The sequence below is a fragment of the Prunus persica genome, chromosome G1 (assembly GCF_000346465.2).
Source record: "Prunus persica cultivar Lovell chromosome G1, Prunus_persica_NCBIv2, whole genome shotgun sequence".
Taxonomy (NCBI): Eukaryota; Viridiplantae; Streptophyta; class Magnoliopsida; order Rosales; family Rosaceae; genus Prunus; species Prunus persica.
Window position 1 is genome coordinate 45034552 of NC_034009.1, and position 69651 is coordinate 45104202.

General features: G+C 36.2%; 7 protein-coding genes across 15 annotated transcripts; 3 read left to right on the forward strand and 4 right to left on the reverse strand.

The window, feature by feature from the left end:
- LOC18789386 (TMV resistance protein N) lies at positions 206 to 731 on the forward strand. The gene is made up of 2 exons (XM_020558359.1): positions 206 to 471; positions 587 to 731. Exons 1-2 carry the CDS (start codon positions 206 to 208, stop codon positions 729 to 731), a joined length of 411 nt encoding a protein of 136 aa, XP_020413948.1.
- On the forward strand, positions 15726 to 19464 carry LOC18788500 (protein diaphanous homolog 1). Its single transcript, XM_007222856.2, has 4 exons — positions 15726 to 15878; positions 16284 to 16698; positions 17276 to 17554; positions 18094 to 19464. The coding sequence occupies exons 2-4, from the start codon at positions 16393 to 16395 to the stop codon at positions 19177 to 19179; spliced, it is 1671 nt and encodes a 556-aa protein (XP_007222918.1). The 5' UTR covers positions 15726 to 15878; positions 16284 to 16392; the 3' UTR covers positions 19180 to 19464.
- LOC18791826 (pentatricopeptide repeat-containing protein At1g71490) lies at positions 20449 to 24479 on the reverse strand. Its single transcript, XM_020556006.1, has 2 exons — positions 24180 to 24479; positions 20449 to 23614 (listed from the first exon to the last, which is right to left on the reverse strand). The coding sequence occupies exon 2, from the start codon at positions 23237 to 23239 to the stop codon at positions 21059 to 21061; it is 2181 nt and encodes a 726-aa protein (XP_020411595.1). The 5' UTR covers positions 23240 to 23614; positions 24180 to 24479; the 3' UTR covers positions 20449 to 21058.
- Positions 24560 to 37849, forward strand: LOC18792017 (Fanconi anemia group M protein). Of its 3 annotated transcripts, XM_020556003.1 has the most exons (22): positions 24560 to 25108; positions 25718 to 25861; positions 27134 to 27216; positions 27326 to 27440; positions 27933 to 28024; positions 28212 to 28266; positions 28343 to 28464; positions 28570 to 28683; positions 29231 to 29421; positions 30002 to 30132; positions 30389 to 30449; positions 30558 to 30628; positions 31624 to 31673; positions 31738 to 31903; positions 32105 to 32232; positions 32326 to 32658; positions 32741 to 32807; positions 33827 to 34453; positions 34568 to 35050; positions 35347 to 35398; positions 35583 to 35729; positions 36968 to 37849. In XM_020556003.1, exons 1-22 carry the CDS (start codon positions 24724 to 24726, stop codon positions 37524 to 37526), a joined length of 4176 nt encoding a protein of 1391 aa, XP_020411592.1. In that variant the 5' UTR covers positions 24560 to 24723; the 3' UTR covers positions 37527 to 37849. The 3 variants fall into 3 exon arrangements, with proteins under 3 accessions (XP_020411592.1, XP_020411593.1, XP_020411594.1); XM_020556004.1 differs by lacking the exon at positions 24560 to 25108 and having other exon boundaries at positions 25781 to 25861; positions 27139 to 27216; XM_020556005.1 differs by lacking the exons at positions 24560 to 25108; positions 25718 to 25861; positions 27134 to 27216; positions 27326 to 27440 and having other exon boundaries at positions 27949 to 28024; positions 28204 to 28266.
- LOC18793423 lies at positions 40414 to 44255 on the reverse strand. Its single transcript, XM_007225569.2, has 5 exons — positions 43257 to 44255; positions 42451 to 42918; positions 41723 to 42100; positions 41580 to 41647; positions 40414 to 40886 (listed from the first exon to the last, which is right to left on the reverse strand). Exons 1-5 carry the CDS (start codon positions 43878 to 43880, stop codon positions 40676 to 40678), a joined length of 1749 nt encoding a protein of 582 aa, XP_007225631.1. The 5' UTR covers positions 43881 to 44255; the 3' UTR covers positions 40414 to 40675.
- On the reverse strand, positions 57361 to 59344 carry LOC18788956 (transcription repressor MYB6). Its single transcript, XM_007222892.2, has 3 exons — positions 58804 to 59344; positions 58525 to 58654; positions 57361 to 58236 (listed from the first exon to the last, which is right to left on the reverse strand). The coding sequence occupies exons 1-3, from the start codon at positions 58934 to 58936 to the stop codon at positions 57552 to 57554; spliced, it is 948 nt and encodes a 315-aa protein (XP_007222954.1). The 5' UTR covers positions 58937 to 59344; the 3' UTR covers positions 57361 to 57551.
- LOC18790439 (uncharacterized protein At1g04910) lies at positions 61083 to 68435 on the reverse strand. 7 transcript variants are annotated; one of them, XM_020554261.1, is made up of 11 exons: positions 67724 to 68379; positions 67181 to 67253; positions 66457 to 66524; positions 65649 to 65737; positions 64231 to 64311; positions 64001 to 64150; positions 63297 to 63501; positions 63037 to 63204; positions 62396 to 62563; positions 62056 to 62246; positions 61083 to 61527 (listed from the first exon to the last, which is right to left on the reverse strand). In XM_020554261.1, the coding sequence occupies exons 1-11, from the start codon at positions 68090 to 68092 to the stop codon at positions 61347 to 61349; spliced, it is 1743 nt and encodes a 580-aa protein (XP_020409850.1). In that variant the 5' UTR covers positions 68093 to 68379; the 3' UTR covers positions 61083 to 61346. The 7 variants fall into 7 exon arrangements, with proteins under 7 accessions (XP_020409850.1, XP_020409849.1, XP_020409851.1 ...); XM_020554260.1 differs by having other exon boundaries at positions 66457 to 66530; XM_020554262.1 differs by having other exon boundaries at positions 64001 to 64129; positions 66457 to 66539.

Genomic DNA, 69651 nt, shown 5'->3' on the forward strand with positions numbered 1-69651 from the left:
GAGAGAGTCCAAGGCCTAAGGGTCTAGATCCAAGACCAGGATCCCCTTCTAAGGAAAGAGCAGTCTTCTTTTATAAGTGAGGGGGGAGTCTCCATCTCTTGTAGTTTTCCAATGTGGGACTCCTCTTGCTCGGTTAGTCACGGTACAAACATTGGTCATTTCCCATATCATCTGTGCAAAACACAACCTCTGTCAAGAACAATTCATGGATGCCGCCAGTACAGCGCTCGAAGCCTCCTCTTCATCCTCACCATCCAATTCCTCAAAACAGTGGAAATACGACGTGTTCTTGAGCTTTAGAGATGAAGACACAAGCAAGAACTTCACGGACCACCCCTATTGTACATTAATAGACAACAGGGTCAACGCCTATATTGATGAGAAAGAACTACCAAGAGGCGAAAATATATCAGGAGAACTAAAGCAAGCAATCGAACAGTCTAGGATCTCTGTCATCGTCTTCTCAAACAGGTATGCGGATTCCACATGGTGTCTTGAGGAGCTGGAGAAGATCATGGAGTGTAGAAGAAGAAGACTTGGGCAAATGGTTTTGCCAATTTTCTATGATGTTGATCCTACACGTCAGGAACCAAACTGGTAGTTTTGCAGAAGCATTTCAAAGACATGAATCGAACTTCCCTGAAGATAAAGATAAGATAGAGAGGTGGAGATCTGCTTTGTCTGAAGCTGCAAATTTGGCTGGCGGGAACCTTAACAACAATAATGGGTAATTACACAAATATTTCAACGATCTACATTTTTTTTTTAAATTTATTTTTTATTTTATAGAAAGCAGATCTATTTTTTAACTTCCTGCTATTACCCTTTCCTTTTTCCAAAATTTAATTGCCAACATAATGTATGTTGGTTTTTTTTTAACCCTCTATTTACCATATGTCAGTAACTATTCAAGTAGGAAAATGCTAGGTTTACTATATTCCCAAAATTGCTTGATATCATAAAGGAAGTTGAGGTTTCACACCAAAACCAACTAGCAATAGGTGGAGTAGCCCAACTACTTATAAATTCAGACTAGGTCCCTTAAGGGGTCGTTTGTTACACAGGCTTGCCTTGGACTAAATTTAGTACCATGTTTGTTTTATCTAATCCTAGTCTTAGATGAGATTGCTAATACTAGGCCCACCAAAAACACCTCCTTAAGAGGGGACTACTAAGCCCATGTAGAAAGGGAGGATTAACTAGTCTCATGCTCACTAATGTATAAAATGCATATATATAATACTATATTGTAATACTAATAACATATATTATTATTATTATTATTATTATACTTATATACACATATACTATAATGTACATATATACATGTATTATTATTATAATATACCCATATACATATCAATATTATAATAATAGCATACATGCATATATTTAATATATATTATAATATATATATATATATATATGTGTGTATATATATTATACTCATGTATGCATTATAATATATATACACATACATATACACACATATACATTATATATGTATATATATATATTATAATATACATATATACATGTATATTATTATATAACATACCCATGTGTGTATATATATATATATATTATATTATAATATACATATACACCTACATGCACATATATTATATATGTATAATATATGTGTATATATATTATATTATATTATAATATACATATATACATGTATATTATTATATAACATACCCATGTGTGTATATATATATATATAATATTATATTATAATATACATATACACCTACATGCACATATATTATATATGTATAATATATGTGTATATATTATATTATATTATATTATAATATACATATATACACACGTATATATACATATACATTATATATGTATAATATATGTATATATATTATAATATACATATATACATATATATTATATATATTATAAAAAACATATATATACATACATAATATATGTATTTATACATATATACATATAAAGAACATATATATACATACATAATGTATGTATTTATACATATATACATATATATATATATACAGTTTTGAAAAAAAAAGAAAAAAGAATCTAGTCCTAATCCATCTGGTCCAGAAATTACTCAAGTGCGAGTCTAATGCTCTGCCTAATATATTCAAATCTTATTCATTCTCAAAATCTTTAGTCATGGTGAAGGAAAGGTGTAAAATCTTATTCAATCAATTTACTCCTACACTCAATAATAAATCTTGCATTTGTTTAATTTTTACTTTGAACTGCTTGTAACCAAAAAATTTCAACGGCCAGGTATGAAGGAAAATTACCCGTTCCACCCATACCCGAAATGTCAATAATGCGAACATCATCTGATCCTCCAACATGCAAATAATTACTGACTTCTTGCACGCGGGATTTCATTTCAATTTCGTTGGTGGCTATGTGTAAGCATGTGTTATTCAATTTTCTGGTGATCTCGACCAATATTCTTTGTCGTGCAAAACTTTGCGCGACCAATACTTTTTGTCGTGCAAAACTTGCGCGAGCGACCAATATTTTTCGTTGCTCAAGGTAGATTTACGTGACGTTAAGTTTCGTCGCGCAAAGTAGCTCTGCGGGACGAAGTTTATTTTTCGTCGTGCAAACCCTTTCTTCACGAGTTTTGCGCGATGGATCATGCGTTTCGTTGTGCAGGTTTTGCGCGACAAAATTGTACTTTGTGCAACAAACTTATTTTATCGCGCAAAGTATTTTTTTAAGTAGTGTACTTACCTCTATCTTGGCCGGTTTCAAGACATCATAAAGTAGTTGATTTTGCAATTTAACCATATCCCCTTTCCTCACTTCTGAAAGAAAACTCTCACCTTGAAAACTTTGATGAAATTTGTTGAAAATGGCGTTTGCAACTGTCGTCTTACCCATTCCACCCACACCCGAAATGCTAATAATGCGAACATCATCTGATCCTCCAACATGCAAATAAGTACTGACTTCTTGCACGCGGGATTTCATTCCAATTTCGTTGGTGGATATGTGTAAGCATGTATTGTTCAATTTTCTGGTAATCTTGACCAATATTCTTTGTCTCGCAAAACTTTGAGCAATCAATACTTTTCGTCACGCAAAACTTGCTCGAGCGATCAATATTTTTCGTCGCTCAAGGTAGATTTGTGCATCGTTAAGTTTCGTCGTGCAAAGTAGCTCTGCGCGACGAAGTTCAATTTTTGTTGCGCAAACCCTTTCTTCACGGGCTTTGCGCGACGGATCACGCGCGACGAAATTTTCGTCGTGCAGGTTTTGTGCGACGAAATTGTACTTTGCGCAACAAACTTATTTCGTCGCGCAAAGTGTTTTTTTGTAGAAGTGTACTTACCTCTATCTTGGCTGGTTTCAAGACATCACAAAGAAGTTGATTTTGCAATTTAACCATATCCATTTTCCTCACTTTTGAAAAAAAAACTCTCACCTTGAAAACTTTGATGAAATTCGTTGAAAATGGTTTTTGCAACTGTCGTCTTACCCGTTCCACCCATACCCGAAATGCCAATAATGCGAACATCATCTGATCCTCTAACATGCAAATAATTACTAACTTCTTGCACGCGGGATTTCATTCCAATTTCATTAGTGGATATGTGTAAGCATGTGTTGTTCAACTTTCTGGTGATCTCGACCAATATTCTTCGCCGCGCAAAACTTTGCTCGACCTATACTTTTCGTCGTGCAAAACTTGAGCAAGCGACCAATATTTTCCGTCGCTCAAGGTAGATTTATGCGACGTTAAGTTTCGTCGCACAAAGTAGCTCTACGCGATGAAGTTTATTTTTCATCGTGCAAAACCTTTTTTCATGAGTTTTGTGCGATGGATCATTCATTTCGTCGCGCAGGTTTTGCTCGACAAAATTGTACTTTGCGCAACAAACTTATTTCATCGCACAAAGTATTTTTTAAAGTAGTGTACTTACCTCTATCTTGGCCGGTTTCAAAACATCATAAAGAAGTTGATTTTGCAATTTAACCATCCCATTTCCTCATTTCTGAAAGAAAACTCTCACCTTCTTTGACGAAATTCGTTGAAAATGGCTTTTGCAACTGTTGTCTTACCCGTTCCACCCATACCCGAAATGCCAATAATGCGAACATCATCTGATCCTTCAACATGTAAATAATTACTGACTTCTTGCACGCGGGATTTAATTCCAATTTCGTTGGTGGCTATGTTTAAGCATGTGTTGTTCAATTTTCTGGTGATCTCGACTAATATTCTTCGTTGCGCAAAACTTTGCGCGACCAATACTTTTCGTCGTGCAAAACTTGTGCGAGCGACCAATATTTTTCGTCGCTTAAGGTAGATTTGCGCAACGTTAAGTTTCATTGCGCAAAGTAGCTCTGCGCAACGAAGTTTATTTTTCATCACGCAAACCCTTTCTTCACGAGTTTTGCATGACGGATCATGCGGGACCAAATTTTCGTCGCGCAGGTTTTGTGTGACGAAATTGTACTTTGCGCAATAAACTTATTTCGTCGAGCAAAATGTTTTTTTTAGTAGTGAATCTTGAGACTCCACGACTGTAAGAGTTTGTCCAAGATTCACCAATCCATAGTACAACTGAAAAACCTTAAATACTTATACCTTGCGGACTACAAATTAGTTGATAGAGCAATTCCTAAAGATCTTGGGGGTCTATGTTCTTTGAGAGTTTTAGATTTAAGAGGAAATGCTTTTAAGAGGCTGCTAACCCTCAACCACCTTTCCAAGCTTCAAACTTTACAATTGTCTAATTGCACAAAGCTTCTAGCAATCCCGGATTTACCAACTAATTTGGAAATCCTGCAAGCAGATGAGTGCATTGCATTGGAAAAAATGCCAAATTTTTCAAAAATGTTGCGCATGAGAGAATTGCATCTTAATCACACCCCCAAGCTTACTGAGATTATTGGCTTGGAGAAGTCATTAAACTCCTTAACAAGAATTCATATGGAAGGGTGTAGCAATCTCACTCCTGCTTTTAAAGCAATCCTACACAATCTCACTCCTGCTTTTAAAGCAATCATACAGGTTCTCTCTCTCTCTCTCTCTCTCTCTCTCTCTCTCTCTCTCTCTCTCTCTCTCTCTCTCTCTCTCTCTCTCTCTCTCTCATGTTTACATAATACATATCCATGCATGTCAACATGTGTATTAATTACTTGTACAAATCTTGCACCATATGGTATAGGGACGGAGTGCGAATGAAAATGGTGACCTTTTTCGTTCTGGAAATGATTCTCCTTCATGGTTTAGGCGTGTCGACCGTATGGGTGAAATAACTTGATGTCTCTCAAAGTGTGGGTTGTGATTAAAAGTATTGACTGTTTGCATTATTTACTATTGAGGATGACTTCATCTGATGATTGTCTTCGCATTTATTTTGTCAATTGTAAGTTGTAATAATAACCAAAGGAATTTATCATCCGTACATTGAAAATAGGCTTGGCCTTGGATCGGTTTGATTTGAAACACAAGTTCTTTTTTGTTTTTTTATGGACTGATTGGACAAGATTGTCTTTGATTTTAATTATAAAAAAATTGACATTCACAAACATATTATTCAAATATATTATTAAGTAAACTGTGGGTGGTTGCGGTTCGGTAACCGCGAATTTTTGCCCAAATCGCAAACCAACCGACTATATGAGGTAAGGTGATTTTTGAAACCGCATATTGACCGCTTTTTGTGGTTTACCGCATTGCGGTAAAACCACAAGTTTGGTTGGTTACCGTGAATTAACGGTTTAAACCCCAAGTTCTTTTTATGTCATAAAAATCCAATCTTCCACATTTTAGGCCTAGTTTTGATGCTTCTTTTGAAGCCTTTTGAGTTCAAGCATACTTTAACCCAAAAATATAAATTCACAACCTCAACTTCTCAAGTATATATAAATTCACAACCTCAACCTCAATATCTCAAGCATTCACAACCTAAAGAAAAATTGAATTCCAAATCCTTTAAAGTTAGAAACCAAAAGACAAACGCAATGCAAAATGAATTAAAGTTACAACCCAAAGAAAAAATCCAATTCAAAGTTAATTAAAGTTACAAACCAAAAGGAAGATGCAATGCAAAATGAATTTAAGTTACAATCCAAAGGAAAAATCCAATTCAAAGTTAATTGAAGTTACAAATCAAAAGGAGAACTCAAGTGTTGGTGGTGGTGAGTGGATTTGAAGGACCCGGTTGCGTTGTTTGAGCACCAATGTTATCTACAAATAAAACAACATAAGTTTAGTACATTTTATTATAAGAAGAAGTATAAATAACATGAGCATAAATAAACAAATTACTTACAAGTTGTCATATGTTCCATTTCCTTGTAGAATTCAACCTCATCATCCTTGCAATTTTATTATTATTTAAAATATGATTGCGGTTTGCTATAACTGCGAGTTGCCAACTTCATCAACCACAACCGCAATTGTGGTGCGGTTTCTAAAATAGCAATTTTCGGTCGGTTTCCGGGTATTGCGGTTTCAATGCGGTATAATATCGGTTGGTTTTTACGGTTTTTCAGTTTTTCAGTCTAAAAGGCCACCCATAAAGTAACAAATGTTGCTTTGAAAGATCAAATATATACGTGTTCAGCTTTCCAAATTCAAGGATTTTTTCTGTGGTTTCCCAATGGCAAATTCGAGGGACTATTTAGCTTCCTCGATTCGTTTACAATATCTTGAGGGGTAATTCCAATTCAGCAATTTCAAATCTACACCAAATATATTTTCAAAGTCAGTGCTTACGAACTTAACTTTACAAAAAGTAACTATGAACTAAATATTACTTGGAAAGCAAAGCTCAATCCCTTTATACTCCATCCCGATCGTCTTTTCTTCCCCTTTTCACTGACCTCTTCACCTCATGTTTTCCAAGAGCAAACAACAAAGAATATTGCATGTGCTCAAACAATATAGAGCCCCACAGATAATTGTTGAATTCATTCATATTATGTACTAAGTGTAAGTACTCCTCGTTTATCTTAACATTTTGGGCTTTCCCCAATATCACAAACTCGACAAAATAAAGCATTCCCAATTTGAATAAGTCATCGCTTCCTCTTTTGCACGTTAAGAATGCATTTTCTAAGTCCTCACACATAATTTGATTTTTGTTGCTAACTGATTCTAAGCATCATCGGCGGCCGTTATGGGAGGCTTTATTCAATAAATTTTATATCACTGATTAGATAAAAGTATTTTACAGTGAAGTGAGTAACGATAAACTCTATTGCATAACTAAGCCCATGCATGTCCTTCACACCAAGTCTTGCAACACGTCGAAGTGCCAAATCATGCACAATTTGACCACTAAATTGAATTGTATGCAGGTTCATCAGGTGCCCAAAATAGGTCCCTCTAAATCTTGTCATAAGTGAGTCAATGAACTACATGGCAAAATTACACATGACTATACTCGTCACAAAAAAATTATTTATCAGCGCATAATTGAACTTTGACTCTGGAAAACATAGTTCAAACCCAGATTCCATTTTATACCTGCAACATACACCGTTGACATAACATACTCAATTATCTCAATAACAAGTGTTTACCATTCAGAGGTTACCAAAGTTAATATATTACCCCCCATACTATTGATACTATTATGAAAACATGAAGATGCATAAATGATACCCATATCCATACTACTTATACTATTTTCAACACATAAAGATACAGAAATGATACATACTCACACTATTATCAACACATTAAGATACATCAATAATACATCTACTATTCACACTTTTATCAACAAATTAATATACACATAAGACACCTGATATGCACCAAAGTAATATGATTTTTATCCCTAAAATTATATTTGTTTGTGTTTTCGGTTAGTTTATTTTGACTATTTAAGTTGAAGTTTGATATTCTTATGTATTTGTAATAAAAACAATTGAAAACCTAATATCCACTACGTTCAAGGAGATAATTTCAATGTTTTATTGTCAAGTTAAACAATGGATGGTGGCTTGAGTGGATTTGGCATCCCTTGGACTATTAAAACTATGGGATAATTGTTGGTGCAGCAAATGCAATGATGGATAAAACAAGAGGTGCCACACCCATGCTAACAAAAGAAAAGAAAAGAAGAGATATAGTTAATAAAGTAGAGAAGAATGACAATTGGTGGTGCAACAAGATGGAGAAATTGTTAAAACAAAGACAATTGGAAGTGGAAGCCGACAACACTAAAGCAAGGAATATTGTAAATGAATTAATAATGGGCTATCCAACAAGATGGAGAAATTGTTTATTCAAGGCATGTTGCAGTCGGTTGCAACAGTAGTAGCTCCAAACTCCTATAAAAAGAGATGTAACCCTTGTCCAAAAACACACCAAGAGCTCCACACTTCATGAGCTTTCTCTCCTTTCTCCATCTCTATATAGTTTTAATTTCTGTTTTAATTTTCATGGGGAGCTAACTCCCTAGCCTTAGCTAGGGAGAAGCTCTCAATATAAGTGTGTAATTTATTTAATTTGATCCGAATTTAAGTTTAATGTAAATGATTTTTATTATGATTGTTCAAATAAAATTGGTAGTTTTTCTCTTTATTTAATTGGCGTGTGTTTTCAATCTATTCATTGGTTCAGTCAAGCTTTTTCTATAGTTTGGTAAAAACATTCATGCATTTGAGTGAGAAGTGAACTATTAGAATAGAGTAATGCTACACTTACCACATTTTTATCCCACATTTCTATATCATATGATGTGTCATGTCCATATTATATGCCACATTAATTAAATCAATGAAGTGTATTTTAATTAAGACAATTAGAAAAATAAATACTGAAATAAATCATAAAAGAAAAGAAAATATGAAATAATTTTAATTGATGTGGATGTCCACCTTAGCTGCCACATAAGATGATATAAGAATGTGGTATACAAATGTGGTAAGAGTAGCATTATTATTTGTGAGTATAGTTCGTAAGAGCATCCATAATGGGATGATGTATTTTCAGGGGCGTAAAGCCACTTTTACATCCCCTTTACACCTTTGGGGGTTGTAAATGTAATTTTTGCTCCAATAGGGAAGATGTAAATCTAAAGATATATAATTGATTTCATTCACTTTTTTGCTGTATGTCCCACTTTTGTCCATTTTTCTCACATTTTCTCATGTAGGTCCCCACATGCAAGAGATGTAAAAAAAGATGTATATGTGCATCTAAATTTGCATCTCATAGTGGTTATGCAAATTTACACTCGTTTACACATCTCCATTACGGGTGATTCCGATCACAAAGGGTGCATATTTAACATACACCTCATTATACACTCTCCCACTGTGGATGCTCTGGCCCCGTTTGGTTCATGGGAAAGGAGGCTTGAGAATGAGAATTCAATTACTTTCCCATGTTTGGTAAGTCCATGCATGTGAATGGCTGCCTGGCACATAGGAAAGTAGGGGGGAAAGTGAAGCCCTCCTCTTAACTTGGGTTTTGTTTTCCCTCCTCAGGGGAAAGTTTGGGAAAACGAGCCAACATTCAATGCACAATTTTCATGACTATTTTGTCCCTATGAGCAATTTATAATTACAACGTATCATTAAATGCATTTTTTTTTTGATTTAATATGGGTATGATTGGAAAATTATACAAAATTTGTTTTCCATTCCCACTCAAAACAAACATGGGAAATAAAACAAAGTGAAATCTCCCGATTACTTTCCCGACATTACCAAACGTGGGAAATGAATATTTTATTCTCATTCCTTGGAAAATGACATGGGAAATGATTTCCCCTCAAATCCATTCCGTGAACTAAATAAGGCCTAAGTGTGACTTGTCTGGGGTTTGTAGTAGGTGTACCTGTGCGGAGCAAACCGAATTTCTGAGATAAGTAGAGTCAGCTTGTGATGGATGTTTGCAATTGCTTCGCCACCATTTTTCTCAGGCAGCAAAGTCAGACTTGCAAGATGTGGGGCAGATTACAAGGCAAGCTGGTAATTTGCATTGGATTTTGGATATTTTGATTGACAGATAGATTGCTGAGGATTTCTTAAAAACATGGGTATCTCAAATTGAATTATCTGAGGCACATTCCAAAGTGGTTGTAGGTACGAAGTTAGCAAAGTTACTACTCGTCTCTTTGTTGGGCTTGTTGCAGAGAAGGTGTTGTGCACTTGCATACGGAGAGGGGAAGAAGAAGGAAAAGGAAAAAGAAGGAAGAAAGAGAATAGAGAAGAAATCATGATTTTATATTTTCTTTATTTATTTATTTTTTTTGGTATTGTCCTTTTAAAATGACAAACTTACCCATTAACAAAAAATTAGATGGAAGTCTAAAAACTTGACCATTTAAAATAGTCTGAGAGTGCAAAGCACCCACTAGTGTAGTGGTTTGGAGTATTTACTCTCTCAGGCAAGGTCCTGGGTTCGAGTCCTAGCATCCATGTTGTGTGTGTGAGTTTAATATGCTATCGCCCATTTCAATTGGAAAGGTCCTCAAAACAAAAAACAAAAAAGTCTGAGAGCTACATTGGCTGAAAAAATAATTCATGGTGGAGATTTTGACAAACGTGATAGTTTAGGGGGTATTTGACGGTTTACCTTTTTATTTTTGGGGTTTTAACTGTACATGTTCGTGAACTGTACCTTGAGGAATACCAATTGAGTCCTAAATTTTTTTTTTTTTTTTTTGGCAATTACATTGTGAACTCAACAATTAGTTCCAATTGGGTCTTGTCGTGATAGTCCGTCAATTTAACCTTCAAAATGAAGGCTAAAAGTGTCATTTCTAGTTCCTCAACCCTTTCTTCCTCTTCTACCTACTGAACCTTTCACCACCATAGCCTTCACTACCATCACAAGAACTTTTCTCAACCAAAAAACTTCGGCATCCTTGCCGCTCTAGCGGAACAAGAGCCCTTACCTTCCAATCACCAACCCTACTCCCAAGTCTGCAAATGAAGTGATTTTGCTGATGACGCAGGGTGCTTGTGGCAAGTCGCTTCATTCCCTCAAGGTGACAAATCAGTCATTGGATTCATTTATAGAATTATGAGGAACCCAAATTGGCACCTAAATTCTTTAACTTTTGATCTGCCAAATAATGAGAAGAAAAAAAATATATGTTCTTTGTTAACAATTGAAGATGAAACCATGGTCTTCTCTCCCCGGCCAAAAGTCCAATATGCCCCTAACAACAATGTATCTTATGGACACTATTGATAATATGTATCTTAATGTGGTTTTTTTTTAAAAATGATTTATGTATCTTAATGTGTTGATATTATAATATTGTAATTATGTATCATTAATGTATCTTCATGTGCTGATAATAATGTTAGTAGTATAGATATGGGTGTTGTTAGTACCACTTTGCAAAACTCAAGGGGATATGTCGTATAGTAGTGTAGCTCGTAAGTCTGAATGTTGTATCCACATAAAGCGATGTAAAGAAAATAACATAGCTGAAAAAGAACAATTTTAATTGAGAAGTAGATTTAAATAGAATTTGATTTAAAGAAAATTTAATTAATTAAAAAACTAAGGCATTGGGTTCCACTTTCAACATAAGCATGCAATTCATATTAATTTGATCCATAAAAGATGATTCATAAAAGTAATTGTTCAAATATTTAAAACTCTTTTTAAGCTTCCTTGAGAAATATTTTAAGCATAACCTGTACCATTTGGCGACAAACTATCAAAAAATAATCTTTACTTATTCTAAGAGCAAGTCCAACAGCAAGGCTGGACTCGGGCTGGGGGGGGGGGGGGGGGGGGGGGTTTGGGAAAAAAGTGGGTTTGCAGCAGCAGAAAGCAGCCCGGGCAAGAGGTGGGGGCCACGAGACTGGGCTGGCCCGAGGTGGAGTTCAGCCCGAGCAAGCGCCCGAGTGCGGTGACGTCATGGCTGATGCCAGGCTGGCGTCAGCCCTTCAGCGTTAAAAAAAATTTCAAACGACGCGCTACAGTAGCCGCCAACGGCTACCTTCCACATGTCGGCCTATTGGCTCTCCGATTCTATTTTTTCCTTTAATCCAACGGCAGCCAATTTTTCTGCAATAAAAATTGAAAAAAAAATTGAATTTTTTTTTAAAAAAATACACAAAAATTACTGATTTTTATTTTTTTTTGGGTATAAATACCAACCAATACCCTTCACTTTTAACACCAAATCCTCTTACATTTTCTTCTCCTTCTACTATTATTCACTTTCTCCTCAATATTTATTCACTTTCTACTCAATATTTTTTCACTTTCACATTGTATTTTTCTCTATCATATTATGGGTTCTTCTACTGAAAATGGAGGGGCATGGAGCATGATGGAAGATGTTAGCTTGTGTGAGGCTTGGGTCCAAGTTAGTCATTGTCCCGTAACGGGCAATGAGATTAAATTTTATCACATGTGGAAAAAAATTCATCAAGCATTTTGTGAAAGGGCAATTGGTTCTACACGTGCAGAAATGGCATTATCCAGTAGGTGAAAAATTATTAATAAAGAGTTGGCGAAATGGAGAAATGCCTTAACAAAAGCAATGGACAACCATCGAAGCGGAGAAAACCTTAGCAGTGAGGTAAATTATTTGTCATTTTTGTTCTATTAATTTCTATGTCATATTAATTATTATTTAAATGTTTCTTGCAATTTATATATTTTGTTAATATGTCTCTAGTTTTTTTTTTTTTTTTATACATGTTGCATTTTTTTAAAATTTATTGAATTTGCATTAGTTTTTTTTTACATGTTGCATTGCCAATATTTTTTAAAGTTTCTTGCATTTCCATTTTTTTTTTTATAGATTATGCAAGCACAAATGTGGTTGGGTGCTACTAGGTAAGGGAAAAAAAGTTTCAACCATACCCATTGTTGGGAGGTGTGAAGACTTGTAAGAGATTCCAAATTATTCCAACCGGTCTGACGGTAGTCTTGAACGAGACTCCACTTCATGAGACGCCGGCATCGGATTCACCTATGGATTCCTCGATGAGTCAAGACTCACCCATTGAAAAGGAGCCAAGGCCTATTGGGAGGAAGGCGGTGAACGCGAAGAGAGGGAGTAATTCTAGCAAGAATGCATCTAAATTTTTGGAGGAACTTTCAAAGCACCACCAAGCCATGAGAATTGAAATGGACTTGAAACAACAAGAGCACGATATGGCTATTCAACTAGAATATGCAAAAGAAAGGGAGTATGTATGCAAAGAAAGGGAGTATGTACGCGAACAAAACATTGAGAGAAAAGATCGAGAAACCATGGTCATGGATACACGCCATATGTCCCCTGAAACAAAACAATTTTGGAAGCTAGAACGAAGGGATATTATGAGACAAAGACTTTTTCGTGACGATGGACCTAGCAACACGAATTGGTTAAATGATGAAAACTATTAAAATAGTTTGCTTGCCTTTCATGTCTTAGTTTACTTGCCTTTGATTTCATTGTATTTTTTGTTTTGTTTAATTCATGTATTTTATTTTATTAGTTGTATTGCTTTTCTTTTAATGAATAAAGAAAATATTCAACAAAAATCCTTTTTATTCAAAACATTCCATACATAAAAAACAAACCACAACCAAAGCATTAAAAAAAACAAACAAACAAACAAACCACAACCAAAGCATAAAAAATAAACAAACCACAACCAAAGCATAAAAAATAAACAACCCACAACCAAAGCATAAAAAATAAACAACCCACAACTAAAAATAATAAAGCATAAAAAAAAAACAAAGCATAACTAAAAATACAACATAAACATAATAAATTAAAAAAACATCTTCACTTCATTCACCTTCATTGCCTTTCACCGCCCATAAATGCTCCATCAAGTCAACTTGACGGCGTTCATGAATATACAACGATTGCATCTCCGTGTAGCGATCAATCATACGGGGCATGAAACTACCGTCTCTAACCAACGGTTCATGCTGCACTGGTTCTCCATTTGGCCCCAATGGTTTTTCATAAATTCGGGTTAGGGCCGTGTCCATGGGATTTGGTTCATACACTTTATCAGCATCGTAATCATATTCATCTTCCATAATCATGTTATGGAGGATGATACAAGTCATCATTATACTCCTAAGCACCTCCTCGTCAAATAGACGTGATGCGCCCCTGATAATAGCCCACTGGGCTTGAAGGATACCAAAGCACCTCTCAACATCTTTTATGTACCCTTCTTGATAGCGAGCAAAAAAATTTTGCTTATGGGATCGGGGGTGTGGAATTGTTTTCACAAATATTGTCCACCTCGGATAGATGTCATCAGCTAGATAATACCCGTTTTGGTACATGGTACTGTTGATTTCATATGTGATATTTTGGGCTTCACCTCTCAAAACATCATTGAACACCGGGGATTGACCTAGGATATTCAAATCGTTTTGAGATCCGGCAACTCCGAAGAAGGCGTGCCAAACCCATGTATCAAAACCAGCAACTGCTTCCAAGATGATACTTTTCTGCCCTTTTCTATTTCCGTAATCCCCTTGCCAAGCAGTTGGACAATTTTTCCACTGCCAGTGCATACAGTCAATGCTACCAATCATGCCAGGAAATCCTCGAAACTCAGCTTTTTGGAGAAGCTGTTGCAAGTCCCTAGGCGTAGGTCTGCGTAGGTAGTCTCTGGTGTACAGAGTTTCCACTGCATCACAAAATCGCACCAAGCTCTCCAAAACAGTGGACTTCCCCATCCGGACAATCTTATCCACCTGATCAGCAGATGACCCATACGCCAACATTCGTATCATAGCTGTGAACTTTTGCTCTGGAAGAAGTCCCAAATTTCCAGCACAATTTCTCTTTTGAACAAAATATTCATCATAATTGCAAATATCATGCATGACTTTATTGAACAAATGGGGTTGCATTATATATCTCCCTCGAAAATAAACATCAGAGTACAGAGATTGTGGGATAAAATAATCTTTCATAAGATTCTTACCCCGAGAATGTCTATGTCTGTCCACATTTGGGCCACGGCCTTCTTGTGAACCACGGCGACTCTGGTTTTTTTCCTCCAGCAAAGCAACTGCTATGCCAAGTTGTTCATCTAGTTCTCTTTGCGCTTTTTTGCTTGCAGCTCGTCTACGCATTCTTTCTCTAGTTTCTTGCTCTTGCCTCTCCAAAACCTCTTGCATGTCTGCCATTGAGAATGAAGAATGAAATCTAAAATATGAGAAATGGAAATGTAGAGAAGAACTGGTGTGGGAGGTATGAGCTGAACCTCTGGTTTTATAGAAAAATATAGACATATAGATATGACACGCTGCGCAATCTTAGAGGGTGAAAATCTTATCGGAAATTTTAAATTGAAATGAAATTTGAAATTTGAAATTTATCTGAAATTTGAATTTCGAAATGTATCTGAAATTTGACATTTTGAATTTATCTGAAATTTGAATTTTGAAATGTATCTGAAATTTATCTGAAATTTGAAACCGAAAATTTTATCCGATATGAATAGTATTGACACATAGGAACCCAAAAATCTTATCCGAAAATATTATCCAAATTAATTGTTTAAGTAAACAAAGTTGTAAAAAAAACAAAAAAAATAAATAGTATTTGTCATGGCAAGCCTAAACTGCTAGAAACACACTTTGCTGAGGGGGGGATAGGGCAGCTACTATTCACTTGAATAGTAGCTGCCCTAGGGCATGGCAAGGATCTAACTGATGGAAATGCTCTAATGAGTAATGCTACACTTACCACATTTTTCTTTCTTATCAGCTTTTAAATAAACCCCTTCGATCACCTCTTTATTACTATCCTACCCCTTCCCGCTGTAACTATTTTTCCTTCCCGAAATTTCCTTCCGTGCCCTCTGCGCATAGACAACAGGCAGCGGAGCTGAATCAATCTATATGTGCGAAGCTCTAGGACGCAGTGGTTGCTCAATTCATCAAGAACACTGTAAGAATTTTATGTTTAATTCTTTAATTTTATTATTACGTCCTGAACCCTAACTCGCCTATGAAAAATGTTCTAAGCCTAAATTGTTTTCGGCTACTGCAATTCCTAGGGATTGAAAATTCAGAATTTTCATATAGGTCCATAAGGTCAATTCGATTAATTTTGCTTGGCATTTAAGCAAATTCCGTACTTGAATTTGGTAAAAGAATTCAGTGTTTTTTTTTTTTTTTTTTTGTTTGAATCTTATTATCTTCTGCTGAGTTTAATACCTGAATCATGAACTGAAAATGAATAACCTCATGTGTACTGGAAATTCTTTTACTTAGTTTGAGATATTTGATTGTGCTCTGTGTTTTTTTTTTGGTCCTTGATATTGACTACTTTGATTATTCTTTCTCTTTCTAGTTTCCTTCACTGAAATTTTCATAGACAACAAGTGATTTGGTTGCTGCAACTGGGACTTGGGAACTTGTGGTGACCAAGAAAAAAAAACATTCTGTTGATTACAGCACCGATGAATACAACGTCGTTCTTGGACAAGCAGATAATGGATCTCTCGCAAGGATCATCGCAGCAGAATGACTTCATCGGCCTGATGAACCATCCCCAAGAGGTGGAACAGCAGGTGGGCTACGGTAATGGGCTTTCCAAGAACGAAAAGATCTTATCCGACTATTTCCAGTCCATTCGTCCCATCATCGGATCTTCTTTCCAGTCCCCAAATATTGATGCCAAACATAATCTTGGAGGTGGAGGAGAAGGATCCACTAGGGCATGGAACTCCTCCGAGTCAAAGTCCAACACTACGTCTCCTATCAGAGTAATTAACCTGCCTCAGAATCTCACTCTTTATCTTTCTTTGTCCATACAGTTACCGGTTAGTGTTCTAGGGAATTGATAATTGTGTTTATTACCATGGTAGTGAGATTGTCTGATAATGTTTTTTATTAGCATATTGTAAATTTGCATGATATGTTTCAGGCTTCAGCTGGAGTTAAATGTTTTGTAAGTTACTGTACTCGAATTTCCTGAGGGCAGTGCATGAACTAGGCGATAGAGTTTTGAATGATTTTGTTGCCATTTATTAGAGAGAGATTATTTGCAGATGATGCTTTCAAAAGTGTTGATGCCTATCATAATGGGCTTTTTTATCTAAGTCTTGTACAGTTAGAAAAGGGTACAAATCAAATAAAAACTTGGGGGCTTATCGGAATGGTTTTGCCCTCTTTACATTGCTCCCCTTTTTCCAGTATAGTAGCCTTCCCTTGGTTTTCTAAATAGACCTTGCTGCTGTGTAGTAGACTTTAGGTAGTTATTGCTGATTGATAATTGAATGTGAGCTTGGCATTTACTTTATTTACACTGATATGGTGCTACTCTTTCCAATTTTTATACAGAATTATGGTTCTCTGGATTCCATTAAACCGTCAGAGCTTATTTTAGAGAAGGACCAAAATGTTCCTGATGCTACAATTGTGTCAGAGATTGACCGCACCATGAAGAAGCATGTCAATAGTTTACTCCATGTGTTGGAAGGTGTTAGTGAGAAACTAACACAACTAGAGAGCAGAACCTGCCACCTTGAAAATTCTGTAGAGGATTTGAAGATATCTGTGGGAAACAATCATGGGAACACTGATGGAAAGATGAGACAGTTGGAGAATGTTCTTAGAGATGTATGTTGCCTCTTTGCCCTTCTTTTTGGTGTGAGCTTGACATATTGCCTTGCCTTTTGTATTTTAGCAATCAGATGACTTCTGTTCAACTGGAAATCTTATAAACCATTGGCAGCATGAGTGAGATAGATGCAGGAACACCATTAGTTATTTCCTTTTCTCTATTTGTTACGGTATCTCTCCTTGTGATTCCAGAACTATGTAGAGTGTGAAGCAGGGTTACGCATTGCCCATGCTTTCACCAAATCTGAAAAGCTTAAAATCTTCAATCTTGTAGACATTTAAATTGTGTTGGGTGGGGTAGAATTTTACCCCAAAAAGATGACTCCAATAATGAATGTCTTAGAGCAAGGTGTTGTCAATAAGGTCACTTGCCTGTTTGTGAAGGTGCAAAAAAGCACTAAGTTTATTAAGCATGAAAACTGACATTTGTTTATTATCATACTAACATATGTGTTTATGCTACTCTTTTTTTTATTCTGCTAATGTGGTTATTCCTTTTCACTGGTTCATTTGGTTATTGTCAATATCACACACAGGTGCAAACAGGTATTCAGGTATTGAAGGATAAACAAGCAATAGTAGAGACCCAGCTCCAGCTTGGGAAGACGCAAGTATTAAATTCCGAGGTAGACACTCAATCGCAAGTTTCTGGGCAGACAGTAGCTTCTGAATCTACGCAAGCTCACCAACAGCCTCCTCACCCTGTGAATCTTGCATCTTCACTTCCTGCTGTCTCTCCACCAAATGCTCCTCCCCAACCTATGTTCCAAAGTGTACTACCTTTAGTTCCGCCTCCAAATCAGTTTTCTCAGAACCAGATGCCTCCTGTCCCTCAGCGAGACCCTTATTTTCCAGTACCTGGTCAAACTCAAGAAGCCCCAAATCAGCAATACCAGTTACCTCCAAGTCAGCAGTCACTCCCCCCTCCTACAGCAGCACCACATCAACAATTTCAACCTACCACTCAACCACAGCATTCTCAGCCACCACCTCAGCTGCCTCAACAGCACCCTTCACTTGCACCTGTTAATCCCTCTCAACTCCGGCCTACATTAGGCCACCATGCGGAAGAGACACCTTATGTTCCTTCCTTAAGTTACCCACCCAATCTTCCCCAGCCACCTTATCAGACACCCAGTGGGCTCCCTCCCTCCCAACAGTATTATGGTCCAGGTTCCCACGCCTATGAACCACCATCTAGCAAATCCAGTACAGGATTTTCTTCTGGGTATGGTCCTCCGTCTGCGCTAGGTGAGACATATCATTACGGTGGATCACTTCAAGATGACAGTTCCTCAATGAAACCACGAATGCCTTCTTCTGCCACAGCTCACAGTGGAGGAATTGGTTACCCACAGCTTCCAGTTGCTCGAGTATTGCCTCATGCATCGCCGACCTCTTCTAGGGTGGGCGGTTCTTCAGGTTCAGCTGGGACTGGAAACAAGGTTCCCATTGATGATGTGATTGATCATGTGACAACTATGGGTTTTTCAAGAGACCATGTTAGGGCGACGATTCGGAAGCTGACAGACAATGGCCAAGCAGTTGATGTGAATGTGGTGCTAGATAAGCTGATGAATGACGAGGAAGTCCAGCCGCCTAGAGGTTGGTTTGGCCGGTAGTACAGTGTGCTTGGTTCAGATTTCTGTACAGGAAGTATTACTTGTTTCTACATCCTCTTTTCTGTGGACATACATCTCTGTGAATTTAGATGGTAAGCCCCTTCACGTGCTTTGCGCTTTGCTTGCACTGTCTTTCTGAAGGATCTACATTCCCTGCGCTTGTTTTGAACCTGTTTTCTTGCTTGCCCAGCTCCCGTTAGTGATTACGTCTCTTCATCTCACTGTGTATTGACTCGTAATAATCGAAATTTGATCGCTGAGTTGCCCCTTGTGTGTTTTTTTTTTTTTTTTTGGGTACATAATTGTATGATCTCTTTTACTTCAATATCTCTTTTCTTCTTCTTTTTTGTTTGTTTTTATTTTTATAAATGGTCTAAAACTCCAAAAATTAGAATGCCGAATTAGAAACAAAACTGGGAATACTATCTAAACGCCAACGAAAAATTATATTTGTAAAGCAGACAGAGTACTCCTGTTGATGTGGAAAATAAACCACACTAATTTCAACGCCAAAAATTATATTTCTGCAGTTGTTACCAATACAATTATAAGACCCATCACCACCAAGTTACTTGATGAGTCAGATTTGCAATTTTCTTCTTCCTAAAATACCCTTATTTATTATAGCATGATATAGGGGAGGAGGAGACGTTTTTGTTGTTTTTTCAATAATACTACAACACTAACTTGCTTACCAACTTTTTAATACCAACGCACGTGGAACATAATATGACCGTCCATGTTATTAGCCGCATTATCATCTCTCGAAACTTGGAAGGTTCAATTCTTTAAAGGGCAGGGTGCTTGCAAATTATTTTCTTCATCCTGGTAGTTGTTAATTAGCGCTTTGTCATCCCTGCTTCTAATCCATGAGGGCTCTCCAGCAGCGGCATCTCCCTCAACCACTCCCTAGCTAGTGACACGTTAAACTAACTCACGTAAATTTTGAGTTTCATCGCGTCTGCTGTCTGGAGGACGATTACCAAACGCTAATTGGTGTTCACAAACCTTTTTACTGTCTACCAAAACGGTTATTGACATAGATCGTGCTTCCTCGTTGCATTCCAAACTTCTTGATTGGCAGCGATTACACAGGTTTGCTTTCACAATTTTTTTTCACATTATCCATGGGTGGACAACGGTAATTTTTCTTTCACATTTTTTTCATGTGTTATTTTCTATTGGATTTTTTTTTTTTTTTTATTTACGGTTTTGCTCTGTTTTTTAGTTTTCTTTTCTTGATTTCTTTAGTTATTTTTCGGCATTTCTAGAGTTGTTTTATTTTATTTTATTTTTATTTTGTATTTCTTTATGTGCCTAAGGACTCGTTTGTTACGTTGTACTGTACTAACTAATTTATGTCGAATATTATTAATTTATTCTGGAGTGTGCGAACTAATTTAAGGCGGTGGGTACTATTCCAAATAAATAGTTTGATTAAGTTATTCTGTGTTTGGTGCTCCATCAGATAACAATGGATCAAACTTTTTTTAAAAAAAATTTTAATTCTTTGATAATTTAAATGAAAATTGAAATTCAAACGACACCAATTTTTTTTTTGTCAAGATTTATACAGCACGGTTTTTTTTTCTTCTTTTGACAGTAAGAGTCAAGACGAGAATAGAGCTTGTCACCAGGCTGCGCAACCAGTCTCATTGCAATTTCCCTCTAGAACGTTATAATGACACATCTTATAGCAGGTTGGTTGGTGCTTCAATTACTTGAATGCGAGGGGAGATGAGATTTGATAGGGGAAATTTGCAACGCATAGAAACTTTTTGTTTGATGGCCTATATAAAAGAACCAAAATCAATTCAGATGAGATATGTTAGCAATCCTTTTGTTTAGTATAATTAGTTCCCTTTTTCCATACTACTACTCAAACAACATCATAACCTGAACTAAAATCCTCATTGACAACAGGATCAGCATCTTTCATTAGCTCAGTTAATCCATCCAACAGAAGGTAAATGTCATTTCTCAGCTCATTTGTTGTGTTCCCCACCAAAAACAGGGAGAATCCATCGCCCACATCAACCCAAGCACAGCCAGGAGCCTTCCTCACACCCAAGTCCCTCATGAAAGTCCTCACTCTCGCTAGCTTGTTCCAACAACCAGCAGCAGCATACATGTTAGCAATTAACACGTAGTAACCAGAATTTTCAGGTCTCATTTCCAACAGCTTCTCGGCTGCCCATTCCCCTATATCTATATTTCCATGGATCCGACAAGCTCCAAGAAGAGTAGCCCACATTGCAGAAGTTGGGCTGTAAGGCATCCTTGTGATAATCTCCTTTGCTTTGTTTAATAGACCAGCCCTCCCGTAAAGATCAACCATGCAAGCATAGTGCTCCAAACGGGGAGTTATACCATACACACTCATCATCTTTTCAAAAAGCATTTGGCCTTGGATTACAAGACGAGAATGGCTACAAGCTGATAAAATTGAAACCATGGTTACATGATCAGGTTTGATGTGTAACATGTTCATCTCTTCAAATAACTTCAATGCAGCTTTTCCCTCACCCTGGACTCCATATCCTGCAATCATTGAAGTATAAGTTACTTCATCTCGCTTAGACATTGAATCAAATACTCGTTTAGCTTCTAAAATTTTGCCTGATCTGGCATACATGTCCACAAGAGCATTCCACAGAAGTAAATAATCATCAAACACTACACGTTTTGTGATGTAGCAGTGGAACTCCTTCCCATGTTGAAGATTCGCTACCCGAGCACAGAGGGGAAGGATGCTGGCAATTGTAATGTAATTAGGTTCAATTCCAGAACACAACATCTCCCTAAATAAGAATGAAGCTTCCTCAGCTCGGTCCATGCGGGAATAACCAGAAAGCATGGAGTTCCAAGTAATTATACTTCTATCTTCTATCAATTGAAACAAAGCATAGGCTTGCCTAAGGTCTTTGCACCTGGAATACATTGTAATTAATGCATGTTTAACATTATCATAGCCATCCCAACAACTACGAATTGCAGAACCATGAATCTCCTTCCCTAACTTAATGACTCCAATGTGGGAACAAGCACTCAAACCAATAATCAATGCTACCGAGTCCAATAAAATACCACAGATTCTCATTTGAGAAAGCAACTCAAGTGCACCCTTGAAATTGCCTGTCCTCAAGCATCCTCCAGCTATGGTATTCCAAGTTAAGATATCAACTCCAAGACCCTCCATCCGCATGCTTCCAAACAGCTCAAATGCTTCCGTCCACATGCCCTTGGAGGCATAACCAGATATCATTGCATTCCAAGAGATCTCATCCCTTGTGGGCATTTTGTCAAACAAGTGACGAGCAACATCCACAAGCCCAAATCTCCCATACATGGAGACCAATGAATTATGCACAAATAAATTCCAATCCTGACAACTAGCATTGATTGACTTATGCACCTCCCTCCCAAACCCTATATCCAATTTTTCACCACATGCCTTGAGAACAGACGGGTAAGTGAAACTATCTGGTCTAACCCCCTTATTGACCATTTGTTTATACGTAGAGAGAGCCTCATCCAAAAGTTCATTTTTAACATATGAAGAGATGAGCACATTCCAAGGAAGAGGATGCAATATATTTGAATTCTCAATGACAATATGAGCATCAACATGGAGATTAAAGCTTGAGTAAAGAGTAACCAGCTTGGAAACCAAAATGGGGTGTCGCTCAAAACCCAATCTGACAATATGTGCATGAAGCTGTTCACCCTGTGGGAAAGATTTATGGTTGGCGCAAGACAAGAGAAGAGAAGAGATGGGATGCAAGATAAGGTCACAAGAAGTGGCAGAAGAGCCATGGAGCTTGAGAAGAGAGAAAGCTTTGAATGCTTTTGATAAATTACCCTCGCTTGCATAGTTCTTAATGGATATAAGAAGAAAATCTATCATAGAATCATCAACTGCTGAACCTGTTTCGAAAATAGACGGTGCTGATGGTTTCTCAAATTGGGTGGTACCTCGTTTCCAGCTTTTAGGTATGAAGCGTTGGATTTGGGATAGAGAAAGGCCCCTTGGGATGAAACGAGAAAACGACGATGGCATACACTGGAGAAGTATCTGCTGTATGTAATATCATGGTAGGCAAGAACTGATCGAATGCTTTGCCCAAATTTGCAGCATGTTCCTCCGGAATATGGATTAATGCCTCTTCAAATTTCAAAGAGGTTCATTTAGTAATTTGGGGAAAACAAGCGAGTAGTATAGCACAAGCCCAAACTTAAGACAACAGTGTTGGTTTGAACAAAACCTAACCCCGACAGTATAATCAAATCCCACATGATACCCCACAAGTTAAACTGACCCTCTTGTCCCCTTGACCGATGTTTTGGGCTTACATCTATGGTTATCTTTGAAGAAACCGATCCAAGTAACAGCTAAATAAGTTGTATGCAGCTAGAATCCAAAAGCTGCCCCAATCTGCAGCATCAAAATGGAAAATGCAGATACTTTTAGGAATTGAATAACAAAGAATATTTGAAGAAAAAAAGCATACCTATAAGCTGGAAATTATTAAAACTACCATAATAAACAACTATACTTACATCCTCAATCTATACAAACTATATTAAAACTCATTTAGATGACCTATTAGATTCTGACTTGGATTGTGTTTAAATGACTTATTAGCTTCTGTTTAAATGAAGTAAACAGTAGAGAACTGAATTGTGAGTAAGGAGAGAAAATGAAGGAAATAGGGAAAATCAATGGTAGTGGTAACAATCTTGTTTAGCATAAGCCATAGATAAAAACACGATATTATGAAGAAACAAATTGGACCACTAACAGAAGGATTACCAGAAGGAGAAAGAAAAAGTTCATAAAGCAGGAAATTATTTCAGAGGATAAACAAAAGTCTAAACAACGGACACTCCAACATGATAAAACCCAGGAATCAACAACATAGAAAACAAAAGTCACAGAATTATATCATTGAAAGAAAGAAAAAAAAAAATTCATTCGCCAAACAAGAAATAGCATTTACCTATCCCTGCGATGGTCTCGATGGAGGGAATCAGAAAACTTAGAGAATTGGGTCGCGATGCAGCTCTGATTACAGGAGGTTTTGTGCGATTTTGGGCGAAACAGAAGCAGACTGGGCGTTTTGGGTGAAACAGAGACAGGGACGAGGTTGGGTGTTTTGGGAGAAATAGACAGGGGAAGAGGAAGTAGGTCGGCTCAATGATGGGGATTGGCGTCAGTGCTGGTAGGGCACCATGGAGTTCTAACAGAGGAAGAGAACAGACGGGAGTGACAACCCGCCAAAAGAGGGAGAGTCGTATGATTTTCTTTGGGCTTTTGGTCTTGTTGCTATTGGACCAAGTAATAGAAAGGGTCTAGTCCAGGCCCTGGTGTGCTCCCAAGTGTCATGACTCATGGGTCCCATGATACCTTAAATTAAACTCCTAGCCTCTCCCAGGAAAACGAGCCATTCTTCAAGTTTTGCCGCCAAACTGTCTCGTTCTCCAAGGGTTTATTGATTCACATTCTCTCTCCCCAGCCAGCCCATTTCCCTTCATAGCTCTCCAATGACTTCAACCAATCCTCACCATATCATCGACGACGACGACGATGATGATTTTGATTGGGAAGCAGCTGCTAGAGCAATCGACGTTGTTTATCAGACCCAGGCCTCAAAGCCCTCTACTTCACTCCCAGACCAATCTTCCCGTTTTGCCCCTCCTCCCAATAACCCCCCAATACAAAATTCAGTCGCCTCAATCTCTGAGAACATGAAGAAGCCTGGTTCTTCACGGCAGACCACCCTCGACCAGTTTATTGGGAGGGCTTGCCCCAGGCCTCAGCCGGAGAGTCGAGATGTGCAAGAACACAACCGGGATTGTAATGAGGGTGATGGCAGAGTGTCCTCTGTTCAAATTGATACCGAGGCAGCTAAAACTTGGATGTACCCAGGTTAAATTCTCGTTCTCTTTGTAATTTTCTTTTAGGTACTGTGTGAAAGTTAGTATTTTGGGTTTTGAGGAGGTGGGTAAGCTGGTTTTTAATTATTATTATTTTTTATTTGAATAGGTTTTGGAGAATGAAGTTGAAATTTGATTCTTGGTGTAGTGTAGTTGAATGAACCAAATAGCTTATTTCTCCGGATGCTAGATTTTTTATGACATTTCTAGATTTTTTATGACATTTCCTTCAAGTACAAATTTTGTCAAGTGGGTTATGTTATTGAACTAATGTGGGTTCAAATGCATGGGACATTTTAGGGTGAATGTGAGTGTTTGTGCCCAGATTGAGATTTTGATTGTTTCCTCTAGACTTTGGTGGTGTTATCGATGATACAAATTGAAATGTTGCCACCATATTGCTAATTTTAAAAGTTTCATTTTCTCCAAATTAATAGATATCTATTGCTCCTTGAAATTTAAACTTGTAATGGCTCTTTGAGTCTGACTTATGAACTCAACTTTTTTATATTAATGCGTGCGGAGGGTCATATTTTGACTCCTTTTTTCTGTTTGGAGTTTATTGTAGCAAACATTAAACTTATTATTTGTAACAATGCAGTTAATTTTCCTCGGCGTGACTATCAATTTTCTATTACCAAGACGGCACTATTTTCAAATACATTGGTGGTAGTGCCAACTGGACTTGGGAAAACACTTATTGCCGCAGTAGTTATGTATAACTATTTCAGATGGTTCCCTGATGGTAATGTAATTCGTACTTCTTAACTAATGCTTATTTGGTATGCATGCTACATGAGAATCACTATTGCAGAAATCTAATATGTTCGTCATGAGTTATAAAGTGTTTATTGTTTCTAATTGCTTTAAATTGGAGATGTTTGTTAAATATTTCTACTCATTTTAAGAAATAAATTGTATGTTTTTATCAAATCTGATAGTTTTCTTTGTATAGTTTGATGATCAACTTGAGAAATACATGTATATGCGTGAGTTTCAAGCTGAAGTTGATTGATTGATTCTTTTCTGTTTCTTTCTGTGGTTCACTTGAACTGTTATATTATTGTTGTGTTTATCTTGATATACATTGTTGGTCCAGTTTCCTATCAATTTAAGTTTTTGGGATCAATGTGAACTTAACATGGAATCAGAGCTTTAGTTGCCTGTCTGATCCTACCACATAGGACTGAATTTTGTTTTAGCGGCTGTCACATTAGAACTTAGCTACAATGGGATTGATCCCCCATCCAGGTTATTCCATTGTTTACTTGCTCCAATGAAATTAAAGTTGATTTTTCAGGAATGAGATTCTTGATCTTGGGAAGGAAATGAGTCCATCAGGAATTATTTTGTTTCCAACATGTACAATTCCAAAATGACCCTAACTATTTTTTTTCATAACACCAAAAATGGCCATATAATCTTACACTGAAAATACAGAAAAACAACCTAAAATACTCCTCTAGGCCTACAGAAAAGGCCCATTCACCTTTTATCCAACATTTTATGTGTAAAGTAATGTTCAGATAATTTGAACATCGAATCTGTAGTTGTCTTGTCACCCCACCAAAATGTAGATAATTGCAAGAGGAAAAATGAATCACTGAAATAGAGGCATAAGTTTTTTGGTGGGAGGAAGAAGGGTATGGTTCTGCGAAGATGTGCGGTGAAGAGATGCATTATTTGTTGCAAGGGGTTTGCTTTTGGGCATCTCTGTGGGCTTCAATATTTTTCCGAGTTTAGGGATGCTTCTTTCTCTGCAAAACTGGAATGCTGCTATTTATTTGTGTCTTTTGCTTCTTTGTTGGTGTACTACTGTTTTCATTTGGCTTGTTGATGTTATCCTGAGTTCTCTCTCTTGCTCCTGTGGACATCTTGTGCATTGTTTTGTCCCATTCTCTATTCTTAATGAAATTTGTTTCCTATAAAAAAAAATTAGTCCAGTTTCCCGTGTTGTGGGTTTCTCGAGTTTATTTTTGAAAGTTGTGAAACATTGACATTGTTCTTTCCACAACAGGAAAGATAGTCTTTGCTGCTCCTTCTCGACCTCTTGTTGTGCAACAGATACAAGCATGCCATAACATTGTAGGAATATCACAAGTAAGAACCTCTTTTATTTATAAGCAGAGTTTTGTTGAATATTTGGTGTTTACTCGACAACTTTATTTACTTACATATTGTGAGAAGATTATGATCAAACCGATTGCAGGAATGGACAATTGACATGACAGGTCAGATAAGTCCTACAAAAAGAGCATCCTTGTGGAAAACTAAACGAGTTTTCTTTGTTACTCCCCAAGTGCTGGAGAAGGACATTCAGTCTGGTGATTAATTCTTGAACTATACACTAGGATTTTCTCAATGACAAGGGGTGGATTTTGATATATATATATATATATATATATATGTATCTATATTTCATTCATTATATCGTAAACCCTGCATCAGAAGGTGTTTCCTATGTGCAATAAGGCACTAGAGAAGAGGGAATGGCTTTACAAATTTGGTATAAGTTTCAGCATTGTTAAAAGTACCCACTTTTGAAGATGGGTAACTCCTATGTAATGCATAATGTTTTAGCTCAAAGAAGCACTTCACACTCTCTGCATAAACACCTAAAGTTTAATCCACTGTAAGTTTGATAGGTTCTCAATTAAAGAGCTTCCATGCCGAATTAAATAGTAATTGTTTTTATTTAATATTTTCCCATTAGAAAGTAAGTATATTCCACCACCAGTTTTTATGCATGATATATTTTCTTCTTTTTGAGAAAGATACTTTGTCAATGGATTTTTCTCAGAGGTAATTCGTTGCAGGCACATGCTCAATCAAATACTTGGTATGTTTGGTGATTGATGAAGCTCACAGAGCATTGGGAAACTATTCTTACAGTGTTGCAGTTCGTGAGGTCAGTTCTCTTTCTTTCAGTTATATCTAAACTAATATATTTCCCCATTTACCAGTTCAGATGAGTTTTTTTTAATTATCGTTATTATTATTATTCTTGTAGTTCTGCCTTGATAAATGTTGGTTCAGTGTGTTATTTATGGGTAAAGTTGGTCTTTTGAAATACTAATGATAATTTAGTTTTTTAGTTAATGGCTGCACAAGTGCAACTGAGAATTTTAGCTCTGAGTGCAACACCGGGATGTAAGTTACTAATATACTGGGTTTCTACTAATTTTCATTTTAAAAGTTAGATCCTTAGTAACATGCAATCGTACAGCAAAGCAGCAGGCTGTCCAGCAAGTTATTGATAACTTATATATATCAACACTTGAATATCGCAATGAAGATGACGCTGATGTCAAAAAATATGTTCACAACAGGGAGGTAGAGTTGATTCAGGTATGTCTCTTGTTTCCAGAAATAATTTTTTGTACACAGGAAAGAAAACTTTTTTTTTCTTGGTCTGAAAACGGAGGAAAAAAACTTTTGTTGCAATTATTCTAGGTCGCAATGGGTCAAGAAGCTGTTGAGATAGACAATAAGCTCGTGGAAGCAATGCGACCATTTGCAACCAGGCTTTGTGCAATTGGAGTTCTCCCAACTAGAGATGTTCAGACTGTATGGTTTCAGAATAATTTAAATTCTAATTTCCTCTAGGAGAACTGTGCTGGACAAGATTGTTTCTTTGCATTTTTATTCTGTTCTGGCCCCTGCTATAGCAGACATTATAACAATCAGGGTGGCGGTCAGTTTCTCTAGCAATGTCTGGTCTTGTTCCCTTAGTGATGATGAAGTTCGCTAAAATGTATCTTTTCACTGATGATAATGCAAGGCTCTGATACTGCTAGCCTATTATACAGTTTTTCTCTGGTTTCGGTTTGTTATGTAGATAGCTTTGGAAAATATTCACTGGTTTTTAAAGAAGCTGTACCTCAGATATTCCTCTAGTTTAAGGAACAGAAAAGGCTCTCTTTTATTATCATCGTTTTTTTAATTATTAATGGGATTTACTACCTTATCTTTATATATATATATATATATATATATTTGTTCTTTTGTGGTTAATTATTAATGATTCAATCACATTCTTTTTGGGTCTACATAATTTCACTCTTTCTTTCTTTCTTTTTTTCTTTTTTTGTTGGTGGGGGCGGAATTCTTACAGTTGAGCCCATGTTATTTACTTGATTCAAGGGAGAAATTTCGTCAAGCACCTCCAGACCTCCCCCAAATTAAGTCTGGAGACATTGAAGGTTATTTTGGAGCACTCCTTACGCTTTACCACATTCGTAAGCTAATATCAAGCCATGGAATAAGGCCAGCATATGAAATGCTTGAAGAAAAATTAAAACAAGGGTATATTCTTGTCTCCTGACCATCAAGCCCTTCATCTGCTTTCTCCATTTCTTCACTGTCTTGTTTAGCTCCTATCTACATTCTAATAACTATGCCTGTTATTATATTCCGAACCATCATGCTTTTGACTTTTTTCGAGTCAGGGATTTTTCAATCTATTAGGATCCTTCTCATTGAAATGTTACTAATGCAGCTTGAAAATGAAGTGTCACAAGCTATTCGTTAAAATGAGAATCACCTTATGATCTGATTTGGTATCAGACATAAACAAATCCGCCTTGCATAAGTTTGAGACAGATATTTTTATAAGTTCTAAGATACTTTTCAAAAGTTTTAAGATATTTTAGTCTTATGTGAAGGCCACACCCTCCATTGTCCCATCATCGTAATTGGTGTTTGACTTCATAACAAAGAAATTCAGTATTTGAAAATTCAGTTCAATGGAAGAAATTTCTTGTTTAGACGTAACTAGTATCATGATTAATCTATTATATATTAAATGTCGATGACATGGAGTTTAAGCTGTTTAGTTTTTAACAAGCAATTCAAGAATATTAAGTTGTTTAAGGTCATTTTTCAGGTCATTTGCAAGGTATATGTGTAGAAATGAAGATATTTCTAAAGCAAAGCTCATAATGCAGCAAACTTTGTCTCATGGTGCTCCGAGTCCCAAATTGTCCAAAATGTTAGAAGTGCTGCTTGATCATTTCAGTATGTGGGCTGTTATCCAAATTTTATTGTATTTGCCATAACATGCCCTTTTTAATATTTTAAAGTTCTGCTTATCAAATGTTAGAAGCATTGCTTGTCTCATGGTTTCAATATTGTATTCTTCATCAAATGCTGATTTTTGTCACAAATATTTGTCATCAAATGCTGATTTGGACTGCCTATTATTTAAATTTTAGACTTTGTATGATTCAGAGTGTTAGCTCCCAGTTGCTGATAATTACATATCTGACTGCAGAAACAAATGATCCACAGAAATCAAGGGTTATCATTTTCTCAAATTTTAGGGGCAGTGTCAGGTGCCACCTTTTCTCTGTGTTTAATTTGTTGTTATTTTATTGTTTCTGATTGCAATTTATATATAAAATGTGAAAAATATTCCTGGCTATAATTAAGCAAACATACAGGGACATAATGGATGCGTTAGCAAACATCGGCAATTTTGTTAGAGCTACGGAGTTTATTGGTCAAAGTTCAGGTTTGAAGCTCCACTCTTTATTTTGACTTGTCTCCATTAAATATAATTTTTAATGTAATTTAGTTTTTTTGTCTCAATGAAATTTAGAATAAGATGAAATTGTTGTTACTTGGGAAGTGATTGTTAGTGATCTTTTAAGCTACTCATTGAACAGAAAGAAAGTTGTCTGGCATGCGGGCAAAACACATTGAAGTGTTGTTATGGTTATGACATTGACTTGCCTTCTCCTTTGAAGTGTTGTTTATGATTTGGTCTATTATTTGTCAATTATTGTGTGTTCTTTTTCTCTCTTTCTCTCTCCCCCTTTATCTCACTTTCTCTTCCATCTCCCTCTTGCTAGATCCTTGACTCTTTTAATGAATTTATGTTCGAGGAAAAGAGAAGATAATTGTCAAGAGATCTTAGAAGATGTTGATCTCAATACTATCCTAGATCTAAACAATTATGGCATAACCAAGAATATATGTATGTCTTAGTTAACTTTAATGAATTTATGTTCGAGGAAAAGAGAAGATAATTGTCAAGAAATCTTAGAAGATGTTGATCTCAATACTGTCCTAGATCTAAACAATTATGGCATAGCCAAGAATATATGTATGTCTTAGTTAACTTTAGTTCTTTCTTATTATCCATTAGCCTATAGTTATTGTTGAATTGATATAGATAGTTGGCCTATTCTCTAATAGCTCAAGCATTTGAGATCTAGAGGTTGCCTAACATGGTATCAGAGCACTGGTTTTAGAGACTTCTGAGTTCGAAACCTCCAATCCCTCCAACTCACTTATGTAGTGATTTGCAAGGTGCAAGGTAAGGCTGCACCTATATGCTTCTCCCAGACTCTGTTTTCCTGCCTCTCCATGTGCAGGAGATGCAGGTGCAAGTGAGGGAGGGCATTAGCTTCATATACATTGTTTGCTTATTCCATAATAGCTTAAGCTTTTGGGATTTAGTGGTTGTCTTACAATTATATGAGATTGAGTTCTAATTTCTTACAGGGAAAGCATTAAAAGGCCAGTCACAAAAAGTTCAACAAGCTGTTTTGGAGGTAACTATGTTGTTTTTATTTCTTTTCGCAGCACGTTTCATTGGCTTACTTAGATTTCCCACAGAAATTTCGTGCTGGTGGATACAATGTCATTGTTGCCACATCAATTGGTGAAGAGGGCCTGGATATCATGGAAGTTGATCTAGTTATATGCTTTGATGCTAATGTATCACCATTGAGAATGATTCAGCGCATGGGGAGAACTGGAAGGAAGCATGATGGAAGAGTTGATATCCTTTTCTCATATGAGTACTGCATGCTCTGTAGTTGGCTGTTGGTGAGATCAGACTGAACATGCAATGAACTTTTGCTTGTCCCCCACTTTTATCCAAGTTTTTAGTATCAATCCACTTTCCATTTTTTTCATTACACTTTCTTTCAAACACCTTTCATTGCATTTGCAATAAATCTAAATCCTTGACAAGTCGTACTAGTTTTAGCCTGTGAAGGGTCAGAGTTGAAGGGTTACAAGCGTAAGCAAGGAAACAGTAAGAATATGATGAAACACATGCGAAATGGGGGGAGAAATAGCTTCAATTTCCATTCTAGTCCAAGGATGGTGGGATTTTCTAAGAAAGGCTGCATCTTTATGACTTTTAATGCTATAGTCTTGCATTTTAAATGTATTTGATTGTGTCATTATTTATTGCAGATCCCTCACATTTTCAAACCGGAGGTCCGGTTTGTTGAGTTTTCAATTGAACAATTCGTTCATCGTGGAAAGAAAGTAATAGATGATAACACTATTCAGACACCTGTTATTGCAGACAAATTAACTGTTGCTGAGACTACATTAATTGCCAAGTATTTTGACCCCCATGAAATTACATGGAAACCATCTCTTATTGCCTTTCCTCACTTCCAAACATATCCTTCAAGAGTGTATAAAGTAATGCATTCACATCGGACAACAATGTTAATTGATATGATGCAATGTTTGCAAGGACTAACCTTTTCTAGGGACAGCAATATTTCCCTTCTTGAGGTTTGATTCAATCTATGTGGTTGAGTTGTTTGCCTTGCTGTGTTGTATGACATTTTCTTATGTTATCACTCAATGCTTTCAGGATGAAATATGTTTAAAGAAGTGCTTGGGAGTTGACACTGCTGAACAACATGACAATAATGGAGAAGGTAGCTCAAAAAGGCTTGTATGAGAAGAAAATTTGTCATTCCAAATTCTTCCATTTGTTTTAAGGCATTATTCAGATTAAGTGCAAATAATTACTAAGGAAAAAGATTCTTCACTACTAGGATTAGTTTCATCGTGTTTGGAGATCTGAGGTGCATTTACTTGTTTACTCTTGCTTTCAAGTCCCACATCAAACTTATGCACATTTGCATGCTAATCAATTTGAGCTTAGCGAATGTAGTTTATTGTTCCTTTACTTTTTTTCAACGTCCATTTGAGACATGTGAGCATTTTGCTTCATTGCTAATAATTCTTCTACAAATAGTTCAGAGGTCCATTATGCTCAAGATCACCAACTCAATGTTCATTTTCTGTTTATAATATAAACTTTATATTACCTTTTTTGTTATAATTTTAGTATTTCATCTTCAACTTTACCAAATGTTCAACGCTATATGCTTTAATTGTATCCTTTTGAGTCCTCTTATTCTTTACTTTGTAGCTAGAAATTTTCGCACTTTTTGCTCCTCTGTATATGTGCATGCCTGTTAAACTTTATTCGGAAACTAATTCCTTTTAACCTTTTTCTTGCTTGATGATTGAAATAAAACCTTTTCTCTTCTGTATACTTTTCTTCATCTTCCGACAATAAAAGTAGTACTACGGCTATGAGGTTGGTTATCTTTTCTTTGGGTTAACTAACTCAAGGAATGAACTGAAACCATAAAAAATGTTCATACTCTACAACATTTTTGTACTGTAATTGGTATGTGTAAGCATGCATGTGCTTATGTTCCTAATTTCAAGTCCTGATGCTGCACCTGCATTGGGGGATGGGGAGTGGGGGTAATTGAACATAAATTGTAGGAGGATTTTTCCTTGCTCGGTTTTTTTAACGTAAAATATTATGGCCTAGTCAGCATGTTAAATAATAACAAGCGCTTGTCTTTTCTTTTCTGGATTGGGGGCCTGGGGGGATTGAATGTGGAGAAGATGCTAAATGTTGAACATTTTGTTGCAGATTTTCTGAATCCTGATGATTCTGAAGTATCACCTACTAGAACATTGGAAACTGAGGAGAAGCATAACGAACTTAATTTCCCTGGTGAAAATCCTTATGAGCACTCTTACCTCTTTGGTTCAGATGTTGTAACTGTTGATGCTTCCGGAAACGTCCTAGTCATGGTTGTCCCTGTGTTTCCTTGGAAAGACTTATCGCATTCCATGTCAACAAGTGCAAGCATTATTAAGTTGGATTACTTGAAGCAAAATTCTTGCCATGCAAGGACTTCAGATGAAGACCACACAGAACTAACTACTGAAGCTGGTCCCAGTGGAGATCTGAAATCGACTCAGATAACATGCATGAAGAATGAGATTTCACTTAAGTCTCGATGTTGTGATTCTGAAACCTGGATGGAGAAATCAGTCAGCAGGGTTGAAAAAATTCCTCAAACTCCAATTTTGAAGGGAAATTTGTCAAATCAAGGAGCTAGTGTCTCTGAGTCACCTGATGTTCTGGAAAGCAAGGCATCATTATTTCTGGCTGATGAAGACAATAATTTTTTCAGAGATGGTGAGCTCAGTCCACGGCTTACTAATTTAATCAAAAGTGGAGTTGTCCCAGAGTCTCCTATCCATAATAGTGGTTAGTAATGCAATTAGTAAGATTTTATCTTAATTCAAAATGTGATATGGTTTCCTGGGGATTGCTTTTGTCCCCTAATATAAGATGATGCTTATATAAATGTGAATTATGCAGGACTATCAAATAACACAGATGAGTATCTAGAACCTGACCAATTACCTGTTTCACCTGCCCAATTACATACTGGAATACTATTGAAGTGTTCAAGTCCTGGGAAAAGTGAAAAAGTCAATATGAGAGGCAATGCCTGTGGAAGAAATGTCTCTGTTTCTCCTGTTGATAATGAAATTCAAACTCCCTTGCATAACAAGGGTGAAACTGCAAGCATAAGAGGATGTACTTCCACATCACCAATTATTGATAGAGCCCAAACTGTTTTAGCAGACCTTACAAACAATAGCTGTGGCAAAGATTGGCATTTAAGTTCTGGAGACAAGTTGGAAAGTGTAAAACAGGCGCGCAAGTTTAAGAGGTTACGCAAAGTTGGGGATCATTGGAAAAGTAGGGGAGAAAGCATGACAAAAAATGTTGGGTCAACAGAAAACCCTGCCAGATCTTTTTCTAGAGCTGGTCCTCTCCGTACTAAGCACGACAGAGGTATTATGAATATGAATTGAGTCTATTGAAATGTATCTAGACCAGATGTTTGTCCTTTCCAGTTTTTTTTTTTTTTTTTTTTTTTTTTTCGGGAAAAGGTCATTTCCAGTATCGTTTATTTATTTGCTATTTATTTTTCTATTTTTGGAGTTCTGATGCTAACTAACTAGACTAGATCCTTCTCTCTATGACTAAAAGTCCAATCAAACTGAAGACTTATAGGAATGCTACCTGTTCAGCTTCCAATCTTTTTATGAGACCTATTTACCCAATATGTTTATTTTTTGGTTACATAGGTAAAAAGAAGTCAGTTGATGATGTAAGGGTCTTCATTGAGGAGGAAGCTGAGTAAGTTCATACATTTATGAGATGTAGCTAAATTATTTGCAAATTTTGTATGGTTGCATTTCTAGGTAAAAGCATAAGAAGAATATTTTCTGATTATTTAATTATTATTTTTGTGTGGATAATAAGATGAAATTTTTGTTGAAAGTAATACTTGATGTGCTGGTACTCCAATGAAATTACTCAGGGTATCTTCAGAAGCTGATATTTCTGATGATGAGGAAGATGAGCGAGACAACTACTCAAATGATAGTTTCATAGATGACAGGATAAATCCTACGGTTGCCAGTACTCAGTTTGCAAGCGGTGGAATTGACATGATGGCAATATACAGGTCTTTCATCTCTCTCTCAGCGTATCCTTTGCAAACCATTAGCGGTTTGACTGAACTATTTCTTTGCATAATGTAGGAACCTATGAACATGAGTAGTTGCCAAAAGTATTTTTGAAAGTTCATATTATTGAATATTCTACCATCTTGGAAATCTAGTAGTGTAATGTGTATCCAACTTTTACTTTGTTTCACATAAAACATCGTTCTGTGATCAAGTGACATTTGAAAGAAAAAGCTGACACTGGTCCAAAGAGGTGCTTATTCCAAAGCTTTCAGTCTTTTAAGAAACTCTAACATTCAGTTGTCATAAGAAATTAGGCATAGTTTAACAAGAATAAAAATTATGTGCAATTTATTATATTTGGCCCGTTATGATTTGATACTTCTGGTTTAATGAGCTTGGAAGGATTAGAATTTTTGTAGTGATTTCATATTTATTACCATATAAATATAGTCTGATGAATCAATGACTGCCTTTCATTATCGAAATTTAACAATCTACATTCTTAGTGGGAAAAAATGTTAGTTTTCATAGATGGAAACTGTGGCTGAGTCGCTGATGTAGGAAGCCCGCCATGGTGCAACTGATGGTTATTGGTATCTTTGTTCCTTTTTTAAAACTTATTTTGGTAACATATTGGTTCAGATATCATTTTGTCAACGATGGGTTGGTGCCGAGAACCTAGTAAAAGATTTCAAAATTGATTTGCAGCCACTTTTAAGAGTTTTTAAAAATCTAAGATGCATTTGGATGGCTATCCAACCATATTGTGGTTCAATTGAGATTAATCTTCCCCCTACCAGGGGTGGCAGTTGTCGTTTCTTCAAACTACTTTTTACAACTATTATGTCACTTGGATATGTAAGCTGAAATTCTATTCTTAGTAAAATGATTTCCTAGATGCAAACTGAAGTGACAGTTAAAGTTCATATGTCCCATATATTACCAGACCCCAATCATCCTGCATTTCGCCTGTGAATTATGCCATCAATCTAGTTGCTTGGATTTATTTGTTTCATTACTTTTTGCTTTTTATTTTTATTTATATTTATATTTATTATCTCTTCTAGTTCTGTAACCTGTATGATTATGGCTCCGGATGGAGCATGCCCTCTTTGGCATGTCCTCATATTTTTCCAAGCAAAAATTGAGTGCTCTCTTATAATATCATCCTTACCTCCAGAGTTGCGGGCTTCTGAAATTCTTTATAAAAAAATTCTTCAATGTCTTGGAACAGGCGTTCATTGCTCACCCAATCACCCCGGGAGAGGCAGCCAAGCAGTTCTGCCACATATTCACCTGATTCTGTGGCACCAACACTGAGGACAACTGAAACTGGAAGTTCTTGTGGGAAACCATCCTTCTCTCTCCAAACTCCTCAAAGCGATTGTACAAATCAGCCAAACAGGATGGATTCGAAGTCCTTCCAAATGAACTGTAACGCTGAAGGCACACCTTGTACAACTGGTGTTTCCCCAGGATATGAGATTGAAAGCCGAAAAAGAAAATTGAGTTCTCATCATTCAAGATCTGTTCCTGCAGTCAACTTGGAGCGAGAGTTCTCACGCCAGTCAGAGGCTGCAGGCAGAGACTTGCAGCACAATGATGCAAATGGGGACGTGCTTTATGATGATCTATTTTTTGAGGGCCTTGATCTTGACGCAGTGGAAGCGCAAGCTACATTGCTTCTTAAACAGAAATCAGAACTGCCAAGGCAGAGGCAGCAGATGGTTCCCAATATACACCCACAAAATCCTAGCCTACAACATTCTCCGACGTTTGATCTTGGAATATAAAATTTATGGAAAATATATATCTAAATGGTGCCCAGCAGAAGGATTGAACGAAATATGGTGACAGTTTCTCACAATTGAGATTGTTTATGCAAGATCAGTTGCAAGTTTTGAGGGTTTGATTGTTTTTTTTTTCCTTTATTGTTTTGAGAGATTAGTTAGATGCATTGGGATCTGCATCTTGTTGGGGGAAAACAGATGTAGTTTATGGGAAAGTGAGGCATGCAAATTCATGCAAGAAAGGGAAATGTATACGTACATGTATATATGTATGAATGTAAATATTACATTCGTTCTATAAATAATCTTCAGATAAGAATTTCCTATGGCATCTTTGCGTATTTTTGTTTTAAGTTCACACTTTACAGCTGCTGGTAAAAATAACGTCTAACTAGGTATATTATCACCCCATTGTATCTCCCAATCCTCAATCATCATTCCCTCTTCTTTTTTCTGATATTGATTCCCAAATCCTCCTTCAGTAACCCTTCATTTCTTGCAATGCCAATTTTAACTTCTTTCCTCATTCTCCTACTAGACAAAATTGTGTGAGGACAGGTCCAGTGATGCATTGGATGGACTGATTATACTTGTCCCTTTCTGGGCTTCATTAAGGATTTCCTGTGACATTGCCCTCTTTGATAAATTAAATTTAACACATGTGCATATGTCAAACGGTTATTTTTCTCGGAGGAGAAAATAGTCAAGTATTTTATGATTTCCTGACGGGTCTGAATTTGAGAGAGAGAGAGGACCAAAATTACCGGGCCTTTACTTACCCTACCTTGCTCATTACGGGATCTTTACCGGGCCTTTACTTACCCTACCTTGCTCATTACGGGATCTCTACTGGATACGAGGTATTCATGTGTTGGACTCAATTTATTTAGCTTGAATTACCCTTATAAAAAAGATCAATGTATTAGTAGCACGCGTGGCCCACTATGTGGTCCCACTACTAATAACATCAATGCATTTTTATGATAAAACTCTACATCTGTTATACTACCAAGTGGTTAAAAGGAAAGTATTGGTGTTGGACCAATTAGTATTCTACTTAGAAACAAATAGATGAAATCAAATTTTCATTATGGGTGTGCTTACAACATGGCGCCATAACTAGACTTGGAAACTGTCGTGTGGAATTATTCCAAACCCAAACCCAACATGTTACCTTTTTGTGGTCAAATACATAAACCTAGGGGTGGCCATTTGATCTAAAAAATCCGCGTACTGACCAACCAAACAGATGGTTTGGTTAATGTAATTTTTCAAATTTAAAATTTTTCCCACCCGCTATGAAGAAAAGTAATGTTTATTTAATAAAAGCGCATGTGAGTAGAAGTGTTTCTTACAGGAGAATTCCCAAACGAGTTGCTATCGTATTAAAAAAAAAAATGTTGAGTGTTTTAGTGTTTAAAGAAGTTGTCAAAGCCCTTGTTAGTAATTGGTCACAGGTTTCCGTTAAGTTGGCAGCTAGGTTCTTGGAATTTATTATGAAAAATCACAATGTAAAATGTATGTATATAAATATATAGTTCCCTTCTATTGAGGGGGGTCTCAAATAATTTTATTTGAGGGACACCCTTTAGGGTATCCTATGAATTTTTTTCCAATGGTTCAAACTATCTATTTTTTAAGTCTACATTCATAGATCGTCCTTGCAAAAAATTAGACAAATTGGAAACCGTTTTGACATCCAATTGTATCCTACAAAATCAAAGAATACCGCGCTTCAAGAAAGTACTAAAATTTCAATAACACAATTGAGTTGTTAAACGATGTTAGATTCAAGTGATTTTTTGTAGAGATGATCTTTAAATGATTATTTAAAATGTAGAAGGTTTGGATTACAATACGGAGTGAGCCCTACAAAGGGTGTCCCTCAAATAAGCTAATTTAGGAGATCCCTCAATGGAAGCTCTCTGTGTATATATATATATATATATATATATATAAGTGTGTGTATGTATATATCACAGTTTTGAATTGGTAATTTATTTTAACAAAAAAATAAAATGCTTTACCTCATCAACTATGCACAGAGGTATGTACTTAATATTGTAGTTTTCAGAGGAAAGTGATCAAGACGGGTTTGAAATTTAGTAGGGTAGATATATATGCACAGATATATATATATATATATATATATATATATATAATACTATAATAAAATAAACTACAGTTGTAAGGGGAAACATTTACAGATTGCAATGCAAAGAGCTACCACTGGTTTCTGTTGTGCAATGCAAAGCTAACACTGGTTTCTGTTAGCGCGCACGCCGATATATATATATATATATATATATATATTATGTATTTGTCTTAAGAATTAAGTTGAGTCCTAGCTCAATGCACTGGTGACCTTTCTAGCATAAACCGCAAGAAGTGTTTTGATGTTGCAATGAGTGAACTTCTTTATCAAATGCATGAAATGAGCGGTGCACGTGCTTATTATGGGAGTTGCTATATTAGATTCGAACTATACCCTTTTATTTAGGTGGTGCATGTTTCACATTATGAGCTCTTTTATGATGCCATCCCTATGCAGGGGATGAGCTCTATGCAGTGGATGAGAATGATGTATTCCAATTGCAGTATTTTGATATGCATGTTTGGTAATTGCTATATAATTTTTATCATCATTTTACTGTTTGGTTTAGGCAGCAATTGGAATCAAAATATGTCTTTTCCAACAAAAGACGTTGCCATTCTTACATTCCCAAAATTATTAACGCTTACAATTTCGAACTGTTTTTGTTTGAATTTATAATGCTGGTTATTTTGTCACAAAACACAAAAACAAATATTTGTGTTTGACATACTCTCTTTTCCAAAGGAAACCATACCCCAAAGTTGTAACTGAAATTAAATACGCAACCAAAATTGACAACTTTGCATGGACAAGATCTTTTCACATTGAAGCAGACATTGATGAAGTGTTTCCATTCAAATAAATAAAACTTCAACCAAACTTCAGAAACCTTAAGGGCAGTACAACTTTCTCTACATCTCTAGGGGTTAGACACATTTTTATACAAGCACCAAGGATCTAACATATAACCCAGACACAAATGAGACGAAAACAGATGACTCATTACATGTATCTGAGTAAAGCTTAAACAAAAACGAGAGTAGAGGAATCAAATTCGCTAGCCAGACATGAGAGACATGGCTCGTCTAAACTCCAGAGATTTGAGGGCTGACTCGGGGAAATGCTTATCAGGAACCCATAATTCTCCATTTTGGGGCAGCACTAATTGTTGTTGGCTACTCTTCTTAGCTTCCTCACCACCTTTTGCAGATGGGACTTCTTGCTTTTTCTTCACAAATTCAAAAAACTCTGCTACTTGTCGAGCATACCTTTTTAAAAAGTCAAATTGCACAACAAATAAGTCCTGATATGCGATGTTTTGTATTTAGGAAAGAAAAAAGAGAGTACCAAAGCAGCACGACAGTAATGTTAACATATTATTAGTATCAGTTGACGAAAAGAATCAAGGTTGCAGAAAACTAATGTTCTAACGCCCTGACTATGTCGTCAATAAACCTGGCCCGGAGATAATTTTCTTAAGCATTAGCATAGTCCCCTTCCACAAGATGGTGGAAGCCTTCAGTCTAGTTAATACTGTAATTTCTTCACTAAAGACATCACTTTATCAGAGACCCCATGTAATGACAGCCAAATATTAGAATGTAATTAGCCCGACACAAAGAATGTGTTCAGACAACACATTAACAGACCTCATATCAAGATTTGAAGCAATTAGATAAATCCCACATTTGATAAACAAACCCATGCTCGATTATGTTTTTACATGCTGAGTAAAACTAACTTTGCAACTACAATTACTTGGGGACATGAAGCAATTAACTATCAATAATACAGAAGAAGAATGCAACTTTGAGGCATAATTATAGTAGATATTCCAAACAACAGACCTCAAAATAAATCCACAATATAAGAGGACAAGAATCTAACAAACCATATTTCCAAACAAAATCACAGAAATGGGTAAGATTCCCGTGCAAGATTTTTAAGGATAGTTATCTTACTGCCTCTTTGCTTCAATGTCTATGCTAAAATCAATGTTTGGCTCGCAGTCAAGAACCAAAGCAGGAACCTGCAGACCATCAAAGAAAAATAAGCCACATTCTCAAGATGAGATAACAGAAGGTCACCAAGATCAACATGATACCTTTTGAATACTTGAATGCATATGATCACCCTCCAAATAGAACACACGGTCCCTAATATCAGGAGGTAAAGAGCTATCCATGTGTAAAGGAAGCTTACTAACAGACAAGACCCCATGATTACCACTCTGGAACGGGAAAAGCCAGCTTTCATGTTTTTCATGCAAGCCGTGGAGATACTCAAGGCTGACTCCACCTTCCTCGGCTCTCTGCCGTAGCTTCATTCTCTTGTGACAAGTATCAGGACTTGCTCTAAGATATATGAAACCATCAGGGATAAGCCCAGGCAAGGACGATACAACTGGGTCAAACCAGGAGTCATAGATGCTGATCTCCATCTCATTCATCCACTTCGCTTCATGAACAGCTCGCACAAAAACCTTTTTTATGTAACAATGAGATAAATGCATCAGCCTTGAAACACTAAGTTGGGTTTTGCTTCCCCTCAATGGGATCAACCAAACAAGATGAAAGAACTGAAAAGTTTCAATTGAATCAATTTTGGTCATTGCTAAATTTTGACGAGGTTAGAAAAATTCCAAACTCATTTTGAAATAAAACAATTTTTTCTCCACTCCTAGTGGAGGAGGGTCTGTAGGTATATATAATGATTGAGCTGAACAGAACAAACAGTGGAGTTAACAGAACGTCCCCAAACTTCATTGAAAATACTTAGAAACAAAGAAGCAGTATAATTTCAGTTCATCACACTTAGAAACAAAATACTTACCATCCTGTCACTAAAAACACTCCTTTCCATCAACCGGAGGGGCTTGATGCCACCAGAGGATTCTCTCTCCTGCATCAACCTTGTAACAAACACATAATTCTGGAAGGTATAGGCATACCTCTGCGGCTCAGCATAGAAAGCATTCAATATATTAAAATGGTCGGGTCCAACATCCTGCCACTTGTTAATAGGTTCTGGAACCACCTCAACAAGATCTCTTAGCTCAAGTGTTTCATTTGCTATTCTCTGAAGAAATGTTGTCTTTCCAACACTGATATTTCCCTCAACGCAGAAAGTAAGCCGCTTCTTCTGTGTATGCTTCACTTCTGAGTTCGAGCTGTCCTCCTTCAACTCTTCATCAACACTCTCTTTAATATAAGTAGTAATACTCTCAGCATGGTTTTTGTGGATGATTCCTACCGAACTTTGTAAATACTCAACCATCTTCTGACTACCTTTTCCAAAGAACTGCAAGCAGCAGCCCAAAATTCCTTGTCATTATAGAGTCATAAGTGTCCATATATCAGCCATAATGTAACCATTCCATCTATTAAAGAAAGAGCCTTGGTTTCTTTTTAATTTCCAAATCAATGCTACAAAAAATAATCATTCTAAATCACCATAATTTCTCTAACAATAGTCAGCAAAGGTTCAAATTATCTACTCAGATCATTTTCAGGCTACTGGGGTTGTAAACAACAATGCATTAAATCCATCAAACAAAAGAAAAAAAGTACCTTTAACATAATAATTTACTTGTTCAACTAGAGGCCTTCATGGACAAATTTCAGTATATTACACAATACCTTATCTCTATACAATTGCTTGAGCTCGGAAACTCCCCCAATACCCTTTTCCACCAGCTTTCTCAAGTTCCTCGGCCCCACGCCAGGAATCGCCAACAAGTCCGGGTTTCCAGCCAATAACCCGCCGCTCCCGGAACTCCTCTGCCGCCTATTACTCAACCTATTTGGCTTCTCCTCCGAACCCTTCTCAGCCTCTCCACCATCACCAGCGCTCAAATCCTCAAAACCCTCCAAACCCTTCTCTAAACCCTTGCAACCCTCTGCTGCCGAAACAGAAAACGACCCATCAGAGCTCGTGTGCAGCCACGCCGGCCGGGACCCCAAACCGGAGTCTTTGAGCACAAGCCAAGCCCGGGACGGGGCTCTGTCATGGACTGAGCAGCGGCAGAGGCCGCAGTTGATGCGATAGGGGATATTGTAAGTGGGTTTGCTGTGAACAGTAGCGGCGAGGGCTGAGCCGCCGCGAAAAGCCGTAGCTGCAGTGTGCATTCTTGAAGGGTTATCAGTTGAGCCCTTGAAAGCTTTTGATAGAATGCTTGAGGCCAAGGGGAGAGAGGAAAGAGGAGCCTTAGCCGAAGTGCACAGAATGGGGCCTGAGGGGCTTATGCGGAGCAGTTTCTGCATCACTGCTAAGCATTTCAGAGACCCTTTTGGATATTTTGTTTCTCTGTTTCACTGTGTTCTTTGTTGTGGGTGTGAGAGTGTCAGAGAAAGAAGGAAATAGAAAGAGAGAAGGGTTTTGAGGGTTTTTGAAACTCAGAATTGGGGAATTTTTTAGGGTTTTTTTAATTTATAGTTTTGTTTGCGGTCATTGATTACTGATGGGAAGGGGGTTTGTCTTTTGATTGGGGCTGTGGGCTGCGTCACGGATTTAGGGTTTTAGCAAGCTGACAGACATTTTCTTTTCTTTTCTTTCTTAAAAGGAGGGAAGAGAGACCGAAAGACCATGGACACAGATTTTTAAAGTCCGTAAAGGAAGGAGAGATTGTCTCATGCGGTAACGCTTATTTTTACCCCAATTTATTCCTCTAGCTGTGATTTTGACACGTACGTTATGGAAATGCGTCCAAAATTCGAAATTTACCAGAATAATGATATGAACAGCGATTTCTCTGTGGGCCCCTTTAGACGGAAGGATTTGAATTTGCACATGTTTGGCAAAACGAGTTGAAGTTATGGAGTTCACTTGAGAGGATTGATCCGTACAAACACTTTTTGGGTACAATCGATAATTTAAAAGGGGGAGGGAGTTTCTCAAGTCATGCCTTATACAAGTTTGTATTAGGAGTGATTCGAAATCTGGGACCACATCTTATATTCTCACATAAATTATATAAGGTCATCTCTCGTCATGGGTTATATCTCAAATATAGCCCTAAAATAATGCATAACTCATCTCCAGCTATGGGCTAAACAAAATTTTAGCCCTCCAACCGGGCCAAATGTAGCCCAGCTTTGGCTTAGGCCAAATTTATAGTGGGCCCATCAATGTGCTTTTTAACGGCCAACATTAAAGCACTTCCCATTCCCCTTTTTAAAAGCTAGATATACGTAGATTTTTAAAAGCTTTTTGATGTTTCAATTCGTAGTGTTTAAGAAAAAAGTATAAAAAATTGTTGGCAATGACCGTTGGAGGTCAGACCTACCCACTCCCCTTTTTAAATAAATAAATGTGGTCAGCTTTTCAAATCTTTTCAAGTGTTGTTTAAAAAATAATAATAAAAAAGTCTTGTTAATGACCGTTGGAGCTCAAACATTGAAACCCATCCTTTTTTTTTATTGCCTTTGTTGGCTTTATTATTATTATTATTATTATTTTAAATTTTAAAACCTAAAATTTGTCTATAAATACCTCTCCCACTCATTTCATTCCACATTTCTTACAAATTCTATCACTTTCTCTACTTATTCACAACTTTCCACACTCTTTCTTGTTGTCAAATATTTTCCACACTCATTTCCTACAAATTTATTTTCTTTACACTCTTTCTTGTTGTCAAATACTCTCCACACTCTTTCTTGTTTGAAAAATGTCCCGGACTTTGAAGAGACGAACTTGAATCCAAGTTAGAACTTGAACCCCAGTTGGAATCCATTGTAGAATTGGTTGAAAAAGTGTAGAAAAATATAGGAATTACAAAGGAATGAGATGAAGTTGTGAGATATGAATCGAAAACACTCCATTTATTGACATTTGAAGATGAAGATAAGAGGTGCCACGTCGACAAAAATCTAATCTGAAATCTGGATAGTTGTTAATAGATTGACACGTGTCACTCAAAAATCATAGCTCGAAAAATTATTTAGATTCCTTCAGGATAAGACATGTCACGTGAACACAAAATCTTATCAGAAATCTTGTTCTTAATACGTGTCATATATGGAATATTGTCTCTAAATAGTAGTTTAATTAAATTAAACAATATATAGTTGTGGAATGTACGAGTGTTGTATCATAGTTTTTCTCAAAATAATAAAATATGAATGATCCTAAAATATAACTATGCATGGCTAGATATGGAAAAATTTAGTCCTGCACTATTCTTTAAAAAATTAATATTTTGGGGAGCTAAATTTTTAGCCTGAACTACATTTAGCCCTATGACTAGAGATGGCCTAACATTCCTAAAGTATTGAACCATTGAATCAAAAGTTTCACTTGAACCAAAGGCAAAACGATTGACCTGATTTTGTATAGCCAAAACCTTTGGACGAAAGAACAAATGAAAGGATCATTGTCGCAAACAAAAGCGCAAGGATGTCTGGTCCTCTGGCTAGAAGAGTTGTGAGCTCCAAATTTGCACTCCATATGAGAAGGAATGGTTGAGGATGATTATGATAACCATTCACTTTGAACTGCGTTGTTTCAGGATATGAAACCCAATTAAGGGTTTTTTTTTTTTTTTTTTTTGTGGTTGGTTTCCCCACGAAAGATGACATATAATCTATATATATAAAGCAAAAGGCAGAGAATGGTGAAACATTCCAAATACCAGAAAATGCCCTTGGTTAATGCAAACATTAAGAATTCAAATTATTAATTAAATGAGGATAATACGGTAAATTCACACTTTTTCATATTTTAAAAAAGAAAAAGAAAAAGAAAAAGCAGATAATGGATCTTATTTTTATGGAACACAACTACCCATTATCTTTTTTAATTCTAAAATAAATTTAAATTTTTTAAAAAAAAAAAGCCTCTCGCAAGCGCGGAAGCGCGTGCAGAGAGGCTAGTATTCCTAATGTTTCTTCCAACATAGTCATAATATTTTTATAACTCTTTAACATTTTTTGTTTATGTGAAGAACAAAAAAATAAAACATGCAAAAAGAAGAAGATATATGTTCAAAGTGAACTTGAATTGACCCCTCTCTTTTTTTGTGTGTTCCTTGAATTTTTGTGGATTTTTCCCTCAATATTAATGCAATATTCACTCTCATATGTCTGGAGATGGTTGATTTGTCCAATAATTAACTACAATTGAAGTTATATATACTTATCACGCGCCAGCAAATTCTACCTTTCTATCTCCTTCTCTCTAATTCTCCCTCAACGCTCAAAGTTTCTCCCCTGTTCGGGCACCAATGACCGCCGATTTTGTCCCAAAATATCCCCCTCTCTTTCCTCTACCTAACCCATCCAAAATTAAGGCCATCCAACCGCAATGAAAGACGGTGGCTCATTCGAAAGAAAACCCAAAATTATATAGTAACAATTTTGGAATTTGAATAAACAACCGCAGTAGAAGACGGTGGCTCGTTCAAAAGAAAACCCAGAATTATATAGTAACAATTTTGGAATTTGAATAAAATCAACACTCTTAAGTCCATAACTCAACATTGCTCTTCAAAACAAGACTTCTATCTCCTTCACTTTGAATAGGGACTATGAATGGCTTCATTTTTGTTGGACACCCAACAACACCGAAGAATGAAATGATGTCATGAATATCAAGGAGGGGAAAAAAATGAAAAATGCTCTCCCCCAAGCAATAGTAAGCCAAAAGGAAATTGACCGTCAGATTGGCTAATTATCAAAAATAGTATCCACTCTGTCTTCTCATCATCAGGAACAGATTTCAGTAAATAAAATTCTTCTGGGTTGCTACTCATTAGTAATCGAACAACCTTCAACATTTGCAATCTACTGAGGTTTGGTGTCTTTGAAACCACTTCATGTATGTCTTGATTATTTACTAACTTAATCATCGAACTGGGCCGGGCTGCCCAAGAACTTAAAAATTAAGGTTTGGACTTTACCCTTTACACAACGGGCCAAGTTAAGCGCGCTCACAATATCGGGTCGAGTTCGGGCTACCCCATCGGGCTTGGACCATTTTTATAAGCCTAGTGGTGGGAGTGGTTGATTTAGTGTGAGTCATGGGGGTTGGACATGAAATGCCAATTTTGCACCTAAATTGGGGGAAGGACCAAAATATAAATCTTGCTTAATTTAGGACCAATGTTACCTATAAACCAATGAAAAATATAATTAAGAAAATGATATATGTTCTAGATTTCAATAGTATGATACAAGTGGATGTATTCGTCTCAATTATGGATTTTGCTAATAAATCTACTTTTTAGTTGGATATTGATAATAAAAAGTAAAGAAAATAATTGGGAAATACGTGTTGAGTAATGCCACACTTACCACATTTTTATTCCACATTTCTATATCATATTATGTGGCATATCCATATCATATGCTACATCAATTAAATGAATGAAGTGTATTTTAATAAATAAAATTTTTTAAAACAAAAATTAGTATTTTACATGACATGGTATGCACACATCAGCTGCCACATCATGTAGTGTAAAATTGTGGTACAAAAATGTGATAAGACTTGGATGATGTTGTCATATATACTTACATACATGGGCATCTATTTCTTAATATTAATAATATTGATATATATAGTGTTTGTTTGAAGAATAAAATTGAATCCAAGCTTAAATAAAATGTTTTGCTCAAATCTATTTTTCCCCTTGAGTCTTTTATATTTCTCTATTTTTCCTCCACCTGACTTTTGGAAATTTTTATATAGGGCATAATTGTTTCGACGAGCAAAAGTTTTCAGCCCTAGAAAAGTATAATGTTAACTTGAATACATTACTAACAAAGATATTATCTAAAAACATTTCACTTACAGGATATAGAAGTGGTGTTGTCGAAGGGAAATCTGAAAAAGTACTTTATGCCATGTATGGTCTAGGGCAATGCTGGAATATAATGACGGCCATACATTGTGGAAGATGTGTTAGTGCAGCAGGACAAGAGCTTCGCGTACTTTGTCCTTATATTCGAGGAGCAATAATTTGGTATGAAAATTGCCTCTTAAAATACTCAGATACACATTTCATAGGTATAAGTGACACAGATAATGTGGTTCGTTTGACGAACATAAGATTCATTGGTACTCCCTTGTTGTTTGGTAAGAAAGTTCATGAGTTGTTAACCCACTTATGTTCTAAAGCTTCTGTGAATCTGCTGATGTACCTTTATGGGAAGTTATAGCTAGGGAAATCAAATAATGATTCAGTTTATGGTGCGTCTCAATGTACTGGGATCTTTTTAGTACAGATTGCAGGAGGTGTCTTGATGTCGAAATGAGTGAATTTTTTCAAAATCGTGGAATGAGTGGGGGGGCATGCTTGTTATGGGAGTTGCTATATCAGATTTTAGATATATCCATTTACTTAGAAATAGTTGTTTCACTTGATGAATTTCGATAATGTAACTCGTATGCTTATTTTAGGGGGATGAAAATCACGGATTCTCATTACATTGTTTGAACATGCTACGGTTATCACTATGTAGTTTATTTATTATTCTCAATGTTTGGTATGTGCAATAAGAGTAAGGTCATGTTAGGAAGACTATCTTTAGATACCAATTTGGGTATCATCTTTTTAATAGAGCAGGAGCCCATCAATACAATGGGTCTCACCTCTATTAGAGATATGTACACAAATTGGTCTCTAAAGTTAGTCTCCCTAATATTTTCGGTAATGAAAAATACACTTTGTATTCAAAAAGGACAATGATTATTTTACATTCCCAATATTCTATAGAGTATTAAGCCTGCCATTGTTTAGTTTGGAATGGGTAATGGGGCTTACCATAACTAAAAATCAAGACTTTCGTTTTGGTAACTACGGTTAATTTTGTATATTTCAATACTTTTGGTGTGTATTCGGTTATTTTGGTTAATTTAATATTACATATTTTTAGTAAGCATATTTTTTGTCATTCGCTAGAGAATAGAATGGAGTATTATATTAGGTTGTCACAAGATTGTCTCTTACGTGAATCGAACAAAGTGTACTTGGAGGTTAAGGAGAGAGTTTAACCCACTTTTTTACTGTGGTGCCAGCCCATGAATAAGCACATTTTTAGAACTCTTAAAACATTAGAAGAACATTTTGGTGACACTATCTATTGTATAAGAATATTACTAAAAGACACAATTTGAATTTATTATATATGTCTATATGTATAATTTGAATTTATTAGCAATGTGCCAGAGACTTGTCACCACCTTTGTGGAATTTAGGTTGGCTCAGCCGGTTTTCTTGGAGGAGGGAGATGGATGAAGGTTTAGGCTCTAGGGAGAGGAAATGGCCGTATTTTGGGTAAGTATAGCGGAAATATGGGCTTTTTGAAAATTTTAGGGATGAGGAGATGGAGATTTTACAAGATAATTCTGTGTTTGGGCATCTTTATGGGCTTTAGTTATTTTGGATATGCATTTTTAGCTTTTGACAAAACAAAAGCTACTTTGTGTGTGTGTTTTTTATTTTATTTTATTTTTTTTGCGCCAAATGTTAGGGGATTATATTTATAAATTACGTAATAAGCGCAGTATAAATACAAAAGTCACAATTAAGGGGTTAAGTGGACCACTTTAATTTTAAAGGAGTAAAATGAAATTTGACCAAAATTTTAGGATTTGTATAGTTAAAAAGCCTTATATTAATAATACAAGTATTGAAAACTTATGGTGGAGAATTGTTGCTTGTGATGATATTTTTTCTATGAATCATGAATATCATGAATATATCATTTCATTGTTACAATTATTTTTTACATGAAAAATAAATTGAGAACTTTTACACGTGGACTCCACGTAGAAAAATTCGTGAATACACATACACCTCTTTACAGCCCACCAACCATACATTCATCTTTTCTTCAATTTAATTGACCAACTATACCCATCTAACAAAATAACTCGAATAACTATTCCCTTTAATCCATCAATCCTGCACATATTTCGAAGAAATTTTATTAAAATATGTATTTTTTTCATTTTACATGTCATGTTATTTTATTTTACAGTATTTAATTATTTGAACATATAAATGACTAATTTGCCTTCATATTTAATGACAAATTGATGAAATATTCAGAATTTGGACGACGATGGGAAATTGAGAATAAAATTTAGTTCAAGTCCTTAATTTTCTAAAAAATAAAAAGATCAGTAAATAAATTGATAATTAAGTACAAGTTTAGGGGGCAATTTGGTGAAATACCCAAGAATTGATCCAAGGATTATAAAAGAAACAAAAGTTCTGTGGAATCTTGAGATACGTAGGCATATGAGGAGGAAAAGTTTAGGGTTTAGGGGAAAAAAGTGAATAAAGAACAAAGATTGTGGGCAACACTCAATGAAGGCCACAGTAGTGTTATCTTCCAAAATCTAGCTGTTCTCTCCCTCTGTGAGTCCTAAAGGAAAATTTCATAGAGGGGGGAGGAGGAAGAAACGTCACTGCCCCTCTTCCCCATCCTCTCTTCTCTTCTTTTCCTTTTAAGTTAGTGAATAAGTCTATTGGGGCGTTTTGAATAAAAAACCTCTTATAGTGGTTTCTTCTAAGCCATGGTTATATTGAAGTTCCTCATCACCCATTTTAGTCTATGTTTTCAATCAAATCATACTCCCAGAATCCACTCCCTAACGCCACTCATCTTCTTTAATTTTTATTCTACATCGTCTTTGACAAAGGTTGTTGCAAATCACCAAATTGTTCTTTGGCAAAGTTGTTGTTTTCATTTATTTGTTCGCTCTTATGCACAGGTAAATCGTTAGAAATCATATTTTCCATAGATCTGTTATGGAAAAGCAGGGGTGGGTGTAGCCGCGACGGAACTTCTTCAGATGGTGGTAGGGTTCGTTTAGGCTCATGGGTTGATTTAGGGTTTTGGTTATGTTGGGTTTGTGGGCTTTGTTTGGGCTTATGGCTAATTGTGGTGATGTGAGTTAGTAGTTTTAGTGCAGCTTTCATACATGTTAGTTTTAGCATGTTAGTTTGTTGCCCTCTTAAGATTGGTATTTTAGATGTCTTGTTGATGTCTTTGATCGTACAGTTGAAGTTTATCTATTGAAGTTTCTGTTTGGTTAAAAAAATAGGAGGAAAAGTTCCCTTAGGTCTACTAGGGGTTTATGTGGGTGAGTGCTTGGGTTAGTATTTATATGGGTATTATGAAAATAAAGGATGGTGGGAAAAGAAAAATATTATTTGATATTCAACGTGGTAAGTTTAAGAGACGTCGACATATATAAGAAATTTATAACTCAAGTGATTAAAAGCAGTTATTCCACATTCGAAGTCGTGTGTCCGAATTGTTCTAACAGTTATATAATAACTCTTTTTATATATATAAAGCCAACATAATGCGCACACACAAGAAGTTTAACCCAACATATTGGTTAATTGGTTAATGGTTAAATGTCTATTCAGAATCGGCACCGAATGTCTATTTTCTCATACCGATAAGAATTAGGGCAGAGAGTGTCATGTCTTGAAGCCAAATGCCAAAAAATTAGGTGCAAAGTATCATGGCTTTTCCCTAGCTTTCTAGAAGCACTAGAGCTAGAAGCAAGTTCCATATTGAGGAAAGTAAATTGTAAAATAAAATATACCCAATAAGAAAACAAATTTTTTTTAAAATATCCACAAGCACACAAGCACAAGTCGACCCCATTGCACAATGGATTGATGAGAAGGGACAGGAGGTAGTTGCCCTTTCTAACGTCACCTCATGCACCAACCTCTACCAACCATGCATACAAACACACACACACACACTCTCTCTCTCTCTCTCTCTCTCTCTCTCTCTCTCTCTCTCTCTCTCTCTCTCTCTCTCTCATAGTCATGACTCATGTGCATGTTCTTCAATTTAATTCGAAGCTGGTAGAGTCTATCCTTTTGTGGTTCTTATCATATTGTTGCTTCTCCCACATCGAAGCCCACATGAATGGGTAGGTACGCTCTCCTATTTGTTTTATGGGTTCATTGTACTTTACCCACAATCATGGTTTTAGGGCATCTAATAATTCGGTCTTTACCTTTTAAAGCTGGCAAAATATTACGTCGATTAGCTTTTGGTGTGTGCGAAAAAGAAAATTACCTGATGGTCGAAGTTACGTACGAACCTCTAAAGAGAAATAGAAAATAGGGTTATGCGGCTGCCTCTCGTTTGGTTTCGTATACAACTCTAGCTAGCTTTTTTGCAAACTCAAAAGTCAAACATATGGGCACGAGGAATGAAAAGGCTGGATATCACTTTAATTTCATGTTTTTTTTATTTAAATTTAGATGTGATTTCGTTTTGACTTCTCAAATTGAAAGTTTATAGATAGAACACAACGCATCATTTTAGATCAACAAATTTATTAGTTTCTTTCATTTGTTCCCTTTCTTTCTTCCTTTGATAATCTTCACTTTCTTTGTATTCCTCCTGTTAATTTTATACTTTGTTCTATCCAGTCGATATTGGGAGAGGTCGATTCTAACAGGACATCGAATACAAGAACAACTGTTTTAAACTACTTGAGCTACAAACTCCCTTACGTTATACTCTTATTTTTATGATACAAGTATAGTTAGGGGGGCTTATTTCTTGCTTCTCCTTTACAATAGGCCTTTACCATTCGAACCAAATGAAATGTATTCTTATTCTTTACTCATTAGCCTATGAAAAATATACTTTAATAAGAAGAACAAAATTATGTACATGCACCCCATCCTCTCTCCAATTTACTTATATGTCAATACTAAAAGCTTTAGAAAAAAAAAAAAAAAAAAAGCAATGGTGGATGATGATGGATGATTTACTTATATGCCAGATAAACAAATAGCCAATAACCCCCTTACCTTTTAAAAAGGCATCAAATTTGGCTGGCTTAAATCTAAATTCTCAATATTCCCATTAATCCAGGAATCTCATACCTCACTGGATGGCCACATGCATAACCTTCTTCTTCTCTCTTCACTTCTGACTCACCCCACCACCACCACCACCACCACCAAACCCTTAACTAACCAACTGTTTTTATTTATTTTTTCTCCATCTTATTAATTTTTAATTAGAGATCGGTTACCTACCTTCCAAACATGTCACATGTACATCCTTTTTCTTTTTTTCTTTTTTTTTTTGTATTGGATGTCACATGTACATCTTGCTTCTCCTTTTTGCCTTCTCTATCTTCACATGAGATATTTAAATTCATTATCACTCTATTATGCTTTCTGATAACTAAAATATCCTCATCACCACCACCACCAGGACCCACTCTCTTATTGAAACTTTTGGGTAAATGCTGTATGGCTCATGTAAATCCTTCTAAAAATTGGCATGCTAATATTGCTTTTAAAAAGTGAAAAATATAAAAATACAAATAACGTAATAGTGTAGTGGTTTGGAGGAAATGTTCCCCAAGGAAAGATTATAAGTTCGAGTCTTAGCATCCACGTAGTGTGTGTGAGTTTAGTATGTTATTGTCCATTTCGATAAAAAAAAGTCCTCATAAAACTAGAAAATAAAAAAGCAAAATCTTATGATTGGAGTAGTCCTCCTTTCATGAGCTGATTTTTCTATTAGAGATCATTTTAATTACTGCTTCCATTTCTATTGGTCATTGTTATATTTTGCAATACTTTAATTTGGGCTTCTCGTCTTATCTCAGCTGGAAATTGACTGTGATTATAAAGTATTAAAATCCATATTCTTGATCACTCATCTCCTTCGAGCTTCGACTATCAGAACAATCATTCAAGATCTTTGGCAGCTATACTTCTGGATTTTCGTCAAGTTTCGTTAAATCATGCTTATAGGGAAACAAATCAAGTGGTTGATACTTTGGCTAAACGAGATCATGCATCTTCAAATACTTGCGTTTGGTTAAAAAAAACACTATATATTACGATTGAGAGATCCTGAAATAAATTTATTTAAATAATATTTTTATGGGGCTCACTCTGCTCCTATTTCAAAAATTTGAAGCATCTATGTTTTATGTATTCTCTCAATCATCGCAGCAAAAATCATTTAACCATAAATTATATAATTACTCAATTAAATGATTGTCATTTTAGTTTTCCACGAAACACCTTAGTTCATCTCTTTTAGATAAATCTACATAAAATAAATCTTATGTCTAACATTAGGGTGGGTGGGGACATGTTTCCATCGTTAAGATAGATTTTCCCCACAGATTATGCCCCCACCCAAATACCCAAATCAATATAAACTCAATCCTACCAGCTTCAATCTCACACAATCAAACTGTATATAATTATTTAATGAGTTGGTGTTTCTAGGTGGAGAGAGATCCGCCATTCCTGAGACAAGATTCCATATATACACGTGGTTTTATTAAATCATACTAATAATTTTTATTTCCTTCATTAGTGGTTGGTAGGTCTAACCATTCCCATTCCCATGGCACGTTTAATCTTGGACTGTCCCAAGGTTCTAGAACTAGATGTTTTTATAATCTTGGACTGTCCCATTCTTTTTTTTTTTCCAGTCAGATTTAGACCGAAATGAAGGAAATTGAAAACGACACTCTTAAAAACTTTAGGTAGAATTTAATGTTATTATAGCATTTAAATAAAAAAAGTCATGGCAGCTACTAGCTAGGAACAACGTGTTTAGTTTGCGGGACAAGTCATAATTGTGAAAGTAGATTGGAGGAGGATGCATTTGAATCCAAGACAGCCAAAAAATCACAACTGTTTATTCTATTGATTTTTTTAAAATTAAATTAAATTAAATCCAGCACTGTTGTATGATAATTTATTCCTAATCAGACCTCCATTATCATGGCTTGTCCACACACACCAACAATTTGATGTTATAGCACTAGTGGTCTTAGTCAACGGTCAATGTTTAAAGAAGTAAGTGCTTAATTTGTGTTGGCAATAAACTTAAAAAGTGATTTTAAATAGGCCAAAGTCACTTTTGAGAAGATGCACTTCCCATATGCTTCTCTAGAAAATCACTTAAAGTGATTATATGGAGAAGTGATTCTTCATGAAAGTGATTATTGTCCTATCCAAAATCACTCACAAATGAGCATAAAGTTTTCACATACCAGTTGCATCACTCGTTCAAAGATCAAGCTGCTATTTAGAATTTTATGTCGAAGAAATTCAGCTTTGTTTCTTAAATTTTTTTTTTTTTTCAAAGATAAAAATTCAATCTGAATTGATGAAGGCAAACCTTTGTGTCTTTACAGGAGTGTATGTACTCTGAAAGCAAATATCACCAATTTGTTGTATATTTGTCTCTAGCTACTTGATTGGAGGATGTTTCAAATTTGATTCATGTGAACGACAAAAACTGTATATATTTGTAATGAGTTCGATATTTAGTAAATTAAAACCCATTGTAATGATATAAATTGATATAAGTGTATTGTTCCGTTGTAAAAATAAAAATGAATAATTATTTGTAAGCGACCAAGAATTGTTCTTTCTCGACGGCAAAAATATTTATACTTACATGCACATCATAGGAATAGGGCTACAAAAACGAGAAGAAGAAAAAAAAACTAAAAAAAATCACGTTTAGATACTTATCCAGATAGGCTTTTAACAGAACACTTCTCATATTCTAATCGTTTGAATAAAAATTCAATGACTAAATTAATAGAAGAAAGTCAATCAATCAACCTAATAATAATAATGAAATTAATATTAAGTAAATTTAGGTTTTAGCCATGTGTATGTTGCAACGTGACTGTGCAATTATGTCATCCTAAATACATAGTTTTATGCAAGCTAGTTAGGTGGGTGTAATGATCCCAATAAATAAATCATCACTTGATAAAATAAATAAATAAATAAATCATCACTCATACTCAGGTGGATGGTAGGTTTTTGAGAATATGGTACACCAAATAATTTAAGTCAAAGAAAATAAGATACGAGAAAAAGAATATGGTATCACCATTGCTTATCTTTACCTAAATCTACCCAAAATTGGTTACATAAAGTCAGGTTGATCCATATATACCAGAGAAGAAAGTTAGTCTGGTCATTTATTCTAGCAAGTGGGATTGGACTGATTGATTGACAAGCTTAGATTCCTAATTGCATGCAAAGGTAGGAGTCGGCGGGTTGGAATCATTGGTCTTAAATTGAACTAATGAAGAAGGTATGGTGCTATAAAAAATTCAATCGGGGACTATAATATAGTGTCACGTAATGTTATTAGTCGAATATATATTATTAAAATTGTACCTTAACATATAAATTCGTCAATCATTACCTGGTGTTGATAATTTCATGTAGCATTGTTCCGGTCAAATACAGAATTTCTTGATAAGTATATGTAACAAGTGGATTTTTTTTAACAAAACTGCCCTTATTATGTCCCACAGAAATTGACACTTCCTCCAACTGTTTCTGATTGATGTTATGGAAGTCAAGCACCCGAATAATGCCGGTTGCCAAACACAAATTACAGCTCACTAGAGAGAGAGAGAGAGAGAGAGAGAGAGAGAGAGAGTTTGGCAGAAATTATCCATACGTTGTGTGCATCAAATGCACATGTAGGATGGATAGTCTTTGCACATGCGACAAGTTTTAAATATAGCCAAACCTCATCAGCTTTGGCGACCCTACATCTCAAATTTCAAATGAAATATTGAGTGAACTCATCAAATCTCTAATTTCAATGATAAATTGTACAGAGACAAAATTCAAAACGGAAAAAGTGAAATTAGAAGCAAATAATTATTAAATAGTACTAAAATACGATCGCTTAATTCAACCGGTTCATACGTTATAATATGAATAATCAGTTCGCATGTTATAATATGAATAGACGGTAGTATTTCATTATAATATACTTGTTCCATGATAACACTATCATTACTCGTACAACAAGAGTTACATCCAGAAAGTAAGGGATTCAAGTGAAGGTAACAACAACTATACCAAATCTATAAGATTTATCAAAAGAAAAAAAGAATTTAACCCCAAAAAGAGAAAAAACATGCTATGAATTCAAAGGTCTGTGAAATCTGTAGAACCCATTTGTGCACTGACAATTCCTACAAGCCTCGCTGCTCTGGAATCCAACCTGACAACACAAACACACCGCCTGAGTCACCCCCGCCTTATGCACTGTCCCAAAAACCTGGTAATTATTCTGCTGCAGTCTTGACTCGGCCGAGTTCCCTGACGAAGCCCGAGTTGGCTCGGACTGGAAGGGCTCCAGCCCAATTGAAAGATCCAAGTTGAGGTCACTACACTTGTACATATAATGATCTTGCAATTTCTGCTGTTGCTGTTGTTGTTGTTGTTGGTCTTCCTCTGTGGTGGTCCCACTGCTGGCCTCTTCTATGTTGTCCTCTTCCATCTTGGGCTTGAACAATACAATATTGCTGTTGTGGTTGTTGTTGTTCGAGGAGGTTTTGTTGATGGTTTTGTGATGCAATATGGAATTTTTGTTGGTGGTTTTATCGACGACGGCGGATGGCGGAGAAATGTTTCTGAAATCTAAGCGAGAAGCAGGTGTCGTGGCGGCCGCTGCCGCCGCTGCGGTTGTGGTGTCGTTGAGCGGACGGTGGGTTTGAGGGTCGAGGCCACGGCTGATGAGCTTCCGCTTGATGTGTGTGTTCCAGTAGTTTTTTATTTCGTTGTCGGTTCTTCCCGGCAATCGCCCCGCAATCAATGACCACCTAAAAACAACAAACCAAATTACAATTAATAAGAATGACAATTGAATTTTCCAACGATCATTTCGTCTAGTAAGAAAATTCTGACGAAACCAATAAGAATGATCATTGAATTTCAATGATTCAATGATTATTTCGTCTCAAGGAGGTTTTGAGTTCAAATCTCATACGAAATTTTGTTGTTGTTTAGAAGAAAAGTAGTTAAGATTGACAAAGTGATTTCCGAACAATAATTTTCCCAGCAACAAAGCAACCAACAAAGAAAAGTGGGCCATGAATAAGATTACATACTTGTTTCCAAGTAAGCTATGGAGCTTGATGATGAGCTCATCTTCTTCTTCTGTGAAATTTCCACGCTTGAGGTCAGGGCGAAGGTAGTTTATCCATCTCAGCCTACAGCTCTTGCCGCACCTAAGCAACCCTACAGGCATTAATTGGACACAAAAATAAGTACAAATTCAATTAATTTAAGCAAAACTAAATCATGGGTTATAGTTAAGTACATATGAAACAGTATTATATATATATATATAGATAATTGAATTTAAAGATTTGAAAATATATATATACCAGCGGCTTTGGGGAGGGAGCGCCAGCAGCCTTCGCCATGGACGCGGATGTAATCGATGAGGCGCTGGTCTTCTTCTTTGGTCCAAGCGCCTTTGTTGGTGTGAGCTTTCTCACAGCAAGGTGACCTCCCCATCAAATTTTTTGTTCTTGTTCTTGTTGTTGCTGCTTAATTTTTGTAATGATTAATTAAGAAATCAGATTGAACAGAAGACAACAGAACTGCAATAAGTAGCTATATTGGAAGAGAGAGATTGTGGTATATGTAGCAAACAGTGAGTTGTTATATGGATAAGTAGGACTGGTTTGTTTTTGTGGTGTTTTGTCTGTACCCGTTTTGAAAGAGCTGAAAAGGATAAGAAGAGAAAGACCAGTACAATTCAGAACAGAGAAAGAGAGAGGGAGAGAGAGTTTTGGTTTTGTTGAAATTTTGGGAAGAAAGAGATTTATATGTACAAAGGGTGGGGATGATGAGAGAGAGAGAGGGAGAGAGAGATTTATGAGGAGAGTTGAGGTGGGGAGGGAAGGATTTGACCGAGTTGGTGAAAATGACGAGTGGTTAGTGGTTACAGATAGGGCTGGATTTTGGTAGGTAGCTCTACTTTTACGTCACATTCGGCCCCTTTGTGGGCTCTCTTTTTTTCTCTCTCTCTCTCTCTCTCTCTCTCTCTCTCTCTGATGTCAGGATTCAAAAATCAAACTTTCTTTTTTTGTTTGGTGTAAGAGTTCCGTTATTAACATTCGCTTTAGCGTGCGTGAGTGGCTGTAATCGTAAATTAAATCGTAATTGTATCATAAGATCTATTCCCATTAGATGCGTGTTTGAACGATTGTTTTTAACTTTCTACCTTGATAATAGAAGAAAAAAAAAGGAAACTATGGGAATTCTAAATCAATGTCCAAACTCCAAGTAAGGAAACTATCTCATTCGTCATTTCCATGTGGCTTAAAGGGACACACAACACAACATTAGGACAATTGCCTGCCTACCAATTTCCTGCTGGCTGAGGTTTCCTTAGTTGGCTTATGGTGGTGCCTTACTCGAGGGCATATTTGTCTTTTAGCTTAAGACAGACCACATGATCTTATCTACATAAATATATACCATAAAAAAAATTAATAAAAATTAAACTTTTACGAATTAAAGAGGGATTTTCCGAGTCATTTTTTAGGCGGTTGCTTATCCAATCCATCCTCATAGTATTCTCAAAAGCATTATCAAAGGTGCTCTAAAAAGGTATTTTCTTGTCAAAGGAGGATTGAAAAAGGGGCTCAAGTGAATATTGGAAGAGCGGGGAAGGGATATGATAAGGTAAAAAAGTACGTGTGTTTTTGTCTAGTTGTAGCCAAGTTCAATGGAAAACTTTAAGAAGGAAAAAAAAACAACTTTATGAAGATAAAAAAGAAATAAAACCAGGTGGAGCTCACATGCCAAGGTGATTCTATGTAAACTAACAAAAATATTTCTGTCCAACTTTTTTTTTTTATAAATATATTTTAAAAGAAAGAAAAAAAGCTAATGCACTTGTCTAAAAGTCTTTAGCTCAGGTGACATGTGATTAGGGGTAGGTCTCAAACTCAATCTGGTTGAACCGACTAAATTGATTGACCAAAAAAAAACTGTAGTAACTTGTTTGATTTGATTTTAAACCGGGCCGTAATAATTCGGTTACAATTTTGAGCCGGAATGTTATGAAGAGACAGTGCAAGGTAAGGAATCAATCAAGTGGGAGATGAGATAAACTCCCACTAAACTACCAAAGACCAAAAGAACACCTACAGAAACAAATGGGTTTATATATTGGATCAAGGAAGAAGCTCATTGTGCAAATGGATTTCAACAAAAGGAGGGAAATGATTACACAAAGATATTTTCACCATTTGTGAAGCTAACCACAATCAGCTGGTTGGTGCTAACTAGAGTGGGGACATATATGGAACCTTTATTGAGAAGTATTACTGAGACCAGTTGATGTTTCAACTTTCAAAGGCTTGCTAATGTCTTTTTCCACTGGATTACCTTTCTGATATAAACCTAAAATGCAAAACCCAGAATCTAAAACCAAGATGCTCAACCCTAGACCCAATACCAATGTCGTTTTGGACAAGAACACATTCTACATAAATAAATAAAAACATTAGTAAAATATCCTATTCCATTTTCAGCAATAAAAAAATGTCAACTAAATTAGAGAAATATAAGAAGGAAACAATTGGTCCTTGCCGAGTGGGGCACAAAAATAAGGGCAGCATACAGTACCTCAGTGGAATATCAAAGCATACCGACAATCCGATCACCAAAGGAAAGGAGAGAATTTGATTACTGCAAAAGAATTTTCCCTTGATCCGTTATTGTACATGTACAATGAATTTTGAGTAACAAACTGCCAAGTCACTGAGTAAACCAACCAAAAAAATCAATACCTTAGGATACACTTCCCTCTACTCAAATGAAAGAAAATTTATACACTAATTTTCTAAAATGACAATTGAATGATACACTAAATTACAGGTGAACAAAAAAATTGTAACCCTAGTGAATAATTTTATGTATTGAAATCAGTCTTGTTTGTCATGTTACTGTTTTCGTTTCTAGCTTCTGCTTCTTTACACATACAATCTGGCATGGGAAATGTATATAGTGACGCACTGGGTTTTTTCAGTTCAACACCCTTTTGGTCACTATGGCGAAGCATGTCTTGCACCTGTCGTTTGAAATCTTCCCATCTGCGAAATAAGAAATGTCGATGAACAAACATGTAAAGTTGCTTGTATAAGCTGCTTTATACTGAAAAATGAGGCTGTGAATGAACAGATCAACAAGAAGTCATTGGAGGTAAAACAAATTGCATACATGTTTGTTTGTTTATGTGCTTAAACTTCCATTATTTGCCCACTTTTATTATCCGCTAATGTAATCTTTATACAACTAATTTCTCTTATATAATTTGGAATCGAGAACCATAACAAACCCATTACAGTGAATCCTGAGGTTCTCAAAGTTAACAAACATCAAACAGATGACAATGCACATTCCTAGCCTACCACAAAACAAAAAGTTGAACGGTAGAACTATGATTTTTGTATTCTCAATCGAATTTTAATATCTGTAATATGCACAAATTTAAAATGTAGAAAGACAAAAAACTGTTATTAGTTACCACTACCCCCATGTTGTAGCTTACATAAATAAAGAACTGTTACTTATTCAACAGATCAATACAAATGTAACTGGACAGTTCAACCACATTTTACCTGATACTGGGATTATCAAACAACAGCGCTAATTTTCTTTTATCAGGGTTGATTGTCTTCGAATGTCCACCATAGAGATACCGCCTGTGACCCATCAAGAAGTGTGGAAAATTTCCACCCTGAGTGGTGACAAATACTTCACTGTGAAGGCAAACCGTGTAATCAAGAGCAGCCAATCTAGATAAATGGCCCTACATCAGAAATGTTGGCATTGAAAAGATTAACTTGACGCTAACCCAATGGACCTACTGTAGAGATGGTATAATTAATATATCACTACTTTCAAGCTAATGCTTGCTTTTGTTCTCTGTGAATGCAAATAACATGCCTCATATGGTACCTGAAAAGGAGCAAGTTCTTCTGCAGTAGCCAGTGTGTCTTTCATTTCCAAGCGTGGAAACATCTGTTTAAGAGGAGCCATGTACTTCTCTGCTTTATAAATTTTTCCTGCTGCTATGTATACTGAGGTGGTATTATCAAATCCCATTCCCCTGAGCATCATTCCTACCTACAGCATAAGATACTTAATTGGTCAGAGTTCAAAAAGAATTGCACACTAATCATAGTATGCAAAAGAGATGACAGAAGGAAAACAGAATCTTTCACAGTAATCAGATTTCATTCATATTGGGTATGCCCCATATTTTTAGCTATAAAACCCTATTATAGCTCCCTACTCCCTAAATAATAAAAAATTACAAAAGTAAACTGAAAAAATAAACCTGCAATACATTTTATAATTACTGGAAGCTCCATGACGTATCTACTTCAGTTAATTATTACTACTGTTGTTGTTATACTCCAAAGTAGTTGATTGTAGTAGAAGTAGAAATTATCTGTTAAAGATATCTGAACATTCCGTTATAGGCAGGCTTGTTCTGTTTAAGGAATTTAATTTCAAGTGTTTTAAGAACAGTTTACCCATGCAACAGAAAAGAAATTAAGAAATTCAAATCAAAAGAAGGAAAGACAGCTTTATACCTCTAACGGGGTTAAAGGGCATTTCCCATCCACACGATTTGCACCTGGCCTTATTACTCTACCCCTTCTCCTGAATTTTCCTCTCCAACCTCTTTCTCGAGCAATATCCATTTCACGTTTCTCTTCCTCCCCACCATCATATTCACAGCAAGAAAACGCAACCATGTCCTTTGATAAAGAGAATAGCATTTAGAACTTAAGGAAAAACAGCTACTGAAGAACTCAGAAACTGTTCATTTAAAAGATGAACAAATATACACCTCTTCAAATCGAAGGTGTACTGAAACATATTTCCCCCCGCTGTGGGAGCTACTTTTAATCATTCGATCAACCATTTTATCTGCAAGAATTCTTATAGAATTTGAGAACCTCAGTGCTTCGAAATTGGCTAAGCATCTAAGCCTTTGCACATTTGAAGGAACTGCATGAGCCAATCTGTTGGAAAAAGGTGCAATGCGCACAGCCCTGCAATATGGATTGAGGGAAACTATATATAGCTGTCACATACAATGTAATACATGCCCATGTACATATATATATATATATACAGTGAGCTTCAGTTGAGGGATCCTTCAAATAAGCTTATTTGAGGGACACCCTTGTAGGGCCCACTCCGTATTGTATTTCACTTATTCAAACCATCTATTTTGTAGATATTCATTCAAAGATCATCTCTACAAAAAATCACTTGAATCCGATATCATTTGACCACTCAATTGAATTATTGAAATTTTGGTACTTTCTTAAAGCACGGTGTTCACTGATTTTGGACACAATTGGATGTCGAAACGGTTTCCAATTTGTCTAATTTTTTGTAAGGATGATCTATGAATGTAGACTTAAAAAATAGATTGTTTGGATCGTTGAAAAAAAAAATTGTAGGGGACCCTAAAGGGTGTCTCTCAAATTATATATATATATAACAAATTGTAATTATAAATAAAACTATAGGTAAGAAGCATACCCCATTTTCTCCAACTTTGGGAGGACCTTTTGAAGATAGTAAGCTGGACTTGACCAACCTTTCACTCTCAAATTCACAATGTTGCTTATATTATTGTCAAACCGCTCAAGTATATCACCTGGGAGCTCCCTGACCACATTCACATGATTTCTGAGAGCATGAATGAAGAAATCTTCATCAAATATGTTTCCAAAGTGGCTGCAACAAGTTGAAAATAGAGTGGTCAATACCTTGCATTATCAAAACATGAACGTTTCAATATCATACTGTCACGCTTTACATATACTCTCAGTAGTGGCCAGCATTTTCCCCTTCAAAGTGGTCAAATTTTGAAGCTTAGGACCCATTAGACAACCATGCACCAATCAAAATGCTGTGAGATCATATTGTATATTGCATCCAATATATATGCAAACCTTTGCATGAACTATCTTCTTGGGCTAGCACTTTTTGATGAAGCCTTGCATAATTACAACTACAACCCTGCTTCATTTAGGGAAAATGTCTTCCCCTTTCCAGAATCAACAATTATTTTGCAAAGGAGCTTTAAGTGCAACTCAACTTCATTTAAACCCTTCATAATAAAAGCATAATGGAGAGATGGATTATATGTGATGGTACCAAAGCAGATTTGCAGAGAAAAGAGTTGATGGATGATGTTGATCACACTGCCAACTACGGAAGATGGTAGGGAAAGGTCTGGATTTTGGGAAATTGAGAAGGCTAGGAAAATTGATTTGTGGACTTGGATCTAATGAGGATGGAGGTGACTTGGTTTTGGGTATTAAGCTAATGAAGAGGGGAATCAATCTCAGTTGGTTTTTCTCAGAGCATTTTGTTATTTTAGGGAGACTGGGTAATTGGTATAGGTTTTTATTTTGACATTTTCTTTAGTATCTGATTTGGAAAAGGATAAAAGAAACCCAGCCAGAATGCATCATTTAGAGTTAAGGTTTTTCTTAAAAATGAAAAAAGAAAACCCAAGAGCCGAGTGCCTCATAGGTAAAGTCTTATTGCACCTTTGAGCGAGCACCTGTTAAATTAGGTGTACGCCCTTTGACCTTTTTCCAGAGCAGAGGTGTTTCTCTGCAAGCCTTACCCCACATTCCAAAATGACCCCAAGCCCTAATCCTAACCCCCTTTTCTTAAGTTAATCATGGGTGATGGTACCCCCATAGGTAGGGAACTATCATAGCAGCGCCCCAGCCAACCTTTGTTATTATGGCAGCACCCCAATTGGCTGGACACTGCCATGCAGCATGCCTCATGTCTGGGCACTGACATGCTGCCCAGCCAAATTTTTTTTATTTCTTAATTATTTTTGTCCTTTTTAGGTAATTTTAAAAATTTATCAACGGGCGAGAGAGAGAGAGAGAGAGAGAGAAGGAAGAGAAGGGGTGCAGAGTATTTTTTATTCTATTTTATATTTCGGGACAAGAGCAAGGAAGTGGGAAATAAGTGCAGTACAATAACCAAGGACGATGCAAGAGCAATCTAGCAATTAAGTTAGCATAGTTATATTGTGCTGAACTAACTATGGCAAACTATTTAGAAAGATAATAGAATACAAAAGTCACCACATAGATGGTAATGCAGCTGATGGTGATTAAGATCATAATCATAATGGTACAATAAATCAAATAATCACCTTGAGTCTCTCCAAACACTATTTAGATGAAAAATTGGGATCAAAAGAGTTGCATTCAAAAGTCCAGCCACAGCAACTGCATCACATATCTATATTGAAGTTGTGAAGATAAATGTCAGAGGAAAAAAAAAAACAGGTAAAACCAAGAGGCACAAGACATGGTTGAGACAACTATTTTAGACGCAAGTGTCCAAATCTAGCCTATTCATGAAATTCACGCACAAACTTTTTGTCCAAGTGTGTTTTAGGTGGAATAAAATGAGAACACAATCCCATATATATATATATATATATTCATGTACGTTTCTGACTAAAACTATACAAAGAAATTTAGCATGAAAGGTTGCCAAACTGTCAATGAAATTGCTATGATTGACAGTCCAGCGACATATCACACCAATAGAAAAAGAGCATTATATATGCATATAGTTTGTCTCTCCTACGTGACAACAATGTGCAAGAACAATGTGCAACGCTCCTTTTCGTTATTGATTAAGTGTGCATATATATATATATATATATGCATAAATCAAGCCTCCTCAAAAAGACAAAAGATTCATAACCAAAAGTACAAAAAGACAGTTCCTTGGTGTTTCCAAAACAACACACTTCATCCACATTAAGGAGTATATTTTCACTTTATAACCAAAAAACAAGAATAAAAGAAAACTTTAAAATGAACACTACAAACTCTGTCACTGATTAATTTCTTTATGCAAAGATCCAAACCACAAACATCAAAATAACAATAAATCAAACAAAGGGCTGATTAAGAAAATGAATTTCAGTTGGATACAATCACACCTACCGATAAGCGCTGCTGGTTTAACCCACCATTCGCTTCAATTATAAATAAACCATTTGACTGTGGTAATGCTGTTCCTACGTTCCCTCCAAGTATTAAAAAACAGAAGTTAGTTATTCATTTAGTTTTAACAACCACATAATTATTCATTCTATTTGCCAATTATCAAATAACACAAATTCAAATTAAAATTCCTGCCACATTAAGTTAAAGATAGACGAGCGAATAGAAGCAATCTAAACATAATAAGGAATAACATATCACTTAACGAAAACATGTCATATATCTTTCTACAAAACATCTTTCAATAAGTATTTTTCCACACAAAATGTGAAGATGAAGCATGATATCTTGGTAAACATTTGTGCATGTAAGTGTGTGTGTGTGTGTGTGTGTGTGTGCGCACTGGACAGAGACAGAGTGTTTTTCCTTTTGGAATAAACCAGGTTTAGTATTTTCTTATGCACCCTCCAACCCTATCTCTCCACCAGTGTACAGCATGCATGTGGTGATATTCTCTTTATCTGGCATTTGAGACCCATATAAATTATAAAGCCTCATCTAAAAATGGTTGAGAGTGTAGTGTAGGGCGCGTATTGCCAAGAGAGGCTGCAAGACCCACTACATGATGAGTTTGACTAAGCAAAATCGGGTAACCAGTAAAATATCCGTCAAATAAAATAGGTCATTGTCAGTTAACAGTGATCCTCATATGGAAAACTCAAACCTTCTTTTGGTGTATCTTTGCTAATACAAGGCTTCCAAACTTGATGCACTTTTGAATTCCACACTGTCATCAACTGCACGATTTTCATATCAGTATGTAGTCAATTCACATAGTTTACATTGGCTGTAAACATCATTAAGAAATTTTTTCAGAAGTGCATAAGAAAAGATACTAACCCTTCAGAAGAGGTTACTCTAGAGGGCTAAAGATTGCAGTGATTTCGTATAAAGACAGTAAATTTTTGTATCAAAGGTATTTTGATTTGATGACTGCAGTGTTATTTTTGGCTATGCTGATTAAATTAAATTTTTGGCTATGCTGATTAAATTAAGTGTCCTTTATACAAACCCAAATCAAGAAATCCTAATACGTAACAGAAAGTAGACAACAATGCATATCAAACTGAACAAATAAGCATGCGCATTGATTGGTATAATGCTCAAACTCTAAGAACTTACAAACACACAACAAAAAGCTGTATTTTCAATCCCACAGCCAATCCAATACAAACAACGTTTTGGATAAAACAGAAAAAGCACTTACAAAATTGTGAGTGTGATTGCTCTCAGCCTGCATATAAGGCCAAAGCTTCTGAAAAACCTGAGGGCTCCTATACAAGGAGCCCGGCGGCGACCGCTTTCTAACAACAACAACAGCGTTTTTCAAACTAACTACATCGAAGCTCACCGAGCCCATATACAACAACATCCCCGAAATGTACAACAATGGCGCGAACAAAAGCACGCCTCGGCGCTTAAAAACGACCGAAATGAGCAAAACCACAACTTTCTCCACAATGCTCTGCTTGGGGCCTCTGCCGCCGGCGTTCTTGTTCCGGCCGTGGCGGCAGCGTGGGGAGGACGGCGGAGAGCCGGCGGCTCGGGGATTGCCGAGCCGGCTGTAGCCGTGCATTGGAGGAGAGAACTAGGGTTCTAGAAATTTCTAGAGAGAGAGGAGAGTCGAGATCTGATTGTGGGAGAGAGGAGATGAGGAGGAGACATTATGTGATTACATGAGAGAGAGAGAGAGAGAGGTTTTGGGTGGTTTTGGGGGAAGACAAGATAATAAAGGAGAACGCGTGGGGAGGGCGGCTGTCATGATTCACGGGAACTGGAGATGCCAGCTTTGATGAGAGAGTGGTGTGGGTGCGTGGGTGTGTGGGTGTGGTTTCCGGTGGCCCCAGACGGATAAGAAAAAAATATTGTTGTTTTATCAAGTGAAAAGCTTATCTTCCCTCAATCAAACTGCAAAATTTAGCAAGTAACCATGAGTGTAGTGATTTGAAGTATTTCACTTATTCAAAGTGTTATGTTTGATTTTTCTCTTAATTTCACTTATCTATATATCTCAATTATTTTCTTTGACACAATAATTGAAAGAAATGAAATCTATTAGTTATTCATCAAAGTTTCATTTATTCAATAACTAGAATTAAACGAGACTATATAACTTGAAAACATAAAACAAAAATTCGTTTATTTGCATCAATCTTTCGAGAGGCTCATTCAAGATTTACTCGTATTATTACTCAACATAAAATAATTTGATTTTAACTCATTAGCATAGAGGAAGACAAAAGAAAGAAACACAACATGAAATGGGTTCAATAAACCAAGCACAACATAAATAAAATTTATAAAATAATAAAACTAAAACAAACGGTAAGTGAATTTGACAGAGTAATTATACATGTGCATTGGGCTACGTGACCTTTTTATAGACAAGAGATGGGATGCATCTATTGTGATTTCTTCTATGTTGGACTAATGACATTACTTTGTATGAGGGTAGCATGGCAAGTGACATGGCGAAGGACAACTTTGTTCCTTCTTCATGTCGAAGGTGGACACATTCTCCATTTTCAAAGAAGGGTTCGGTGTGGTTACATGGTTTGGCAAAGGGCAAACTAAGCAATTCTACACCCAAAGAGGCTTTTAGCATGCACGACATCATCTTAGTGTTCGATTCTTTGTTGATATTTATCAGTCATATGTGGTATAAACAATGTACTTTATAAGATTATGGATCAAGTATACCAAGTTATGGTACCCTATTGTAAAAAAAAAAAAAAAACAATGTAATTGTAGTCCTTATTGTAGTACATGTGTTTACTTGAAAAAGGACTCGACTTTACCTCTCCAAGGCCCACATTTTCCAATCGACGATAATATAGATCCTTACAACAATATACAGACAAATACGATATTATGAATAGGCGTTAACTGACTTGGTAATGCAAATGAAACAACTACCTCTAACATTAGGATTTTAAAATGTAAGGAAACTGATATAAGGATTCTTAGCGTCGCCAGCACCAACAGAGGCAGCATCATCAACGTTATCGGAGGCAATAGTTTAGCCCTTGTTTTTTTGTCAACTGTTGTACCTCTCACGGCGTTGATGGAGATGAAGGTTACTCAACTTTCACCCTATTTTTTGCGTCGAACGTCGTACCCCTCATGGCGCCCATG

What these genes read in the sequence shown, in the direction of transcription:
- LOC18789386 (XM_020558359.1), top strand. Translation starts at nt 206, where the DNA reads ATGGATGCCGCCAGTACAGCGCTCGAAGCCTCCTCTTCATCCTCACCA. An exon ending in GTCATCGTCTTCTCAAACAG is followed by an intron (nt 472 to 586) that starts GTATGCGGATTC and finishes CCTACACGTCAG; the next exon opens with GAACCAAACTGGTAGTTTTG.
- LOC18788500 (XM_007222856.2), top strand. Translation starts at nt 16,393, where the DNA reads ATGAATACAACGTCGTTCTTGGACAAGCAGATAATGGATCTCTCGCAA. An exon ending in ACACTACGTCTCCTATCAGA is followed by an intron (nt 16,699 to 17,275) that starts GTAATTAACCTG and finishes ATTTTTATACAG; the next exon opens with AATTATGGTTCTCTGGATTC. An exon ending in TGGAGAATGTTCTTAGAGAT is followed by an intron (nt 17,555 to 18,093) that starts GTATGTTGCCTC and finishes TATCACACACAG; the next exon opens with GTGCAAACAGGTATTCAGGT.
- LOC18791826 (XM_020556006.1), bottom strand. Translation starts at nt 23,239, where the DNA reads ATGCCATCGTCGTTTTCTCGTTTCATCCCAAGGGGCCTTTCTCTATCC.
- LOC18792017 (XM_020556003.1), top strand. Translation starts at nt 24,724, where the DNA reads ATGACTTCAACCAATCCTCACCATATCATCGACGACGACGACGATGAT. An exon ending in CAACTAGAGATGTTCAGACT is followed by an intron (nt 28,684 to 29,230) that starts GTATGGTTTCAG and finishes GAATTCTTACAG; the next exon opens with TTGAGCCCATGTTATTTACT. An exon ending in GAAGAAAAATTAAAACAAGG is followed by an intron (nt 29,422 to 30,001) that starts GTATATTCTTGT and finishes GTCATTTTTCAG; the next exon opens with GTCATTTGCAAGGTATATGT.
- LOC18793423 (XM_007225569.2), bottom strand. Translation starts at nt 43,880, where the DNA reads ATGCAGAAACTGCTCCGCATAAGCCCCTCAGGCCCCATTCTGTGCACT. An exon ending in TGCATTCAAGTATTCAAAAG is followed by an intron (nt 41,648 to 41,722) that starts GTATCATGTTGA and finishes GATGGTCTGCAG; the next exon opens with GTTCCTGCTTTGGTTCTTGA. An exon ending in GACATTGAAGCAAAGAGGCA is followed by an intron (nt 40,887 to 41,579) that starts GTAAGATAACTA and finishes CTTTTTAAAAAG; the next exon opens with GTATGCTCGACAAGTAGCAG.
- LOC18788956 (XM_007222892.2), bottom strand. Translation starts at nt 58,936, where the DNA reads ATGGGGAGGTCACCTTGCTGTGAGAAAGCTCACACCAACAAAGGCGCT. An exon ending in CTCCCTCCCCAAAGCCGCTG is followed by an intron (nt 58,655 to 58,803) that starts GTATATATATAT and finishes TAATGCCTGTAG; the next exon opens with GGTTGCTTAGGTGCGGCAAG. An exon ending in CATAGCTTACTTGGAAACAA is followed by an intron (nt 58,237 to 58,524) that starts GTATGTAATCTT and finishes TGTTGTTTTTAG; the next exon opens with GTGGTCATTGATTGCGGGGC.
- LOC18790439 (XM_020554259.1), bottom strand. Translation starts at nt 68,092, where the DNA reads ATGCACGGCTACAGCCGGCTCGGCAATCCCCGAGCCGCCGGCTCTCCG. An exon ending in TAAACCAGCAGCGCTTATCG is followed by an intron (nt 65,738 to 66,456) that starts GTAGGTGTGATT and finishes ACTTCAATATAG; the next exon opens with ATATGTGATGCAGTTGCTGT. An exon ending in TACACCTTCGATTTGAAGAG is followed by an intron (nt 63,205 to 63,296) that starts GTGTATATTTGT and finishes TCTTTATCAAAG; the next exon opens with GACATGGTTGCGTTTTCTTG.